The sequence below is a fragment of the Gorilla gorilla genome, chromosome 10 (assembly GCF_029281585.2).
Source record: "Gorilla gorilla gorilla isolate KB3781 chromosome 10, NHGRI_mGorGor1-v2.1_pri, whole genome shotgun sequence".
Lineage (NCBI taxonomy): Eukaryota > Metazoa > Chordata > Mammalia > Primates > Hominidae > Gorilla > Gorilla gorilla.
In genome coordinates, this window is record NC_073234.2 from 66,424,540 (window position 1) to 66,496,628 (window position 72,089).

The window sequence follows — 72,089 nt, forward strand, 5'->3', positions numbered from 1 at the left end:
CGTGTCTGTACAACTCACAGAGTTGAACCTTCCTATAGACAGAGCAGATTTGAAACCCTCTTTTTGTGGAATTTGCAAGTGGAGATTTCACCCGATTTGGGGCCCATGGTACAAAAGGAAATATCGTCGTATAAAAACTACAGAGAATCATTCTCAGAAACCACTTTGTGATGTGTGCGTTCCACTCACAGAGTTTAACCTTTCTTTTCATAGAGCTGTTTGGAAACACTCTTTTTGTAAAGTCTGCAAGTGGATATTTGGACCTCTTTGAGGATTTCGTTGGAAACGGGATTTCTTCATCTAATGCTATACAGAAGAATTCTCAGTAACTTCTTTGTTTTGCGTGTGTACAACTCACAGAGTTGAACCTTCCTTTAGACAGAGCAGATTTGAAACCCTCTTTTTGTGGAATTTGCAAATGGACATTTCAAGCACTTTGCGGCCAATGGTAGAAAAGAAATATCTTCGTATAAAAACTAGAGAGAATCATTTTCAGAAACCACTTTGTGATTTGTGCGTTCCACTCACAGAGTTTAACCTGTCTTTTCATAGAGCAGTTTGGAAACACTCTGTTTGTAATGTCTGCAAGTGGATATTTGGACCTCGTTGAGGATTTTGTTGGAAACGGGATTTCTTCATCTAATGATAGACAGAAGAATTCTCAGTAACTTCTTTGGTTTGTGTGTGTTCAACTCACAGAGTTGAACCTTTCTTTAGGAAGAGCAGATTTGAAACCCTCTTTTGTGGAATTTGCAAGTGGACATTTCAAGCGCTTTGGGGCCAATGGTAGAAAAGGAAATATCTTCATGTAAAAAATATAGAGAATCATTTTCAAAAACCACTTTGTGATGTGTGCGTTTCGCTCACAGAGTTTAACCTTTCTTTTCATAGAGCAGTTTGGAAACACTCTGTTTGTAAAGTCTGCAAGTGGATAATTGGACTTCTTTGAGGATTTCGTTGGAAACGGGATTTCTTCATCTAATACTGGACAGAATTCTCAGTAACTTCTTTGTTTTGCATGTGATCAACTCACAGTGTTGAACCTTCCTTTAGACAGAGCAAATTTGAAACCCTCTTTTTGTGGAATTTGCAAGTGGAGATTTCACCCGATTTGGGGCCAACGGTAGAAAAGGAAATATCTTCTTATAAAAACTACAGAGAATCATTCTCAGAAACCACTTTGTGATGTGTGTGTTCCACTCACAGAGTTTAACCTTTCTTTTCATACAGCAATTTGGAAACACTCTGTTTGTAAAGTCTGCAAGTGGATATTTGGACCTGATTGGGGATTTCGTTGGAAACGGGAATTCTTCATCTAATGCTAGACAGAAGAATTCTCAGTAACTTCTTTGTTTTGCCTGTGTACAACTCGCAGAGTTGAACCTTCCTTTAGACAGAGCAGATTTGAAGCCCTCTTTTTGTGGAATTTGCAAGTGGAGATTTCAAGCGCTTTGGGGCCAACGGTAGAAAAGGAAATATCTTCGTATAAAAACTACAGAGAATCATTCTCAGAAACCACTTTGTGATGTCTGCGTTCCACTCACAGAGTTTAACCTTTCTTTTCATAGAGCAGTTTGGAAACACTCTGTTTGTAAAGTCTGCAAGTGGATATTTGGACCTCCTTGAGGATTTCGTTGGAAACGGGATTTCTTCATCTAATACTAGACAGAATTCTCAGTAACTTCTTTGTTTTGCATGTGATCAACTCACAGAGTTGAACCTTCCTTTAGACAGAGTAGATTTGGAACCCTCTTTTTGTGGAATTTGCAAGTGGTGATTTAACCCGATTTGGGGCCAACGGTAGAAAAGGAAATATCTTCGTGTAAAAACTACAGAGAATCAATCTCAGAAACCACTTAGTGATGTGTGCGTTCCAATCACAGAGTCTAACCGTTCTTCTCATAGAGCACTTTGGAAACACTCTGTTTGTAAAGTCTGCAGGTGGTTATTTGGACCTCTTTGAGGATTTCGTTGGAAACGGGATTTCTTCATCTAATGCTAGACAGAAGAATTCTCAGTAACTTCTTTGTTTCGTGTCTGTACAACTCACAGAGTTGAACCTTCCTTTAGACAGAGCAGATTTGAAACCCTCTTTTTGTGGAATTTGCAAGTGGAGATTTCACCCGATTTGGGGCCAACGGTACAAAAGGAAATATCTTCGTATAAAAACTACAGAGAATCATTCTCAGAAACCACTTTGTGATGTGTACGTTCGACTCACAGAGTTTAACCTTTCTTTTCATAGAGCAGTTGGGAAACACTCTGTTTGTAAAGTCTACAAGGGGACATTTGGACCTCTTTGAGGATTTCGTTGGAAACGAGATTTCTTCATCCAATGCTAGACAGAAGAATTCTCAGTAACTTCTTTGTTTTACGTGTGTACAACTCACAGAGTTGAACCTTCCTTTAGACAGAGCATATTTGAAACCCTCTTTTTGTGGAATTTGCAAGTGGAGATTTCACCCGATTTGGGGCCAACGGTAGAAAAGGAAATATCTTCGTATATAAACTACAGAGAATCATTCTCAGAAACCACTTGGTGGTGTGTGCGTTCCACACACAGAGTTTAACCTTTCTTTTCATAGAGCAGTTTGGAAACACTCTGTTTGTAAAGTCTGCAAGTGAATATTTGGTCCTCTTTGAGGATTTCGTTGGAAACAGGATTTCTTCATCTAATGATAGACAGAAGAATTCTCAGTAACTTCTTTGGGTTGTGTGCGTTCAACTCACAGAGTTGAACCTTTCTTTAGGTAGAGCATATTTGAAACCCTCTTTTTGTGGAATTTGCAAGTGGACATTTCAAGTTCTTTGGGGCCAACGGTAGAAAAGGAAATATCTTCATATAAAACCTAGAGAGAATCATTTTCAGAAACCACTTTGTGATGTGTGCGTTCCACTCACAGAGTTTAACCTTTCTTTTCATAGAGCAGTTTGGCAACAACCTGTTTGTAAAGTTTGCAAGTGGATATTTGGGCCTCTTTGAGGATTTCGTTGGAAACGGGATTTCTTCATCTAATGCTAGACAGAAGAATTCTCAGTAACTTCTTTGTTTTGCATGTGTTCAACTCACAGAGTTGAACCTTGCTTTAGACAGAGCAGATTTGCAACCTTATTTTTGTGGAATTTGCAAGTGGAGATTTCAAGCGCTTTGGGGCCAATGGTAGAAAAGGAAATATCTTCGTATAAAAAGTACAGAGAATCATTCTCAGAAACCACTTTGTGCTGTGTGCGTTCCACTCGCAGAGTTTAACCTTTCTTTTCATACAGCAGTTTGGAAACACTCTTTTTGTAAAGTCTGCAAGTGGATATTTGGACCTCATTGGGGAGTTCGTTGGAAACGGGATTGTTTCATCTAATGCTAGACAGAAGAATTCTCAGTAACTTCTTTGTTTTGCCTGTGTACAAGTCACAGAGTTGAACCTTCCTTTAGACAGAGCAGATTTGAAACCCTCTTTTTGTGGAATTTGCAAGTGGAGATTTCAAGCGCTTTGGGGCCAATGGTAGAAAAGGAAATATCTTCGTAGAAAAACTACAGAGAATCATTTTCAGAAACCACTTTGTGATGTGTGCGTTCCACTCACAGCGTATAACCTTTCTTTTCATAGAGCAGTTTGGAAACACTCTGTTTGTAAAGTCTGCAAGTGGATATTTGGACCTCTTTGAGGATTTCGTTGGAAACGGGATTTCTTCCTATAATGCTAGACAGAAGAATTCTCAGTAACTTCTTTGGGTTGCGTGTGTTCAACACACAGAGTTGATCCTTTCTTTAGGAAGAGCAGATTTGCAACCCTCTTTTTGCGGAATTTGCAAGTGGAGATATCACCCGATTTGGTGCCAACGGTAGAAAAGGAAATATCTTCGTATAAAAACTAGAGAGAATCATTTTCAGAAACCACTTTGTGATGTGTGTGTTCCACTCACAGAGTTTAACCTTTCTTTTCATAGAGCAGTTTGGAAACACTCTGTTTGTAAAGTCTGCAAGTGGATATTTGGACCTCTTTGATGATTTCGTTGGAAACGGGATTTCTTCATCTAATGCTAGACAGAAGAATTCTCAGTAACTTCTTTGTTTTGCATGTGTACAACTCACAGAGTTGTTCCTTCCTTTAGACAGAGCAGATTTGAAACCCTCTTTTTGTGGAATTTGCAAGTGGACATTTCAAGTGCTTTGGGGCCAATGGTAGAAAAGGAAATATCTTCGTATAAAAACTAGAGAGAATCATTTTCAGAAACCACTTTGTGATGTGTGCGTTCCACTCACAGAGTTTAACATGTCTTTTCATAGAGCAGTTTGGAAACACTCTGTTTGTAATGTCTGCAAGTGGATATTTGGACCTCTTTGAGGATTTCATTGGAAACGGGATTTCTTCCTCTAATGCTAGACAGAAGAATTCTCAGTAACTTCTTTGGGTTGCGTGTGTTCAACTCACAGAGTTGAACCTTTCTTTAGGAAGAGCAGATTTGAAACCCTCTTTTTGTGGAATTTGCAAGTGGACATTTCAAGTTCTTTGGGGCCAACAGTAGAAAAGGAAATATCTTCGTATAAAAACTAGAGAGAATCATTTTCAGAAACCACTTTGTGATGTGTGCGTTCCACTCACAGAGTTTAACCTTTCTTTTCATAGAGCAGTTTGGAAACAGTCTCTTTGTAAATCATGCAAGTGGGTATTTGGACCTCTTTGAGGATTTCTTTGGAAACGGGATTTCTTCATCTAATGATAGACAGAAGAATTCTCAGTAACTTCTTTGGTTTGTGTGTGTTCAACTCACAGAGTTGAACCTTTCTTTAGGAAGAGCAGATTTGAAACCCTCTTTTGTGGAATTTGCAAGTGGACATTTCAAGCGCTTTGGGGCCAATGGTAGAAAAGGAAATATCTTCATGTAAAAAATATAGAGAATCATTTTCAAAAACCACTTTGTGATGTGTGCGTTTCGCTCACAGAGTTTAACCTTTCTTTTCATAGAGCAGTTTGGAAACACTCTGTTTGTAAAGTCTGCAAGTGGATAATTGGACCTCTTTGAGGATTTCGTTGGAAACGGGATTTCTTCATCTAATACTGGACAGAATTCTCAGTAACTTCTTTGTTTTGCATGTGATCAACTCACAGTGTTGAACCTTCCTTTAGACAGAGCAAATTTGAAACCCTCTTTTTGTGGAATTTGCAAGTGGAGATTTCACCCGATTTGGGGCCAACGGTAGAAAAGGAAATATCTTCTTATAAAAACTACAGAGAATCATTCTCAGAAACCACTTTGTGATGTGTGTGTTCCACTCACAGAGTTTAACCTTTCTTTTCATACAGCAATTTGGAAACACTCTGTTTGTAAAGTCTGCAAGTGGATATTTGGACCTGATTGGGGATTTCGTTGGAAACGGGATTTCTTCATCTAATGCTAGACAGAAGAATTCTCAGTAACTTCTTTGTTTTGCCTGTGTACAACTCGCAGAGTTGAACCTTCCTTTAGACAGAGCAGATTTGAAGCCCTCTTTTTGTGGAATTTGCAAGTGGAGATTTCAAGCGCTTTGGGGCCAACGGTAGAAAAGGAAATATCTTCGTATAAAAACTACAGAGAATCATTCTCAGAAACCACTTTGTGATGTGTGCGTTCCACTCACAGAGTTTAACCTTTCTTTTCATAGAGCAGTTTGGAAACACTCTGTTTGTAAAGTCTGCAAGTGGATATTTGGACCTCCTTGAGGATTTCGTTGGAAACGGGATTTCTTCATCTAATACTAGACAGAATTCTCAGTAACTTCTTTGTTTTGCATGTGATCAACTCACAGAGTTGAACCTTCCTTTAGACAGAGTAGATTTGGAACCCTCTTTTTGTGGAATTTGCAAGTGGTGATTTAACCCGATTTGGGGCCAACGGTAGAAAAGGAAATATCTTCGTGTAAAAACTACAGAGAATCAATCTCAGAAACCACTTAGTGATGTGTGCGTTCCAATCACAGAGTCTAACCGTTCTTTTCATAGAGCACTTTGGAAACACTCTGTTTGTAAAGTCTGCAGGTGGTTATTTGGACCTCTTTGAGGATTTCGTTGGAAACGGGATTTCTTCATCTAATGCTAGACAGAAGAATTCTCAGTAACTTCTTTGTTTCGTGTCTGTACAACTCACAGAGTTGAACCTTCCTTTAGACAGAGCAGATTTGAAACCCTCTTTTTGTGGAATTTGCAAGTGGAGATTTCACCCGATTTGGGGCCAACGGTACAAAAGGAAATATCTTCGTATAAAAACTACAGAGAATCATTCTCAGAAACCACTTTGTGATGTGTACGTTCGACTCACAGAGTTTAACCTTTCTTTTCATAGAGCAGTTGGGAAACGCTCTGTTTGTAAAGTCTACAAGGGGACATTTGGACCTCTTTGAGGATTTCGTTGGAAACGAGATTTCTTCATCCAATGCTAGACAGAAGAATTCTCAGTAACTTCTTTGTTTTACGTGTGTACAACTCACAGAGTTGAACCTTCCTTTAGACAGAGCATATTTGAAACCCTCTTTTTGTGGAATTTGCAAGTGGAGATTTCACCCGATTTGGGGCCAACGGTAGAAAAGGAAATATCTTCGTATATAAACTACAGAGAATCATTCTCAGAAACCACTTGGTGGTGTGTGCGTTCCACTCACAGAGTTTAACCTTTCTTTTCATAGAGCAGTTTGGAAACACTCTGTTTGTAAAGTCTGCAAGTGAATATTTGGTCCTCTTTGAGGATTTCGTTGGAAACAGGATTTCTTCATCTAATGATAGACAGAAGAATTCTCAGTAACTTCTTTGGGTTGTGTGCGTTCAACTCACAGAGTTGAACCTTTCTTTAGGTAGAGCATATTTGAAACCCTCTTTTTGTGGAATTTGCAAGTGGACATTTCAAGTTCTTTGGGGCCAACGGTAGAAAAGGAAATATCTTCATATAAAACCTAGAGAGAATCATTTTCAGAAACCACTTTGTGATGTGTGCGTTCCACTCACAGAGTTTAACCTTTCTTTTCATAGAGCAGTTTGGCAACAACCTGTTTGTAAAGTTTGCAAGTGGATATTTGGGCCTCTTTGAGGATTTCGTTGGAAACGGGATTTCTTCATCTAATGCTAGACAGAAGAATTCTCAGTAACTTCTTTGTTTTGCGTGTGTTCAACTCACAGAGTTGAACCTTGCTTTAGACAGAGCAGATTTGCAACCTTATTTTTGTGGAATTTGCAAGTGGAGATTTCAAGCGCTTTGGGGCCAATGGTAGAAAAGGAAATATCTTCGTATAAAAAGTACAGAGAATCATTCTCAGAAACCACTTTGTGATGTGTGCGTTCCACTCGCAGAGTTTAACCTTTCTTTTCATACAGCAGTTTGGAAACACTCTTTTTGTAAAGTCTGCAAGTGGATATTTGGACCTCATTGGGGAGTTCGTTGGAAACGGGATTGTTTCATCTAATGCTAGACAGAAGAATTCTCAGTAACTTCTTTGTTTTGCCTGTGTACAAGTCACAGAGTTGAACCTTCCTTTAGACAGAGCAGATTTGAAACCCTCTTTTTGTGGAATTTGCAAGTGGAGATTTCAAGCGCTTTGGGGCCAATGGTAGAAAAGGAAATATCTTCGTATAAAAACTACAGAGAATCATTTTCAGAAACCACTTTGTGATGTGTGCGTTCCACTCACAGCGTATAACCTTTCTTTTCATAGAGCAGTTTGGAAACACTCTGTTTGTAAAGTCTGCAAGTGGATATTTGGACCTCTTTGAGGATTTCGTTGGAAACGGGATTTCTTCCTATAATGCTAGACAGAAGAATTCTCAGTAACTTCTTTGGGTTGCGTGTGTTCAACACACAGAGTTGATCCTTTCTTTAGGAAGAGCAGATTTGCAACCCTCTTTTTGCGGAATTTGCAAGTGGAGATATCACCCGATTTGGTGCCAACGGTAGAAAAGGAAATATCTTCGTATAAAGACTACAGAGAATCATTCTCAGAAACCACTTTGTGATGTGTGCATTCCACTCACAGAGTTTAACCTTTCTTTTCATAGAGCAGTTTGGAGACACTCTGCTTGTAAGTCTGCAAGTGGATAATTGGACCTCTTTGAGGATTTCGTTGGAAACGGGATTTCTTCATCTAATACTGGACAGAATTCTCAGTAACTTCTTTGTTTTGCATGTGATCAACTCACAGAGTTGAACCTTCCTTTAGACAGAGCAAATTTGAAACCCTCTTTTTGTGGAATTTGCAAGTGGAGATTTCACCCGATTTGGGGCCAACGGTAGAAAAGGAAATATCTTCTTATAAAAACTACAGAGAATCATTCTCAGAAACCACTTTGTGATGTGTGTGTTCCACTCAGAGAGTTTAACCTTTCTTTTCATACAGCAATTTGGAAACACTCTGTTTGTAAAGTCTGCAAGTGGATATTTGGACCTGATTGGGGATTTTGTTGGAAACGGGATTTCTTCATCTAATGCTAGACAGAAGAATTCTCAGTAACTTCTTTGTTTTGCGTGTGTACAACTCACAGAGTTGAACCTTCCTTTAGACAGAGGAGATTTGAAGCCCTCTTTTTGTGGAATTTGCAAGTGGAGATTTCAAGCGCTTTGGGGCCAACGGTAGAAAAGGAAATATCTTCGTATAAAAACTACAGAGAATCATTCTCAGAAACCACTTTGTGATGTGCGCATTCCACTCACAGAGTTTAACCTTTCTTTTCATAGAGCAGTTTGGAAACACTCTGTTTGTAAATTCTGCAAGTGGATATTTGGACCTCCTTGAGGATTTCGTTGGAAACGGGATTTCTTCATCTAATACTAGACAGAATTCTCAGTAACTTCTTTGTTTTGCATGTGATCAACTCACAGAGTTGAACCTTCCTTTAGACAGAGTAGATATGGAACCCTCTTTTTGTGGAATTTGCAAGTGGTGATTTAACCCGATTTGGGGCCAACGGTAGAAAAGGAAATATCTTCGTGTAAAAACTACAGAGAATCAATCTCAGAAACCACTTTGTGATGTGAGCGTTCAACTCACAGAGTTTAACCTTTCTTTTCATAGAGCAGTTGGGAAACACTCTGTTTGTAAAGTCTACAAGGGGACATTTGGACCTCTTTGAGGATTTCGTTGGAAACGAGATTTCTTCATCCAATGCTAGACAGAAGAATTCTCAGTAACTTCTTTGTTTTACGTGTGTACAACTCACAGAGTTGAACCTTCCTTTAGACAGAGCATACTTGAAACCCTCTTTTTGTGGAATTTGCAAGTGGAGATTTCAAGTTCTTTGGGGCCAACGGTAGAAAAGGAAATATCTTCATATAAAACCTAGAGAGAATCATTTTCAGAAACCACTTTGTGATGTGTGCGTTCCACTCACAGAGTTTAACCTTTCTTTTCATAGAGCAGTTTGGCAACAACCTGTTTGTAAAGTTTGCAAGTGGATATTTGGGCCTCTTTGAGGATTTCGTTGGAAACGGGATTTCTTCATCTAATGCTAGACAGAAGAATTCTCAGTAACTTCTTTGTTTTGCGTGTGTTCAACTCACAGAGTTGAACCTTGCCTTAGACAGAGCAGATTTGCAACCTTATTTTTGTGGAATTTGCAAGTGGAGATTTCAAGCGCTTTGGGGCCAACGGTAGAAAAGGAAATATCTTCGTATAAAAAGTACAGAGAATCATTCTCAGAAACTACTTTTTGATGTGTGCGTTCCACTCGCAGAGTTTAACCTTTCTTTTCATACAGCAGTTTGGAAACACTCTGTAAAGTCTGCAAGTGGATATTTGGACCTCTTTGAGGATTTCGTTGGAAACGGGATTTCTTCATCTAATGCTAGACAGAAGAATTCTCAGTAACTTCTTTGGGTTGCGTGTGTTGAACTCACAGAGTTGAACCTTTCTTTAGGAAGAGCAGATTTGAAACCCTCTTTTTGTGGAATTTGCAAGTGGAGATTTCACCCGGTTTGGGCCAATGGTAGAAAAGGAAATATCTTCGTATAAAAATTAGAGAGAATCATTTTCAGAAACCACCTTGTGATGTGTGCATTCCACTCACAGAGTTTAACCTTTCTTTTTATAGAGCAGTTTGGAAACACTCTGTTTGTAAAGTCTGCAACTGGATATTTGGACCTCTTTGAGGATTTCGTTGGAATCGGGATTCCTTCATGTAATGCTAGACAGAAGAATTCTCAGTAACTTCTTTGTTTTGCATGTGTACAACTCACAGAGATATTCCTTCCTTTAGACAGAGCAGATTTGATACCCTCTTTTTGTGGAATTTGCAAGTGGACATTTCAAGCGCTTTGGGGCCAAATGTAGAAAAGAAAATATCTTCTTATAAAAACTAGAGAGAATCATTTTCAGAAATCACTTTGTGATGTGTGCGTTTCATTCGCCGAGTTTAACCTTTCTTCTCATAGAGCAGTTTGGAAACATTCTCTTTGTAAAGTCTGCAAGCGGATATTTGGACCTCTTTGAGTATTTCGTTGGAAACGGGATTTCTTCATCTAATGCTAGACAGAAGAATTCTCATTAAATTTTTGGGTTGTGTGTGTTCAACTCACAGAGTTGAACCTTTCTTTAGGAAGAGCATATTGAAACCCTCTTTTTGTGGAATTTGCAAGTGGACATTTGATGTTCTTTGGGGCCAACGGTAGAAAAGAAAATATCTTCGTATAAAAAGTACAGAGAATCATTCTTAGAAACCACTTTGTGGTGTTTGCGTTCCACTCGCAGAGTTTAACCTTTCTTTTCATAGAGCAGTTTGGAAACACTCTGTAAAGTCTGCAAGTGGATATTTGGACCTCTTTGAGGATTTCGTTGGAAACGGGATTTCTTCATCTAATGCTAGACAGAAGAATTCTCAGTAACTTCTTTGGGTTGCGTGTGTTGAACTCACAGAGTTGAACCTTTCTTTGGGAAGAGCAGATTTGAAAAACTCTTTTTGTGGAATTTGCAAATGGAGATTTCACACGATTTTGGGCCAACGGTAGAAAAGGAAAAATCTTCATATAAAAACTACAGAGAATCATTTTCTGAAACCACTTTGTGATGTGTGCGTTCCACTCACCGAGTTTAACCTTTCTTTTCATAGAGCAGTTTGGAAACACTCTGTTTGTAAAGTCTGTAAGTGTATATTTGGACCTCTTTGAGGATTTCCTTCAAAACGGGATTTCTTCATCTAATACTAGGCAGAATTCTCAGAAACTTCGTTTTGCAAGAGATCAACTCACAGAGTTGAACATTCCTTTAGACAGAGAAGATTTGGAACCCTCTTTTTGTGGAATTTGCAAGTGGTGATTTCACCCGATTTGGGGCCGACGGTAGAAAAGGAAATATCTTCGTGTAAAAACTACAGAGAATCAATCTCAGAAACCACTTTGTGATGTGTGCATTCCAATAACAGAGTTTAACCTTTCTTTTCATAGAGCTGTTTGGAAACACTCTGTTTGTAAAGTCTGCAAGTGGATATTTGGACCTCTTTGAAGATTTCGTTGGAAACGGGATTTCTTCATCTAATGCTAGACAGAAGAATTCTCAGTAACTTCTTTGTTTTGCGTGTGTACAACTCACAGAGTTGAACCTTCCTTTAGACAGAGCAGATTTGAAACCCTCTTTTTGTGGAATTTGCAAGTGGACATTTCAAGCACTTTGCGGCCAATGGTAGAAAAGGAAATATCTTCGTATAAAAACTAGAGAGAATCATTTTCAGAAACCACTTTGTGATGTGTGCGTTCCACTCACAGAGTTTAACCTGTCTTTTCATAGAGCAGTTTGGAAACACTCTGTTTGTAATGTCTGCAAGTGGATATTTGGACTTCGTTGAGGATTTTGTTGGAAACGGGATTTCTTCTTCTAATGCTAGACAGAAGAATTCTCAGTAACTTCTTTGGGTTGCGTGTGTTCAACTCACAGAGTTGAACCTTTCTTTAGACAGAGCAGATTTGAAACCCTCTTTTTGTGGAACTTGCAAGTGGACATTTCAAGTTCTTTGGGGCCAACGGTAGAAAAGGAAATATCTTCGTATAAAAACTAGAGAGAATCATTTTCAGAAACCACTTTGTGATGTGTGCGTTCCACTCACAGAGTTTAACCTTTCTATTCATAGAGCAGTTTGGAAACACTCTGTTTGTAAAGTCTGCAAGTGGATATTCGGACCCCTTTGACAGTTCCATTTGAAACGGGATTTCTTCATATAATGCTAGACAGAAGAATTCTCAGTAAATTCTTTGGGTTGTGTGTGTTCAACTCACAGAGTTGAACCTTTGTTTAGGAAGAGCAGATTTGAAACCCTGTTTTTGTTGGATTTGCAAGCGGACATTTCAAGCGCTTTGGGGCCCACGGTAGAAAAGGAAATATCTTCATATAAAAACTAGAGAGAATCATTTTCAGAAACCACTTTGTTATGTGTGCGTTCCACTCACAGAGTTTAACCTTTCTTTTCATAGAGCAGTTTGGAAACACTCTGTTTGTAAAGTCTGCAAGTGGATATTTGGACCTCATTGAGGATTTCGTTGGAAACGGGATTTCTTCATCTAATGCTAGACAGAAGAATTCTCAGTAACTTCTTTGGGTTGTGTGTGTTCAACTCACAGAATTGAACCTTTCTTTAGGAAGAGCAGATTTGAAACCCTCTTTTTGTGGAATTTGCAAGTGGAGATTTCACCCGGTTTGGGCCAACGGTAGAAAAGGAAATATCTTCGTATAAAAATTAGAGAGAATCATTTTCAGAAACCACTTTGTGATGTGTGCATTCCACTCACAGAGTTTAACCTTTCTTTTTATAGAGCAGTTTGGAAACACTGTGTTTGTAAGTCTGCAACTGGATATTTGGACCTCTTTGAGGATTTCGTTGGAAATGGGATTTCTTCATCTAATGCTAGAGAGAAGAATTCTCAGTAACTTCTTTGTTTTGCATGTGTACAACTCACAGAGTTGTTCCTTCCTTTAGACAGAGCAGATTTGAAACCCTCTTTTTGTGGAATTTGCAAGTGGACATTTCAAGCGCTTTGGGGCCAACGGTAAAAAAGGAAATATCTTCGTATAAAAACTAGAGAGAATCATTTTCAGAAACCACTTTGTGATGTGTGCGTTCCACTCACAGAGTTTAACCTTTCTTTTCATAGAGCAGTTTGGAAACACTCTGTTTGTAACGTCTGCAAGTGGATATTTGGACCTCTTTGAGGATTTCATTGGAAACGGGATTTCTTCCTCTAATGCTAGACAGAAGAATTCTCAGTAACTTCTTTGGGTTGCGTGTGTTCAACTCACAGAGTTGAACCTTTCTTTAGGAAGAGCAGATTTGAAACCCTCTTTTTGTGGAATTTGCAAGTGGACACTTCAAGTTCTTTGGGGCCAACAGTAGAAAAGGAAATATCTTCGTATAAAAACTAGAGAGAATCATTTTCAGAAACCACTTTGTGATGTGTGCGTTCCACTCACAGAGTTTAACCTTTCTTTTCATAGAGCAGTTTGGAAACAGTCTCTTTGTAAATCATGCAAGTGGATATTTGGACCTCTTTGAGGATTTCGTTGGAAACGGGATTTCTTCATCTAATGATAGACAGAAGAATTCTCAGTAACTTCTTTGGTTTGTGTGTGTTCAACTCACAGAGTTGAACCTTTCTTTAGGAAGAGCAGATTTGAAACCCTCTTTTGTGGAATTTGCAAGTGGACATTTCAAGCGCTTTGGGGCCAATGGTAGAAAAGGAAATATCTTCATGTAAAAAATACAGAGAATCATTTTCAAAAACCACTTTGTGATGTGTGCGTTAAGCTCACAGAGTTTAACCTTTCTTTTCATAGAGCAGTTTGGAAACACTCTGTTTGTAAAGTCTGCAAGTGGATATTTGGACCTCTTTGAGGATTTCGTAGGAAACGGGATTTCTTCATCTAATGCTAGACAGAAGAATTCTCAGTAACTTCTTTGGTTTGTGTGTGTTCAACTCACAGAGTTGAACCTTCCTTTAGACAGAGCAAATTTGAAACCCTCTTTTTGTGGAAATTGCAAGTGGAGATTTCACCCGATTTGGGGCCAACGGTAGAAAAGGAAATATCTTCGTATAAAAACTACAGAGAATCATTATCAGAAACCACTTTGTGATGTGTGCGTTCCACTCACAGAGTTTAACCTTTCTTTTCATAGAGCAGTTTGGAAACACTCTGTTTGTAAAGTCTGCAAGTGGATATTTGGACCTCTTTGAGGATTTCATTGGAAACGGGATTTCTTCATCTAATGCTAGACAGAAGAATTCTCAGTAACTTCCTTGGGTTGCATGTGTTCAACTCACAGAGTTGAACCTTTGTTTAGGAAGAGCAGATTTGAAACCCTCTTTTTGTGGAATTTGCAAGAGGAGATTTCACACAATTTGGGGCCAATGGTAGAAAAGGAAATATCTTCGTATAAAAACTAGAGAGAATCATTTTCAGAAACCACTTTGTGAAGTGTGCGTTCCACTCACAGAGTTTAACCTTTGTATTCATAGAGCAGTTTGGAAACACTCTGTTTGTAAAGGCTGCAAGTGGATATTTGGACCCCTTTGAGGATTTCGTTTGAAACGGGATTTCTTCATCTAATGCTAGACAGAAGAATTCACAGCAAATTCTTAGGGTTGTGTGTGTTCAACTCACAGAGTTGAACCTTTGTTTAGGAAGAGCAGATTTGAAACCCTCTTTTTGTGGAATTTGCAAGTGGACCTTTCAAGCGCTTTGGGGCCCACGATAGAAAAGGAAATAACTTCATATAAAAACTAGAGAGAATCATTTTCAGAAACCTCTTTCTTATGTGTGCGTTCCACTCACAGAGTTTAACCTTTCTTTTCATAGATCAGTTTGGAAACACTCTGTTTGTAAAGTCTGCATGTGGATATTTGGACCTCTTTGAGGATTTCGTTGGAAATGGGATTTCTTCATCTATTGCTAGACAGAAGAATTCTCAGTAACTTCTTTGGGTTGCGTGTGTTCAACTCACAGAATTGAACCTTTCTTTAGGAAGAGCAGATTTGAAATCCTCTTTTTGTGGAATTTGCAAGTGGAGATTTCACCCGGTTTGGGCCAACGGTAGAAAAGGAAATATCTTCGTATTAAAACTAGAGAGAATCATTTTCAGAAACCACTTTGTGATGTGTGCGTTCCACTCACAGAGTTTAACCTGTCTTTTCATAGAGCAGTTTGGAAACACTCTGTTTGTAATGTCTGCAAGTGGATATTTGGACCTCTTTGAGGATTTCATTGGAAACGGGATTTCTTCCTCTAATGCTAGACAGAAGAATTCTCAGTAACTTATTTGGGTTGCGTGTGTTCAACTCACAGAGTTGAACCTTTCTTTAGGAAGAGCAGATTTGAAACCCTCTTTTTGTGGAATTTGCAAGTGGACATTTCAAGTTCTTTGGGGCCAACAGTAGAAAAGGAAATATCTTCGTATAAAAACAAGAGAGAATGATTTTCAGAAACCACTTTGTGATGTGTGCGTTCCACTCACAGAGTTTAACCTTTATTTTCATAGAGCAGTTTGGAAACACTCTGTTTGTAAATCATGCAGGTGGATATTTGGACCTCTTTGAGGATTTCTTTGGAAACGGGATTTCTTCATCTAATGCTAGACAGAAGAATTCTCAGTAACTTCTTTGTTTTGCGTGTGTACAACTCACAGAGTTGAACCTTCCCTTAGACAGAGCAGATTTGCAACCATATTTTTGTGGAATTTGCAAGTGGAGATTTCAAGCGCTTTGGGGCCAACGGTAGAAAAGAAAATATCTTCGTATAAAAACTACAGAGAACCATTCTCAGAAACCACTTTGTGATGTGTGCGTTCCACTCACACAGTTTAACCTTTCTTTTCATAGAGCAGTTTGGAAACACTCTGTTTGTAAAGTCTGCAAGTGGATATTTGGACCTCTTTGAGGATTTCCTTGGAAACGGGATTTCTTCATCTAATGCTAGACAGAAGAATTCTCAGTAACTTCTTTGTTTTGCGTGTGTACAACTCACAGAGTGGAACCTTCCTTTATACAGAGCAGATTTGAAACCCTCTTTTTGTGGAATTTGCAAGGGGAGATTTCAAGCGCTTTGGGGCCTACGGTAGAAAAGGAAATATCTTTGTATAAAAACTACAGAGAATCAATCTCAGAAAGCACGTTGTGATGCGTGCGTTCCGCTCACCGAATTTAACCTTTCTTTTCATAGAGCAGTTAAGAAACATTCTGTTTGAAAAGTCTGCAAGTGGATAATTGGAGCTCTTTGACGATTTCGTTGTAAACGGGATTTCTTCATCTAATGCTCGACAGAAGAATTCTCAGTAACTTCTTTCAGTTGCGTGTGTTCAACTCACAGTGTTGAACCTTTCTTTAGGAAGAGCAGATTTGAAACCCTGTTTTGTTGGATTTGCAAGTGGACAATTCAAGCGCTTTGGGTCCAACGGTAGAAAACGAAATATCTTCGTATAAAAACTAGAGAGAATCATTTTGAGAAACCACTTTTTGATGTGTGCGTTCCACTCACAGAGTTTAACCTTTCTTTTCATAGAGCTGTTTGGAAACACTCTGTTTGTAAAGTCTGCAAGTGGATAAATGGACCTCTTTGAGGATTTCGTTGTAAACGGATTTCTTCATCCAATGCTCGACAGAAGAATTCTCAGTAACTTCTTTGTTTTACGTGTGTACAACTCACAGAGTTGAACCTTCCTTTAGATAGGGCAGACTTGAATAACTCTTTTTGTGGAATTTGCAAGTGGACATTTCAAGCGCTTTTGGGCCAACGGTAGAAAAGGAAATATCTTCGTATAAAAACTACAGAGAATCATTCTCAAAAACCACTTTGTGATGTGTGCATTCCACTCACAGAGTTTAACCTTTCTTTTCATAGAGCAGTTTGGAAACATTCTGTTTGAAAAGTCTGCAAGGGGATATTTGGACCTCTTTGGGGATTTCGCTGGAAACGGGGTTTCTTCATCTAATGCTAGACAGAAAAATTCTCGGTAACTTCTTTGTTTTGCATGTGTACAACTAACGGAGTTGAACCTTCTTTTAGACAGAGCAGATTTGAAACCCTCATTTTGTGGAATTTGCAAGTGGAGATTTCACCCGATTTAGGGCCAACGGTAGAAAAGGAAATATCTTCGTATAAAAACTACAGAGAATCATTCTCTGAAACCACTTTGTGAAGTGTGCATTCCACTCACAGAGTTTAACCTTTCTTTTCATAGAGCAGTTTGGAAACACTCTGTTTGTAAAGTCTGCAAGTGGATATTTGGACCTCTTTGAGGATTTCATTGGAATCGGGATTTCTTCATCTAATGCTAGACAGAAGAATTCTCTGTAGCTTCTTTGGGTTGCGTGTGTTCAACTCACAGAGTTGAACCTTTGTTTAGACAGAGCAGACTTGAATATCTCTTTTTTGTGGAATTTGCAAGTGGAGATTTCAAGCGCTTTGAGGCCAACGGTAGAAAAGCAAATATCTTCGTATAAAAACCAGAGAGAATCATTTCCAGAAACCGCTTTGTGATGTGTGCGTTCCACTCACAGAGTTATCCTTTCTTTTCATGGAGCACTTTAGAAACACTCTGTTTGTAAAGTCTTCAAGTGGATATTTGGACCTGTTTGAGGATTTAGTTGTAAACGGATTTCTTCATCCAATGCTCAACAGAAGAATTCTCAGTAACGTCTTTGTTTTCCGTGTGTACAACTCACAGAGTTGAACCTTCTTTTAGACAGAGCAGACTTGAATAACTCTGTTTGTGGAATTTGCAAGTGGAGATTTAAAGCGCTTTGGGGCCAACGGAAGAAAAGGAAATATGTTCGTATAAAAACTACCGAGAATCATTCTCAGAAACCACTATGGGATGTGTGTGTTCCACTCCAGAGTTTAACCTTTCTTTTCATAGAGCAGTTTGGAAACACTCTGTTTGTAAAGTCTGCAAGTGGATATTTGGACCTCTTTGAGGATTTCGTTGGAAACGGGATTTCTTCATCTAATGCTAGACAGAAGAATTCTCAGTAACTTCTTTGGGTTGCGTGTGTTGAACTCACAGAGTTGAACCTTTCTTTAGGAAGAGCAGATTTGAAACCCTCTTTTTGTGGAAGTTGCAAGTGGACATTTCAAGCGCTTTGAGGCCAACGGTAGAAAAGGAAATATCTTCATATAAAAACTAGAGAGAATCATTTTCAGAAACCACTTTGTTATCTGTGCGTTCCACTCACAGAGTTTAACTTTTCGTTTCATAGAGCAGTTTGGAAACACTCTGTTTTTAAAGTCTGCAAGTGGATATTTGGACCTCTTTGAGGATTTCGTTGTAAACGGATTTCTTCATCTAATGCTAGACTGAAGAATTCTCAGTAACTTCTTTGTTTTGCGTGTGTACAACTCACAGAGTTGAACCTTCCTTTAGATAGAGCAGATTTGAATAACTCTTTTTGTGGAATTTGCAAGTGGAGATTTAAATCGCTTTGGGGCCTACGGTAGAAAAGGAAATATCTTCGTATAAAAACTACAGAGAATCATTTTCAGAAACCACTTTGTGATGTGTGCATTCCACTCACAGAGTTTAACCTTTCTTTTCATAGAGCAGTTTGGGAACACTCTGTTTGTAAAGTCTGCAAGTGGATATTTGGACCTCTTTGAGGATTTCGTTGGAAACGGGATTTCTTCATCTAATGCTAGACAGAAGAATTCTCAGTAACTTCTTTGTTTTGCGTGTGTATAACTCACAGAGTTGAAGCTTCATTTAGACAGAGCAGATTTGAAACCCTCTTTTTGTGGAATTTGCAAGTGGAGATTTCACCCGATTTGGGGCCAAAGGTAGAAAAGGAAATATCTTCATATAAAAAGTACAGAGAATCATTCTGAGAAATCACGTTGTGATGCGTGCGTTCCGCTTACCGAGTTTAACCTTTCTTTTCATAGAGCAGTTTGGAAACACTCTGTTTGTAAAGTCTGCAAGTGGATATTTGGACCTCTTTGAGGATTTCATTGGAATCGGGATTTCTTCATCTAATGCTAGACAGAAGAATTCTCAGTAACTTCTTTGGGTTGCGTGTGTTCAACTCACAGTGTTGAACCTTTCTTTAGGAAGAGCAGATTTGAAACCCTGTTATGTTGTATTTGCAAGTGGACATTTGAAGCGCTTTGGGGCCAATGGTTGAAAAGGAAATATCTTCGTATAAAAACTACAGAGAATCATTCTCAGAAACCACTTTGTGATGTGTGCATTCCACTCACAGAGTTTAACCTTCCTTTTCATAGAGCAGTTTGGGAACACTCTGCTTGTAATGTCTGTAAGTGGATATTTGGACCTCTTTGAAGATTTCGCTGGGAACGGGATTTCTTCATCTAATGCTAGACAGAAGAATTCTCAGTAACTTCTTTGTTTTGCGTGTGTACAACTCACAGAGTTGAACCTTCTTTTAGACAGAGCAGATTTGAAACCCTCTTTTTGTGGAATTTGCAAGTGGAGATTTCACCCGGTTTAGGGCCAACGGTAGAAAAGGAAATATCTTCGTATAAAAACTAGAGAGAATCATTCTCAGAAACCACTTTGTGATGTGTGCATTACACTCACAGAGTTTAACCTTTGTTTTCATAGAGCACTTTGGAAACACTCTGTTTGTAAAGTCTGCAAGTGCATATTTTGACCTCTTTGAGGATTTCGTTGGAAACGGGGTTTCTTCATCTAATGCTAGACAGAAGAATTCTCAGTAAATTCTTTGGGTTGCGTGTGTTCAACTCACAGAGTTGAACCTTTCTTTAGGAAGAGCAGATTTGAAACCCTCTTTTTGTGGAATTTGCAAGTGGAGAATTCACCCGATTTGGGGCCAACGGTAGAAAAGGAAATATCTTCGTATGAAAAGTAGAGAGAATCATTTTCAGAAACCACTTTGTGATGTGTGCGTTCCACTCACAGAGTTTAACCTTTCTTTTCATAGAGCAGTTTGGGAACACTCTGTTTGTAAAGTCTGCAAGTGGATATTTGGACCTCTTTGAGGATTTTCTTGAAAACGGGATTTCTTCATCTACTGCTAGACAGAAGAATTCCCAGTAACTTCTTTCGGTTGCATGTGTTCAACTCACAGTGTTGAACCTTTCTTTAGGAAGAGCAGATTTGAAACCCTGTTTTGTTGGATTTGCAAGTGGACATTTCAAGCGCTTTGGGTCCAACGGTAGAAAACGAAATATCTTCGTATAAAAACTAGAGAGAATCATTTTCAGAAACCAATTTGTGATGTGTGCATTCCACTCACAGAGTTTAACCTTTCTTTTCATAGAGCTGTTTGGAAACACTCTGTTTGTAAAGTCTGCAAGTGGATAATTGGACCTCTTTGAGGATTTCGTTGTAAACGGATTTCTTCATCCAACGCTCGACAGAAGAATTCTCAGTAACTTCTTTGTTTTGCGTGTGTACAACTCACAGAGTTGAACCTTCCTTTAGATAGAGCAGACTTGAATAACTCTTTTTGTGGAATTTTCAAGTGGAGATTTAAATCGCTTTGGGGCCAACGGTAGAAAAGGAAATATCTTCGTATAAAATCTACAGAGAATCATTCTCAGAAACCACTTTGTGATGTGTGCATTCCACTCACAGAGTTTAACCTTTCTTTTCATAGAGCAGTTTGGAAACACTCTGTTTGAAAAATCTGCAAGGGGATATTTGGACCTCTTTGAGGATTTCGCTGGAAACGGGATTTCTTCATCTAATGCTAGACAGAAGAATTCTCAGTAACTTCTTTGTTTTGCGTGTGTACAACTCACGGAGTTGAACCTTCTTTTAGGCAGAGCAGATTTGAAACCCTCATTTTGTGGAATTTGCAAGTGGAGATTTCACCGGATTTAGGGCGAACGGTAGAAAAGGAAATATCTTCGTATAAAAACTAGAGAGAATCATTTTCAGAAACCACTTTGTGATGTGTGCATTCCACTCACAGAGTTTAACCTTTCTTTTCATAGAGCAGTTTGGAAACACTCTGTTTGTAAAGTCTGCAAGTGGATATTTGGACCTCTTTGAGGATTTCATTGGAATCGGGATTTCTTCATCTAATGCTAGACAGAAGAATTCTCTGTAGCTTCTTTGGGTTGCGTGTGTTCAACTCGCAGAGCTGAACCTTTCTTTAGACAGAGCAGACTTGAATATCTCTTTTTTGTGGAATTTGCAAGTGGAGATTTCAAGCGCTTTGGGGCCAACGGTAGAAAAGCAAATATCTTCGTATAAAAACTAGAGAGAATCATTTTCAGAAACCACTTTGTGATGTGTGCGTTCCACTCACAGAGTTATCCTTTCTTTTCATAGAGCACTTTAGAAACACTCTGTTTGTAAAGTCCTCAAGTGGATATTTGGACCTGTTTGAGGATTTAGTTGTAAACGGATTTCTTCATCCTATGCTCAACAGAAGAATTCTCAGTAACTTCTTTGTTTTCCATGTGTACAACTCACAGAGTTGAACCTTCTTTTAGACAGAGCACACTTGAATAACTCTGTTTGTGGAATTTGCAAGTGGAGATTTAAAGCGCTTTGGGGCCAACGGTAGAAAAGGAAATATCTTCGTATAAAAACTACAGAGAATCATTCTCAGAAACCACTATGGGATGTGTGCGTTCCACTCCAGAGTTTAAACTTTCGTTTCATAGAGCAGTTTGGAAACACTCTGTTTGTAAAGTCTGCAAGTGGATATTTGGACCTCTTTGAGGATTTCGTTGGAAACGGGATTTCTTCATCTAATGCTAGACAGAAGAATTCTCAGTAACTTCTTTGTTTTGCATGTGTACAACTCACAGAGTTGAAGCTTCATTTAGACAGAGCAGATTTGAAACCCTCTTTTTGTGGAATTTGCAAGTGGAGATTTCAAGCGCTCTGGGGCCAACGGTAGAAAAGGAAATATCTTCGTATACAAACTACAGAGAATCATTCTCAGAAACCACTTTGTGATGTGTGCGTTCCACTCACAGAGTTTAACCTTTCTTTTCATAGAGCAGTTTGGAAACACTCTGTTTGTAAAGTCTGCAAGTGGATATTTGGAACTCTTTGAGGATTTCTTTTTAAACGGGATTTCTTCATCTAATGCTAGACAGAAGAATTCTCAGTAACTTCTTTGTGTTGCATGTGTTCAACTCACAGAATTGAACCTTTCTTTAGGAAGAGCAGATTTGAAACCCACTTTTTGTGGAATTTGCAAGTGGACATTTCAAGCACTTTGGGGCCAACGGTAGAAAAGGAAATATCTTCATATAAAAACTAGAGAGAATCATTTTCAGAAACCACTTTGTGATGTGTGCGTTCCACTCACGGAGTTTAACCTTTCTTTTCATAGAGCAGTTTGGAAACACCCTGTTTGTAAAGTTTGCAAGTGGATATTTGAACCTCTTTGAGGATTTCATTGGAAACGGGATTTCTTCATCTAATGCTAGACAGAAGAATTCTCAGTAACTTCTTTGTTTTGCGTGTGTACAACTCACAGAGTTGAACCTTCCTTTAGACAGAGCAGATTTGAAACCCTCTTTTTGTGGAATTTGCAAGTGGAGATTTCAAACGCTTTGGGGCCAACGGTAGAAAAGAAAATATCTTCGTATAAAAAGTACAGAGAATAATTCTCAGAAACCACTTTGTGATGTGTGTGTTCCACTCACAGAGTTTAACCTTTCTTTTCATAGAGCAGTTTGTAAACACTCTGTTTGTAAGGTGTGCAAGTGGATATTTGGACCTCTTTGAGGATTTCGTTGGAAACGGGATTTCTTCATCTAATGCTAGACAGAAGAATTCTCAGTAACTTCTTTGTTTTGCGTGTGTTGAACTCACAGAGTTGAACCTTTCTTTAGGAAGAGCAGATTTGAAACCCTCTTTTTGTGGAATTTGCAAGTGGAGATTTCACCCGATTTTGGGCCAACGGTAGAAAAGGAAATATCTTCGTATAAAGACTACAGAGAATCATTCTCAGAAACCACTTTGTGATGTGTGCATTCCACTCACAGAGTTTAACCTTTCTTTTCATAGAGCAGTTTGGAAACACTCTGTTTGTAAAGTCTGCAAGTGGATATTTTGACCTCTTTGAGGATTTCGTTGGAAACGGGATTTATTCATCTAATGCTAGACAGAAGAATTCTCAGTAACTTCTTTGTTTTGCGTGTGTACAACTCACAGAGTTGAACCTTCCTTTAGACAGAGCAGATTTGAAACCCTCTTTTTGTGGAATTTGCAAGTGGAGATTTCAAGCGCTTTGGGGCCAACGGTAGAAAAGGAAATATCTTCGTATAAAAACTAGAGAGAATCATTCTCAGGAACCAATCTGTGATGTATGCGTTCCACTCAGAGAGTTTAACCTTTCTTTTCATAGAGCAGCTTGGAAACACTCTGTAATGTCTGCAAGTGGATATTTGGACCTCTTTGAGGATTTCGTTGGAAACGGGATTTCTTCATCTAATGCAAGACAGAAGAATTCTCAGTAACTTCTTTGTGTTGCATGGGTCCATCACACATAGTTGAATCTTCCTTAAGACAGAGGAGGTTTGAAAACCTCTTTTTGTGGAATTTGCAGGTGGAGAATTCAAGCGGGTTGAGGCGAACAGTAGGAAACGAAATATCTTCGCAAAAACTAGAGAGAATCATTCTCAGAAACCAATTTCTGATGAGTGCGTTCCAATCACAGAGTTTAACCTTTCTTTTCATAGAGCACTTTGGAAACACTCTGTTTGTAAAGTCTGCAAGTGGATATTTGGACCTCTTTGAGGATATCGTTGGAAACGGGATTTCTTCATCTAATGCTAGACAGAAGAATTCTCAGTAACTTCTTTGGGTTGCGTGTATTCAACTCACAGAGTTGAACCTTCCTTTAGACAGAGGAGATTTGAAACCTTCTTTTTGTGGAATTTGCAAGTGGAGATTTCAAGCGCTTTGGGGCCAACAGTAGAAAAGGAAATATCTTCGTATAAAAACTACAGAGAATCATTCTCTGAAACCAATTTGTGATGTGTGCGTTCCACTCACAGAGTTTAAACTTTCTTTTCATAGAGCAGTTTGGAAACACACTGTTTGTAAAGTCTGCAAGTGGATATTTGGACCTCTTTGAGGATTTCGTTTGAAACGGGATTTCTTCATCTAACGCTAGACAGAAGAATTCTCTGTAACTTCTTTGGGTTGTGTGTGTTCAACTCACAGAGTTGAACCTTCCTTTAGACAGAGCAGATTTGAAAACGTCTTTTTGTGGAATTTTCAAGTGAAGATTTCAAGCGCTTTCGGGCTAACGGTTGAAAAGTAAATATCTTCGTATAAAAACTAGAGAGAATCATTCTCAGGAACCAGTTTGTAATGTGTGCATTCCACTTACAGAGTTTAACCTTTCATTTCATAGTACAGCTGGAAAACACTCTGTTTGAAAAGTCTGCAAGTGGATATTTGGACCTCTTTGTGGATTGCTTTGGAAACGGGATTTCTTCATCTAATGCTAGACAGAAGAATTCCCAGTAACATCTCTGGGTTGTGTGTGTTCAACTCACAGAGTTGAACCTACCTTTTGGAAGAGCAGATATGAAATCCTCTTTTTCTGGAATTTGAAAGTGGAGATTTCAAGCGCTTTGGGGCCAATGGTAGAAAAGGAAATATCTTCGTATAAAAACTACTGAGAATCATTCTCAGAAACCACTTTCTGATGTGTGCGTTCCCCTCAAAGAGTTTAAGCTGTCTTTCCATAGAGCAGTTTGGTAACACTCTGTTTGTAAAATCTGCAGTGGATATTTAGACCACTTGGAGGATTTCGTTGGAAATGGGATTTCTTCATCTAATGGTAGACAGAAGAATTCTCAGTAACTTGTTAGGGTTGCGTGTGTTCAACTCACAGAATTGAAACATCCTTTAGACAGAGCAGATTTGAAACCATCTATTTGTGGAATTTGCAAGTGGAGATTTCAAGCACTTTGGGGCCAACGGTAGAAAAGGAAATATCTTCGTATAAAAACAACAGAGAATCATTCTCAGAAACCACTTTGTGATGTGTGCGTTCCGCTCACAGAGTTTAACCTTTCTTTTCGTAGAGCACTTTGGAAACACTCTGTTTCTAAAGTCTGCAAGTGGATATTTGGACATCTTGGAGGATTTCGTTGGAAACGGGATTTCTTCATCTAATGCTAGACAGAAGAATTCTCAGTAACTTCTTTGTTTTGCGTGTGTACAACTCACAGAGCTGAACCTTCCTTTAGAGAGAGCAGATTTGAAACCCTCTTTTTGAGAAATTTGCTAGTGGAGATTTCACCCGATTTGGCGCCAACGGTAGAAAAGAAAATAACTTCATATAAAAACTACAGAGAATCATTCTCAGAAACTAGTTTGTGATTTGTGCATTCCACTCACAGAGTTTAACCTTTCTTTTCATAGAGCAGTTTGGAAACACTCTGTTTGTAAAGTCTGCAAGTGGATATTTGTACCTCTTAGAGGATTTCTTTGGAAATGGGATTTCTTCATGTAATGCTAGACAGAAGAATTCTCAGTAACTTCTTTGTTTCAGGTCTGTACAACTCACAGAGTTGAACCTTCCTTTAGACAGTGCAAATTTGAAACCCTCTTTTTGTGGAATTTGCAAGTGGAGATTTCACCCGATTTGGCTCCAACGGTAGAAAAGGAAATATCTTCGTATAAAAACTACAGAGAATCATTTTCAGAAACCACTTTGTGATGTGTGTGTTCCACTCACAGAGTTTAACCTTTCTTTTCATAGAGCAGTTTGGAAACACTCTGTTTGTAAAGTCTGCAAGTGGATATTTGGACCTCTTTGAGGATTTCGTTGGAAACGGGATTTCATCATCTAATGCTAGAGAGAAGAATTCTCAGTAACTTCTTTGGGTTGCGTGTGTTGAACTCACAGAGTTGAACCTTTCTTAAGGAAGAGCAGATTTGAAACCCTCTTTTTGTGGAATTTGCAAGTGGAGATTTCACCCGATTTTGGGCCAACGGTAGAAAAGGAAATATCTTTGCATAAACACTACAGGGAATCATTCTCAGAAACGACTTTGTGATGTGTGCATTCCACTCACAGAGTTTAACCTTTCTTTTCATAGAGCAGTTTGGAAACACTCTGTTTGTAATGTCTGCAAGTGGATATTTCGACCTCTTTGAGGATTTCGTTGGAAACGGGATTTCTTCATCTAACGCTAGACAGAAGAATTCTCAGTAACTTCTTTGTTTTGCGTGTGCACAACTCACAGAGTTGAACCTTCCTTTAGACAGAGCAGATTTGAAACCCTCTTTTTGTGGAATTTGCAAGTGGAGATTTCAAACGCTTTGGGGCCAACGGTAGAAAAGGAAATATCTTCGTATAAAAACTACAGAGAATCAATCTCAGAAACCACTTAGTGATGTGTACGTTCCACACAGAGTTTTACCTTTCTTCTCATAGAGCTGTTTGGAAACACTCTGTTTGTAAAGTCTGCAAGTGGATATTTGGACCTCTTTGAGGATTTCGTTGGAAACGGGATTTATTCATCTAATGCTAGACAGAAGAATTCTCAGTAACTTCTTTGTTTTGCGTGTGTACAACTCACACAGCTGAACCTTCCTTTAGAGAGAGCAGATTTGAAACCCTCTTTTTGAGAAATCTGCTAGTGGAGATTTCACCCGATTTGGGGCCAACGGTAGAAAAGAAAATATCTTCATATAAAAACTACAGAGAATCATTCTCAGAAACCAGTTTGTGATGTGTGCATTCCACTCACAGAGTTTAACCTTTCTTTTCATAGAGCACTTTGGAAACACTTTGTTTGTAAAGTCTGCAAGTGGATATTTTTACCTCTTAGAGGATTTCTTTGGAAAAGGGATTTCTTCATGTAATGCTAGACAGAAGAATTCTCAGTAACTTCTTTGTTTCACGTCTGTACAACTCACAGAGTTGAACCTTCCTTTAGACAGAGCAGATTTGAAACCCTCTTTTTGTGGAATTTGCAATTGGAGATTTCACACAATTTGGGGCCAACAGCAGAAAAGGAAATATCTTCGTATAAAAACTACAGAGAATCATTCTCAGAAACCACTTTGTGATGTGTGCGTTCCACTCACAGAGTTTAAACTTTCTTTTCATAGAGCAGTTTCGAAACACTCTGTTTGTAAATTCTGCAAGTGGATATTTGGACCTCTTTGAGGATTTCGTTGGAAACGGGATTTCTTTCTATAATGCTAGACAGAAGAATTCTCAGTAACTTCTTTGGATTGCGTGTGTTCAACACACAGAGTTGATCCTTTCTTTAGGAAGAGCAGATTTGCAACCCTCTTTTTGTGGAATTTCCAATTGGAGATTTCACCCGATTTGGGGCCAACGGTAGAAAAGGAAATATCTTCGTATAAAAACTACAGAGAATGATTCTCAGAAACCACTTTGTGATGTGTGCGTTCCACTCACAGAGTTTAACCTTTCTTTTCATAGAGCACTTTGGAAACACTCTGTTTGTAAAGTCTGCAAGTGGATATTTGGGCCTCTTTGAGGATTTCGTTGGAAACGGGATTTCTTCATCCAATGTTAGACAGAAGAATTCTCAGTAACTTGTTTGTTTTGCGTGTGTACAACTCACAGAGTTGAACCTTCCTTTAGACAGAGCAGATTTGAAACCCTCTTTTTGTGGAATTTGCAAGTGGAGATTTCATACGCTTTGGGGCCAACGATAGAAAAGGAAATATCTTCGTATAAAAACTAGAGAGAATCATTCTCAGGAACCAATCTGTGATGTATGCGTTCCACTCACAGAGTTTAACCTTTCTTTTCATAGAGCAGCTTGGAAACACTCTGTAATGTCTGCAAGTGGATATTTGGACCTCTTTGAGGATTTCGTTGGAAACGGGATTTCTTCATCTAATGCAAGACAGAAGAGTTCTCAGTAACTTCTTTGTGTTGCATGGGTCCATCACACATAGTTGAATCTTCCTTAAGACAGAGGAGGTTTGAAAACCTCTTTTTGTGGAATTTGCAGGTGGAGAATTCAAGCGGGTTGAGGCGAACAGTAGGAAACGAAATATCTTCGCAAAAACTAGAGAGAATCATTCTCAGAAACCAATTTCTGATGAGTGCGTTCCAATCACAGAGTTTAACCTTTCTTTTCATAGAGCACTTTGGAAACACTCTGTTTGTAAAGTCTGCAAGTGGATATTTGGACCTCTTTGAGGATATCGTTGGAAACGGGATTTCTTCATCTAATGCTAGACAGAAGAATTCTCAGTAACTTCTTTGGGTTGCGTGTATTCAACTCACAGAGTTGAACCTTCCTTTAGACAGAGGAGATTTGAAACCTTCTTTTTGTGGAATTTGCAAGTGGAGATTTCAAGCGCTTTGGGGCCAACAGTAGAAAAGGAAATATCTTCGTATAAAAACTACAGAGAATCATTCTCTGAAACCAATTTGTAATGTGTGCGTTCCACTCACAGAGTTTAACCTTTCTTTTCATAGAGCAGTTTGGAAACACTCTGTTTGTAAAGTCTGCAAGTGGATATTTGGACCTCTTTGAGGATTTCATTGGAATCGGGATTTCTTCATCTAATGCTAGACAGAAGAATTCTCTGTAGCTTCTTTGGGTTGCGTGTGTTCAACTCACAGAGTTGAACCTTTGTTTAGACAGAGCAGACTTGAATATCTCTTTTTTGTGGAATTTGCAAGTGGAGATTTCAAGCGCTTTGAGGCCAACGGTAGAAAAGCAAATATCTTCGTATAAAAACCAGAGAGAATCATTTCCAGAAACCGCTTTGTGATGTGTGCGTTCCACTCACAGAGTTATCCTTTCTTTTCATGGAGCACTTTAGAAACACTCTGTTTGTAAAGTCTTCAAGTGGATATTTGGACCTGTTTGAGGATTTAGTTGTAAACGGATTTCTTCATCCAATGCTCAACAGAAGAATTCTCAGTAACGTCTTTGTTTTCCGTGTGTACAACTCACAGAGTTGAACCTTCTTTTAGACAGAGCAGACTTGAATAACTCTGTTTGTGGAATTTGCAAGTGGAGATTTAAAGCGCTTTGGGGCCAACGGAAGAAAAGGAAATATGTTCGTATAAAAACTACCGAGAATCATTCTCAGAAACCACTATGGGATGTGTGTGTTCCACTCCAGAGTTTAACCTTTCTTTTCATAGAGCAGTTTGGAAACACTCTGTTTGTAAAGTCTGCAAGTGGATATTTGGACCTCTTTGAGGATTTCGTTGGAAACGGGATTTCTTCATCTAATGCTAGACAGAAGAATTCTCAGTAACTTCTTTGGGTTGCGTGTGTTGAACTCACAGAGTTGAACCTTTCTTTAGGAAGAGCAGATTTGAAACCCTCTTTTTGTGGAAGTTGCAAGTGGACATTTCAAGCGCTTTGAGGCCAACGGTAGAAAAGGAAATATCTTCATATAAAAACTAGAGAGAATCATTTTCAGAAACCACTTTGTTATCTGTGCGTTCCACTCACAGAGTTTAACTTTTCGTTTCATAGAGCAGTTTGGAAACACTCTGTTTTTAAAGTCTGCAAGTGGATATTTGGACCTCTTTGAGGATTTCGTTGTAAACGGATTTCTTCATCTAATGCTAGACTGAAGAATTCTCAGTAACTTCTTTGTTTTGCGTGTGTACAACTCACAGAGTTGAACCTTCCTTTAGATAGAGCAGATTTGAATAACTCTTTTTGTGGAATTTGCAAGTGGAGATTTAAATCGCTTTGGGGCCTACGGTAGAAAAGGAAATATCTTCGTATAAAAACTACAGAGAATCATTTTCAGAAACCACTTTGTGATGTGTGCATTCCACTCACAGAGTTTAACCTTTCTTTTCATAGAGCAGTTTGGGAACACTCTGTTTGTAAAGTCTGCAAGTGGATATTTGGACCTCTTTGAGGATTTCGTTGGAAACGGGATTTCTTCATCTAATGCTAGACAGAAGAATTCTCAGTAACTTCTTTGTTTTGCGTGTGTACAACTCACAGAGTTGAAGCTTCATTTAGACAGAGCAGATTTGAAACCCTCTTTTTGTGGAATTTGCAAGTGGAGATTTCACCCGATTTGGGGCCAATGGTAGAAAAGGAAATATCTTCATATAAAAAGTACAGAGAATCATTCTGAGAAATCACGTTGTGATGCGTGCGTTCCGCTTACCGAGTTTAACCTTTCTTTTCATAGAGCAGTTTGGAAACACTCTGTTTGTAAAGTCTGCAAGTGGATATTTGGACCTCTTTGAGGATTTCATTGGAATCGGGATTTCTTCATCTAATGCTAGACAGAAGAATTCTCAGTAACTTCTTTGGGTTGCGTGTGTTCAACTCACAGTGTTGAACCTTTCTTTAGGAAGAGCAGATTTGAAACCCTGTTATGTTGTATTTGCAAGTGGACATTTGAAGCGCTTTGGGGCCAATGGTTGAAAAGGAAATATCTTCGTATAAAAACTACAGAGAATCATTCTCAGAAACCACTTTGTGATGTGTGCATTCCACTCACAGAGTTTAACCTTCCTTTTCATAGAGCAGTTTGGGAACACTCTGCTTGTAATGTCTGTAAGTGGATATTTGGACCTCTTTGAAGATTTCGCTGGGAACGGGATTTCTTCATCTAATGCTAGACAGAAGAATTCTCAGTAACTTCTTTGTTTTGCGTGTGTACAACTCACAGAGTTGAACCTTCTTTTAGACAGAGCAGATTTGATACCCTCTTTTTGTGGAATTTGCAAGTGGAGATTTCACCCGGTTTAGGGCCAACGGTAGAAAAGGAAATATCTTCGTATAAAAACTACAGAGAATCATTCTCAGAAACCACTTTGTGATGTGTGCATTACACTCACAGAGTTTAACCTTTGTTTTCATAGAGCACTTTGGAAACACTCTGTTTGTAAAGTCTGCAAGTGCATATTTTGACCTCTTTGAGGATTTCGTTGGAAACGGGGTTTCTTCATCTAATGCTAGACAGAAGAATTCTCAGTAAATTCTTTGGGTTGCGTGTGTTCAACTCACAGAGTTGAACCTTTCTTTAGGAAGAGCAGATTTGAAACCCTCTTTTTGTGGAATTTGCAAGTGGAGAATTCACCCGATTTGGGGCCAACGGTAGAAAAGGAAATATCTTCGTATGAAAAGTAGAGAGAATCATTTTCAGAAACCACTTTGTGATGTGTGCGTTCCACTCACAGAGTTTAACCTTTCTTTTCATAGAGCAGTTTGGGAACACTCTGTTTGTAAAGTCTGCAAGTGGATATTTGGACCTCTTTGAGGATATCGTTGGAAACGGGATTTCTTCATCTAATGCTAGACAGAAGAATTCTCAGTAACTTCTTTGGGTTGCGTGTATTCAACTCACAGAGTTGAACCTTCCTTTAGACAGAGGAGATTTGAAACCTTCTTTTTGTGGAATTTGCAAGTGGAGATTTAAAGCGCTTTGGGGCCAACAGTAGAAAAGGAAATATCTTCGTATAAAAACTACAGAGAATCATTCTCTGAAACCAATTTGTAATGTGTGCGTTCCACTCACAGAGTTTAACCTTTCTTTTCATAGAGCAGTTTGGAAACACTCTGTTTGTAAAGTCTGCAAGTGGATATTTGGACCTCTTTGAGGATTTCATTGGAATCGGGATTTCTTCATCTAATGCTAGACAGAAGAATTCTCTGTAGCTTCTTTGGGTTGCGTGTGTTCAACTCACAGAGTTGAACCTTTGTTTAGACAGAGCAGACTTGAATATCTCTTTTTTGTGGAATTTGCAAGTGGAGATTTCAAGCGCTTTGAGGCCAACGGTAGAAAAGCAAATATCTTCGTGTAAAAACCAGAGAGAATCATTTCCAGAAACCGCTTTGTGATGTGTGCGTTCCACTCACAGAGTTATCCTTTCTTTTCATGGAGCACTTTAGAAACACTCTGTTTGTAAAGTCTTCAAGTGGATATTTGGACCTGTTTGAGGATTTAGTTGTAAACGGATTTCTTCATCCAATGCTCAACAGAAGAATTCTCAGTAACGTCTTTGTTTTCCGTGTGTACAACTCACAGAGTTGAACCTTCTTTTAGACAGAGCAGACTTGAATAACTCTGTTTGTGGAATTTGCAAGTGGAGATTTAAAGCGCTTTGGGGCCAACGGAAGAAAAGGAAATATGTTCGTATAAAAACTACCGAGAATCATTCTCAGAAACCACTATGGGATGTGTGTGTTCCACTCCAGAGTTTAACCTTTCTTTTCATAGAGCAGTTTGGAAACACTCTGTTTGTAAAGTCTGCAAGTGGATATTTGGACCTCTTTGAGGATTTCGTTGGAAACGGGATTTCTTCATCTAATGCTAGACAGAAGAATTCTCAGTAACTTCTTTGGGTTGCGTGTGTTGAACTCACAGAGTTGAACCTTTCTTTAGGAAGAGCAGATTTGAAACCCTCTTTTTGTGGAAGTTGCAAGTGGACATTTCAAGCGCTTTGAGGCCAACGGTAGAAAAGGAAATATCTTCATATAAAAACTAGAGAGAATCATTTTCAGAAACCACTTTGTTATCTGTGCGTTCCACTCACAGAGTTTAACTTTTCGTTTCATAGAGCAGTTTGGAAACACTCTGTTTTTAAAGTCTGCAAGTGGATATTTGGACCTCTTTGAGGATTTCGTTGTAAACGGATTTCTTCATCTAATGCTAGACTGAAGAATTCTCAGTAACTTCTTTGTTTTGCGTGTGTACAACTCACAGAGTTGAACCTTCCTTTAGATAGAGCAGATTTGAATAACTCTTTTTGTGGAATTTGCAAGTGGAGATTTAAATCGCTTTGGGGCCTACGGTAGAAAAGGAAATATCTTCGTATAAAAACTACAGAGAATCATTTTCAGAAACCACTTTGTGATGTGTGCATTCCACTCACAGAGTTTAACCTTTCTTTTCATAGAGCAGTTTGGGAACACTCTGTTTGTAAAGTCTGCAAGTGGATATTTGGACCTCTTTGAGGATTTCGTTGGAAACGGGATTTCTTCATCTAATGCTAGACAGAAGAATTCTCAGTAACTTCTTTGTTTTGCGTGTGTACAACTCACAGAGTTGAAGCTTCATTTAGACAGAGCAGATTTGAAACCCTCTTTTTGTGGAATTTGCAAGTGGAGATTTCACCCGATTTGGGGCCAATGGTAGAAAAGGAAATATCTTCATATAAAAAGTACAGAGAATCATTCTGAGAAATCACGTTGTGATGCGTGCGTTCCGCTTACCGAGTTTAACCTTTCTTTTCATAGAGCAGTTTGGAAACACTCTGTTTGTAAAGTCTGCAAGTGGATATTTGGACCTCTTTGAGGATTTCATTGGAATCGGGATTTCTTCATCTAATGCTAGACAGAAGAATTCTCAGTAACTTCTTTGGGTTGCGTGTGTTCAACTCACAGTGTTGAACCTTTCTTTAGGAAGAGCAGATATGAAACCCTGTTATGTTGTATTTGCAAGTGGACATTTGAAGCGCTTTGGGGCCAATGGTTGAAAAGGAAATATCTTCGTATAAAAACTACAGAGAATCATTCTCAGAAACCACTTTGTGATGTGTGCATTCCACTCACAGAGTTTAACCTTCCTTTTCATAGAGCAGTTTGGGAACACTCTGCTTGTAATGTCTGTAAGTGGATATTTGGACCTCTTTGAAGATTTCGCTGGGAACGGGATTTCTTCATCTAATGCTAGACAGAAGAATTCTCAGTAACTTCTTTGTTTTGCGTGTGTACAACTCACAGAGTTGAACCTTCTTTTAGACAGAGCAGATTTGAAACCCTCTTTTTGTGGAATTTGCAAGTGGAGATTTCACCCGGTTTAGGGCCAACGGTAGAAAAGGAAATATCTTCGTATAAAAACTACAGAGAATCATTCTCAGAAACCACTTTGTGATGTGTGCATTACACTCACAGAGTTTAACCTTTGTTTTCATAGAGCACTTTGGAAACACTCTGTTTGTAAAGTCTGCAAGTGCATATTTTGACCTCTTTGAGGATTTCGTTGGAAACGGGGTTTCTTCATCTAATGCTAGACAGAAGAATTCTCAGTAAATTCTTTGGGTTGCGTGTGTTCAACTCACAGAGTTGAACCTTTCTTTAGGAAGAGCAGATTTGAAACCCTCTTTTTGTGGAATTTGCAAGTGGAGAATTCACCCGATTTGGGGCCAACGGTAGAAAAGGAAATATCTTCGTATGAAAAGTAGAGAGAATCATTTTCAGAAACCACTTTGTGATGTGTGCGTTCCACTCACAGAGTTTAACCTTTCTTTTCATAGAGCAGTTTGGGAACACTCTGTTTGTAAAGTCTGCAAGTGGATATTTGGACCTCTTTGAGGATTTTCTTGAAAACGGGATTTCTTCATCTACTGCTAGACAGAAGAATTCTCAGTAACTTCTTTCGGTTGCATGTGTTCAACTCACAGTGTTGAACCTTTCTTTAGGAAGAGCAGATTTGAAACCCTGTTTTGTTGGATTTGCAAGTGGACATTTCAAGCGCTTTGGGTCCAACGGTAGAAAACGAAATATCTTCGTATAAAAACTAGAGAGAATCATTTTCAGAAACCAATTTGTGATGTGTGCATTCCACTCACAGAGTTTAACCTTTCTTTTCATAGAGCTGTTTGGAAACACTCTGTTTGTAAAGTCTGCAAGTGGATAATTGGACCTCTTTGAGGATTTCGTTGTAAACGGATTTCTTCATCCAACGCTCGACAGAAGAATTCTCAGTAACTTCTTTGTTTTGCGTGTGTACAACTCACAGAGTTGAACCTTCCTTTAGATAGAGCAGACTTGAATAACTCTTTTTGTGGAATTTTCAAGTGGAGATTTAAATCGCTTTGGGGCCAAAGGTAGAAAAGGAAATATCTTCGTATAAAAACTACAGAGAATCATTCTCAGAAACCACTTTGTGATGTGTGCATTCCACTCACAGAGTTTAACCTTTCTTTTCATAGAGCAGTTTGGAAACACTCTGTTTGAAAAGTCTGCAAGGGGATATTTGGACCTCTTTGAGGATTTCGCTGGAAACGGGATTTCTTCATCTAATGCTAGACAGAAGAATTCTCAGTAACTTCTTTGTTTTGCGTGTGTACAACTCACGGAGTTGAACCTTCTTTTAGGCGGAGCAGATTTGAAACCCTCATTTTGTGGAATTTGCAAGTGGAGATTTCACCCGATTTAGGGCGAACGGTAGAAAAGGAAATATCTTCGTATAAAAACTAGAGAGAATCATTTTCAGAAACCACTTTGTGATGTGTGCATTCCACTCACAGAGTTTAACCTTTCTTTTCATAGAGCAGTTTGGAAACACTCTGTTTGTAAAGTCTGCAAGTGGATATTTGGACCTCTTTGAGGATTTCATTGGAATCGGGATTTCTTCATCTAATGCTAGACAGAAGAATTCTCTGTAGCTTCTTTGGGTTGCGTGTGTTCAACTCGCAGAGTTGAACCTTTCTTTAGACAGAGCAGACTTGAATATCTCTTTTTTGTGGAATTTGCAAGTGGAGATTTCAATCGCTTTGGGGCCAACGGTAGAAAAGCAAATATCTTCGTATAAAAACTAGAGAGAATCATTTTCAGAAACCACTTTGTGATGTGTGCGTTCCACTCACAGAGTTATCCTTTCTTTTCATAGAGCACTTTAGAAACACTCTGTTTGTAAAGTCTTCAAGTGGATATTTGGACCTGTTTGAGGATTTAGTTGTAAACGGATTTCTTCATCCTATGCTCAACAGAAGAATTCTCAGTAACTTCTTTGTTTTCCGTGTGTACAACTCACAGAGTTGAACCTTCTTTTAGACAGAGCACACTTGAATAACTCTGTTTGTGGAATTTGCAAGTGGAGATTTAAAGCGCTTTGGGGCCAACGGTAGAAAAGGAAATATCTTCGTATAAAAACTACAGAGAATCATTCTCAGAAACCACTATGGGATGTGTGCGTTCCACTCCAGAGTTTAAACTTTCTTTTCATAGAGCAGTTTGGAAACACTCTGTTTGTAAAGTCTGCAAGTGGATATTTGGACCTCTTTGAGGATTTCCTTGGAAACGGGATTTCTTCATCTAATGCTAGACAGAAGAATTCTCAGTAACTTCTTTGTTTTGCGTTTGTACAACTCACAGAGTTGAAGCTTCATTTAGACAGAGCAGATTTGAAACCCTCTTTTTGTGGAATTTGCAAGTGGAGATTTCAAGCGCTCTGGGGCCAACGGTAGAAAAGGAAATATCTTCGTATACAAACTACAGAGAATCATTCTCAGAAACCACTTTGTGATGTGTGCGTTCCACTCACAGAGTTTAACCTTTCTTTTCATAGAGCAGTTTGGAAACACTCTGTTTGTAAAGTCTGCAAGTGGATATTTGGAACTCTTTGAGGATTTCTTTTTAAACGGGATTTCTTCATCTAATGCTAGACAGAAGAATTCTCAGTAACTTCTTTGTGTTGCATGTGTTCAACTCACAGAATTGAACCTTTCTTTAGGAAGAGCAGATTTGAAACCCACTTTTTGTGGAATTTGCAAGTGGACATTTCAAGCACTTTGGGGCCAACGGTAGAAAAGGAAATATCTTCATATAAAAACTAGAGAGAATCATTTTCAGAAACCACTTTGTGATGTGTGCGTTCCACTCACGGAGTTTAACCTTTCTTTTCATAGAGCAGTTTGGAAACACCCTGTTTGTAAAGTTTGCAAGTGGATATTTGAACCTCTTTGAGGATTTCATTGGAAACGGGATTTCTTCATCTAATGCTAGACAGAAGAATTCTCAGTAACGTCTTTGTTTTGCGTGTGTACAACTCACAGAGTTGAACCTTCCTTTAGACAGAGCAGATTTGAAACCCTCTTTTTGTGGAATTTGCAAGTGGAGATTTCAAACGCTTTGGGGCCAACGGTAGAAAAGAAAATATCTTCGTATAAAAAGTACAGAGAATAATTCTCAGAAACCACTTTGTGATGTGTGTGTTCCACTCACAGAGTTTAACCTTTCTTTTCATAGAGCAGTTTGTAAACACTCTGTTTGTAAGGTGTGCAAGTGGATATTTGGACCTCTTTGAGGATTTCGTTGGAAACGGGATTTCTTCATCTAATGCTAGACAGAAGAATTCTCAGTAACTTCTTTGTTTTGCGTGTGTTGAACTCACAGAGTTGAACCTTTCTTTAGGAAGAGCAGATTTGAAACCCTCTTTTTGTGGAATTTGCAAGTGGAGATTTCACCCGATTTTGGGCCAACGGTAGAAAAGGAAATATCTTCGTATAAAGACTACAGAGAATCATTCTCAGAAACCACTTTGTGATGTGTGCATTCCACTCACAGAGTTTAACCTTTCTTTTCATAGAGCAGTTTGGAAACACTCTGTTTGTAAAGTCTGCAAGTGGATATTTTGACCTCTTTGAGGATTTCGTTGGAAACGGGATTTATTCATCTAATGCTAGAGAGAAGAATTCTCAGTAACTTCTTTGGGTTGCGTGTATTCAACTCACAGAGTTGAACCTTCCTTTAGACAGAGCAGATTTGAAACCCTCTTTTTGTGGAATTTGCAAGTGGAGATTTCATACGCTTTGGGGCCAACGGTAGAAAAGGAAATATCTTCGTATAAAAACTAGAGAGAATCATTCTCAGGAACCAATCTGTGATGTATGCGTTCCACTCACAGAGTTTAACCTTGCTTTTCATAGAGCAGCTTGGAAACACTCTGTAATGTCTGCAAGTGGATATTTGGACCTCTTTGAGGATTTCGTTGGAAACGGGATTTCTTCATCTAATGCAAGACAGAAGAATTCTCAGTAACTTCTTTGTGTTGCATGGGTCCATCACACATAGTTGAATCTTCCTTAAGACAGAGGAGGTTTGAAAACCTCTTTTTGTGGAATTTGCAGGTGGAGAATTCAAGCGGGTTGAGGCGAACAGTAGGAAACGAAATATCTTCGCAAAAACTAGAGAGAATCATTCTCAGAAACCAATTTCTGATGAGTGCGTTCCAATCACAGAGTTTAACCTTTCTTTTCATAGAGCACTTTGGAAACACTCTGTTTGTAAAGTCTGCAAGTGGATATTTGGACCTCTTTGAGGATATCGTTGGAAACGGGATTTCTTCATCTAATGCTAGACAGAAGAATTCTCAGTAACTTCTTTGGGTTGCGTGTATTCAACTCACAGAGTTGAACCTTCCTTTAGACAGAGGAGATTTGAAACCTTCTTTTTGTGGAATTTGCAAGTGGAGATTTCAAGCGCTTTGGGGCCAACAGTAGAAAAGGAAATATCTTCGTATAAAAACTACAGAGAATCATTCTCTGAAACCAATTTGTGATGTGTGCGTTCCACTCACAGAGTTTAAACTTTCTTTTCATAGAGCAGTTTGGAAACACACTGTTTGTAAAGTCTGCAAGTGGATATTTGGACCTCTTTGAGGATTTCGTTTGAAACGGGATTTCTTCATCTAACGCTAGACAGAAGAATTCTCTGTAACTTCTTTGGGTTGTGTGTGTTCAACTCACAGAGTTGAACCTTCCTTTAGACAGAGCAGATTTGAAAACGTCTTTTTGTGGAATTTTCAAGTGAAGATTTCAAGCGCTTTGGGGCTAACGGTTGAAAAGTAAATATCTTCGTATAAAAACTAGAGAGAATCATTCTCAGGAACCAGTTTGTAATGTGTGCATTCCACTTACAGAGTTTAACCTTTCATTTCATAGTACAGCTGGAAAACACTCTGTTTGAAAAGTCTGCAAGTGGATATTTGGACCTCTTTGTGGATTGCTTTGGAAACGGGATTTCTTCATCTAATGCTAGACAGAAGAATTCCCAGTAACATCTCTGGGTTGTGTGTGTTCAACTCACAGAGTTGAACCTACCTTTTGGAAGAGCAGATATGAAATCCTCTTTTTCTGGAATTTGAAAGTGGAGATTTCAAGCGCTTTGGGGCCAATGGTAGAAAAGGAAATATCTTCGTATAAAAACTACTGAGAATCATTCTCAGAAACCACTTTCTGATGTGTGCGTTCCCCTCAAAGAGTTTAAGCTGTCTTTCCATAGAGCAGTTTGGTAACACTCTGTTTGTAAAATCTGCAGTGGATATTTAGACCACTTGGAGGATTTCGTTGGAAATGGGATTTCTTCATCTAATGGTAGACAGAAGAATTCTCAGTAACTTGTTAGGTTTGCGTGTGTTCAACTCACAGAATTGAAACATCCTTTAGACAGAGCAGATTTGAAACCATCTATTTGTGGAATTTGCAAGTGGAGATTTCAAGCACTTTGGGGCCAACGGTAGAAAAGGAAATATCTTCGTATAAAAACAACAGAGAATCATTCTCAGAAACCACTTTGTGATGTGTGCGTTCCGCTCACAGAGTTTAACCTTTCTTTTCATAGAGCACTTTGGAAACACTCTGTTTCTAAAGTCTGCAAGTGGATATTTGGACATCTTGGAGGATTTCGTTGGAAACGGGATTTCTTCATCTAATGCTAGACAGAAGAATTCTCAGTAACTTCTTTGTTTTGCGTGTGTACAACTCACAGAGCTGAACCTTCCTTTAGAGAGAGCAGATTTGAAACCCTCTTTTTGAGAAATTTGCTAGTGGAGATTTCACCCGATTTGGCGCCAACGGTAGAAAAGAAAATAACTTCATATAAAAACTACAGAGAATCATTCTCAGAAACTAGTTTGTGATTTGTGCATTCCACTCACAGAGTTTAACCTTTCTTTTCATAGAGCACTTTGGAAACACTTTGTTTGTAAAGTCTGCAAGTGGATATTTGTACCTCTTAGAGGATTTCTTTGGAAATGGGATTTCTTCATGTAATGCTAAACAGAAGAATTCTCAGTAACTTCTTTGTTTCAGGTCTGTACAACTCACAGAGTTGAACCTTCCTTTAGACAGTGCAAATTTGAAACCCTCTTTTTGTGGAATTTGCAAGTGGAGATTTCACCCGATTTGGCTCCAACGGTAGAAAAGGAAATATCTTCGTATAAAAACTACAGAGAATCATTTTCAGAAACCACTTTGTGATGTGTGTGTTCCACTCACAGAGTTTAACCTTTCTTTTCATAGAGCAGTTTGGAAACACTCTGTTTGTAAAGTCTGCAAGTGGATATTTGGACCACTTTGAGGATTTCGTTGGAAACGGGATTTCATCATCTAATGCTAGAGAGAAGAATTCTCAGTAACTTCTTTGGGTTGCGTGTGTTGAACTCACAGAGTTGAACCTTTCTTAAGGAAGAGCAGATTTGAAACCCTCTTTTTGTGGAATTTGCAAGTGGAGATTTCACCCGATTTTGGGCCAACGGTAGAAAAGGAAATATCTTTGCATAAACACTACAGAGAATCATTCTCAGAAACGACTTTGTGATGTGTGCATTCCACTCACAGAGTTTAACCTTTCTTTTCATAGAGCAGTTTGGAAACACTCTGTTTGTAATGTCTGCAAGTGGATATTTCGACCTCTTTGAGGATTTCGTTGGAAACGGGATTTCTTCATCTAACGCTAGACAGAAGAATTCTCAGTAACTTCTTTGTTTTGCGTGTGCACAACTCACAGAGTTGAACCTTCCTTTAGACAGAGCAGATTTGAAACCCTCTTTTTGTGGAATTTGCAAGTGGAGATTTCAAACGCTTTGGGGCCAACGGTAGAAAAGGAAATATCTTCGTATAAAAACTACAGAGAATCAATCTCAGAAACCACTTAGTGATGTGTACGTTCCACACAGAGTTTTACCTTTCTTCTCATAGAGCTGTTTGGAAACACTCTGTTTGTAAAGTCTGCAAGTGGATATTTGGACCTCTTTGAGGATTTCGTTGGAAACGGGATTTATTCATCTAATGCTAGACAGAAGAATTCTCAGTAACTTCTTTGTTTTGCGTGTGTACAACTCACACAGCTGAACCTTCCTTTAGAGAGAGCAGATTTGAAACCCTCTTTTTGAGAAATCTGCTAGTGGAGATTTCACCCGATTTGGGGCCAACGGTAGAAAAGAAAATATCTTCATATAAAAACTACAGAGAATCATTCTCAGAAACCAGTTTGTGATGTGTGCATTCCACTCACAGAGTTTAACCTTTCTTTTCATAGAGCACTTTGGAAACACTTTGTTTGTAAAGTCTGCAAGTGGATATTTTTACCTCTTAGAGGATTTCTTTGGAAAAGGGATTTCTTCATGTAATGCTAGACAGAAGAATTCTCAGTAACTTCTTTGTTTCACGTCTGTACAACTCACAGAGTTGAACCTTCCTTTAGACAGAGCAGATTTGAAACCCTCTTTTTGTGGAATTTGCAATTGGAGATTTCACACAATTTGGGGCCAACAGTAGAAAAGGAAATATCTTCGTATAAAAACTACAGAGAATCATTCTCAGAAACCACTTTGTGATGTGTGCGTTCCACTCACAGAGTTTAAACTTTCTTTTCATAGAGCAGTTTCGAAACACTCTGTTTGTAAATTCTGCAAGTGGATATTTGGACCTCTTTGAGGATTTCGTTGGAAACGGGATTTCTTTCTATAATGCTAGACAGAAGAATTCTCAGTAACTTCTTTGGATTGCGTGTGTTCAACACACAGAGTTGATCCTTTCTTTAGGAAGAGCAGATTTGCAACCCTCTTTTTGTGGAATTTCCAATTGGAGATTTCACCCGATTTGGGGCCAACGGTAGAAAAGGAAATATCTTCGTATAAAAACTACAGAGAATGATTCTCAGAAACCACTTTGTGATGTGTGCGTTCCACTCACAGAGTTTAACCTTTCTTTTCATAGAGCACTTTGGAAACACTCTGTTTGTAAAGTCTGCAAGTGGATATTTGGGCCTCTTTGAGGATTTCGTTGGAAACGGGATTTCTTCATCCAATGTTAGACAGAAGAATTCTCAGTAACTTGTTTGTTTTGCGTGTGTACAACTCACAGAGTTGAACCTTCCTTTAGACAGAGCAGATTTGAAACCCTCTTTTTGTGGAATTTGCAAGTGGAGATTTCATACGCTTTGGGGCCAACGGTAGAAAAGGAAATATCTTCGTATAAAAACTAGAGAGAATCATTCTCAGGAACCAATCTGTGATGTATGCGTTCCACTCACAGAGTTTAACCTTTCTTTTCATAGAGCAGCTTGGAAACACTCTGTAATGTCTGCAAGTGGATATTTGGACCTCTTTGAGGATTTCGTTGGAAACGGGATTTCTTCATCTAATGCAAGACAGAATTCTCAGTAACTTCTTTGTGTTGCATGGGTCCATCACACATAGTTGAATCTTCCTTAAGACAGAGGAGGTTTGAAAACCTCTTTTTGTGGAATTTGCAGGTGGAGAATTCAAGCGGGTTGAGGCGAACAGTAGGAAACGAAATATCTTCGCAAAAACTAGAGAGAATCATTCTCAGAAACCAATTTCTGATGAGTGCGTTCCAATCACAGAGTTTAACCTTTCTTTTCATAGAGCACTTTGGAAACACTCTGTTTGTAAAGTCTGCAAGTGGATATTTGGACCTCTTTGAGGATATCGTTGGAAACGGGATTTCTTCATCTAATGCTAGACAGAAGAATTCTCAGTAACTTCTTTGGGTTGCGTGTATTCAACTCACAGAGTTGAACTTTCCTTTAGACAGAGGAGATTTGAAACCTTCTTTTTGTGGAATTTGCAAGTGGAGATTTCAAGCGCTTTGGGGCCAAAAGTAGAAAAGGAAATATCTTCGTATAAAAACTACAGAGAATCATTCTCTGAAACCAATTTGTAATGTGTGCGTTCCACTCACAGAGTTTAAACTTTCTTTTCATAGAGCAGTTTGGAAACACACTGTTTGTAAAGTCTGCAAGTGGATATTTGGACCTCTTTGAGGATTTCGTTTGAAACGGGATTTCTTCATCTAACGCTAGACAGAAGAATTCTCTGTAACTTCTTTGGGTTGTGTGTGTTCAACTCACAGAGTTGAACCTTCCTTTAGACAGAGCAGATTTGAAAACGTCTTTTTGTGGAATTTTCAAGTGAAGATTTCAAGCGCTTTGGGGCCAACGGTTGAAAAGTTAATATCTTCGTATAAAAACTAGAGAGAATCATTCTCAGGAACCAGTTTGTAATGTGTGCATTCCACTTACAGAGTTTAACCTTTCATTTCATAGTACAGCTGGAAAACACTCTGTTTGAAAAGTCTGCAAGTGGATATTTGGACCTCTTTGTGGATTGCTTTGGAAACGGGATTTCTTCATCTAATGCTAGACAGAAGAATTCCCAGTAACATCTCTGGGTTGTGTGTGTTCAACTCACAGAGTTGAACCTACCTTTTGGAAGAGCAGATATGAAATCCTCTTTTTCTGGAATTTGAAAGTGGAGATTTCAAGCGCTTTGGGGCCAATGGTAGAAAAGGAAATATCTTCGTATAAAAACTACTGAGAATCATTCTCAGAAACCACTTTCTGATGTGTGCGTTCCCCTCAAAGAGTTTAAGCTGTCTTTCCATAGAGCAGTTTGGTAACACTCTGTTTGTAAAATCTGCAGTGGATATTTAGACCACTTGGAGGATTTCGTTGGAAATGGGATTTCTTCATCTAATGGTAGACAGAAGAATTCTCAGTAACTTGTTAGGGTTGCGTGTGTTCAACTCACAGAATTGAAACATCCTTTAGACAGAGCAGATTTGAAACCATCTATTTGTGGAATTTGCAAGTGGAGATTTCAAGCACTTTGGGGCCAACGGTAGAAAAGGAAATATCTTCGTATAAAAACAACAGAGAATCATTCTCAGAAACCACTTTGTGATGTGTGCGTTCCGCTCACAGAGTTTAACCTTTCTTTTCGTAGAGCACTTTGGAAACACTCTGTTTCTAAAGTCTGCAAGTGGATATTTGGACATCTTGGAGGATTTCGTTGGAAACGGGATTTCTTCATCTAATGCTAGACAGAAGAATTCTCAGTAACTTCTTTGTTTTGCGTGTGTACAACTCACAGAGCTGAACCTTCCTTTAGAGAGAGCAGATTTGAAACCCTCTTTTTGAGAAATTTGCTAGTGGAGATTTCACCCGATTTGGCGCCAACGGTAGAAAAGAAAATAACTTCATATAAAAACTACAGAGAATCATTCTCAGAAACTAGTTTGTGATTTGTGCATTCCACTCACAGAGTTTAACCTTTCTTTTCATAGAGCACTTTGGAAACACTTTGTTTGTAAAGTCTGCAAGTGGATATTTGTACCTCTTAGAGGATTTCTTTGGAAATGGGATTTCTTCATGTAATGCTAGACAGAAGAATTCTCAGTAACTTCTTTGTTTCAGGTCTGTACAACTCACAGAGTTGAACCTTCCTTTAGACAGTGCAAATTTGAAACCCTCTTTTTGTGGAATTTGCAAGTGGAGATTTCACCCGATTTGGCTCCAACGGTAGAAAAGGAAATATCTTCGTATAAAAACTACAGAGAATCATTTTCAGAAACCACTTTGTGATGTGTGTGTTCCACTCACAGAGTTTAACCTTTCTTTTCATAGAGCAGTTTGGAAACACTCTGTTTGTAAAGTCTGCAAGTGGATATTTGGACCTCTTTGAGGATTTCGTTGGAAACGGGATTTCATCATCTAATGCTAGAGAGAAGAATTCTCAGTAACTTCTTTGGGTTGCGTGTGTTGAACTCACAGAGTTGAACCTTTCTTAAGGAAGAGCAGATTTGAAACCCTCTTTTTGTGGAATTTGCAAGTGGAGATTTCACCCGATTTTGGGCCAACGGTAGAAAAGGAAATATCTTTGCATAAACACTACAGAGAATCATTCTCAGAAACGACTTTGTGATGTGTGCATTCCACTCACAGAGTTTAACCTTTCTTTTCATAGAGCAGTTTGGAAACACTCTGTTTGTAATGTCTGCAAGTGGATATTTCGACCTCTTTGAGGATTTCGTTGGAAACGGGATTTCTTCATCTAACGCTAGACAGAAGAATTCTCAGTAACTTCTTTGTTTTGCGTGTGCACAACTCACAGAGTTGAACCTTCCTTTAGACAGAGCAGATTTGAAACCCTCTTTTTGTGGAATTTGCAAGTGGAGATTTCAAACGCTTTGGGGCCAACGGTAGAAAAGGAAATATCTTCGTATAAAAACTACAGAGAATCAATCTCAGAAACCACTTAGTGATGTGTACGTTCCACACAGAGTTTTACCTTTCTTCTCATAGAGCTGTTTGGAAACACTCTGTTTGTAAAGTCTGCAAGTGGATATTTGGACCTCTTTGAGGATTTCGTTGGAAACGGGATTTATTCATCTAATGCTAGACAGAAGAATTCTCAGTAACTTCTTTGTTTTGCGTGTGTGCAACTCACACAGCTGAACCTTCCTTTAGAGAGAGCAGATTTGAAACCCTCTTTTTGAGAAATCTGCTAGTGGAGATTTCACCCGATTTGGGGCCAACGGTAGAAAAGAAAATATCTTCATATAAAAACTACAGAGAATCATTCTCAGAAACCAGTTTGTGATGTGTGCATTCCACTCACAGAGTTTAACCTTTCTTTTCATAGAGCACTTTGGAAACACTTTGTTTGTAAAGTCTGCAAGTGGATATTTTTACCTCTTAGAGGATTTCTTTGGAAAAGGGATTTCTTCATGTAATGCTAGACAGAAGAATTCTCAGTAACTTCTTTGTTTCACGTCTGTACAACTCACAGAGTTGAACCTTCCTTTAGACAGAGCAGATTTGAAACCCTCTTTTTGTGGAATTTGCAATTGGAGATTTCACACAATTTGGGGCCAACAGCAGAAAAGGAAATATCTTCGTATAAAAACTACAGAGAATCATTCTCAGAAACCACTTTGTGATGTGTGCGTTACACTCACAGAGTTTAAACTTTCTTTTCGTAGAGCAGTTTCGAAACACTCTGTTTGTAAATTCTGCAAGTGGATATTTGGGCCTCTTTGAGGATTTCGTTGGAAACGGGATTTCTTCATCCAATGTTAGACAGAAGAATTCTCAGTAACTTGTTTGTTTTGCGTGTGTACAACTCACAGAGTTGAACCTTCCTTTAGACAGAGCAGATTAGAAACCCTCTTTTTGTGGAATTTGCAAGTGGAGATTTCATAAGCTTTGGGGCCAACGGTAGAAAAGGAAATATCTTCGTATAAAAACTAGAGAGAATCATTCTCAGGAACCAATCTGTGATGTATGCGTTCCACTCACAGAGTTTAACCTTTCTTTTCATAGAGCAGCTTGGAAACACTCTGTAATGTCTGCAAGTGGATATTTGGACCTCTTTGAGGATTTCGTTGGAAACGGGATTTCTTCATCTAATGCTAGACAGAAAAATTCTCAGTTACTTCTTTGGTTTGTGTGTGTCCAACTCAGAGAGTTGAACCTTTCTTTAGGAAGAGCATATATGAAACCCTCTTTTTGTGGAATTTGCAAATGGACATTTCAAGTTCTTTGGGGCCAACGGTGGAAAAGGAAATATCTTCATATAAAAACTAGACAGAATCATTTTCAGAAACCACTTTGTGATGTGTGCGTTCCACTCACAGTGTTTAACCTTTCTTTTCATAGAGCTGTTTGGAAACACTCTGTTTGTAAAGTCTGCAGGTGGATATTTGTACCTCTTTGAGGATATCGTTGCAAACGGGATTTCTTCATCTAATGCTAGACAGAAGAATTCTCAGTAACTTCTTTGTTTCACATCTGTACAACTCACAGAGTTGAACCTTCCTTTGGAGAGAGCAAATTTGAAACACTCTTTTTGTGGGATTTGCAAGTGGAGATTTCACCCGATTTGGGGCCAACGGTAGAAAAGGAAATATCTTCGTATAAAAAGTACAGAGAATCATTCTCAGAAACCACTTTGTTATGTGTGTGTTCCACTCACAGAGTTTAACCTTTCTTTTCATAGAGCAGTTTGGAAACACTCTGTTTGTAAAGTCTGCAAGTGGATATTTGGACCTCTTAGAGGATTTCGTTGGAAACGGGATTTCTTCATCTAATGATAGACAGAAGAATTCTCAGTAACTTCTTTGGGTTGCATGTGTTCAACTCAGAGAGTTGAACCTTTCTTTACACAGAGCAGATTTGAAACCCTCTTTTTGTGGAATTTGCAAGTGGAGATTTCACACAATTTGTGGCCAATGGTACAAAAGGAAATATCTTCGTATAAAAACTAGAGAGAATCATTTTCAGAAACCACTTTGTGATGTGTTTGTTCCACTCACAGAGTTTTACCTTTCTTTTCATAGAGTAGTTTGGAAACACTCTGTTTGTAAAGTCTGCAAGTGGATATTTGGACCTCTTTGGGGACTTCGTTGGAAACGGGATTTCTTCATCTAATGCTAGACTGAAGAATTCTCAGTAACTTCTTTGTTTTGCGTGTGTACAACTCACAGAGTTGAACCTTCCTTTAGACAGAGCAGATTTGAAACCCTCCTTTTGTGGAATTTGCAAGTGGAGATTTCACCCGATTTGGGGCCAACGGTAGAAAAGGAAATATCTTCGTATAAAAAGTTCAGGGAATCATTCTCAGAAACCACTTTGTGATGTGTGCATTCCACTCGCAGTGTTTAACCTTTCTTTTCATAGAGCAGTTTGTAAACACTCTGTTTGTAAAGTCTGCAAGTGGATATTTGGACCTCTTTGAGGATTTCGTTGGAAACGGGATTTCTTCATCTAATGCTAGACAGAAGAATTCTCAGTTCCTTCTTTGGGTTGTGTGTGTCCAACTCACAGAGTTGAACCTTTCTTTAGGAAGAGCATAGTGGAAACCCTCTTTTTGTGGAATTTGCAAGTGGACATTTCAAGTTCTTTGGGGCCAACGGTGGAAAAGGAAATATCTTCATATAAAAACTAGAGAGAATCATTTCCAGAAACCACTTTGTGATGTGTGCGTTCCACTCACAGAGTTTAACCTTTCTTTTCATAGAGCTGTTTGGAAACACTCTGTTTGTAAAGTCTGCAGGTGGATATTTGGACCTCTTTGAGGATTTCGTTGGAAACGGGATTTCTTCATCTAATGCTAGACAGAAGTATTCTCAGTAACTTCTTTGTTTTGTGTGTGTATAACTCACAGAGCTGAACCTTCCTTTAGAGAGAGCAGATTTGAAACCCTCTTTTTGAGAAATTTGCTAGTGGAGATTTCACCTGATTTGGGCCAACGGTAGAAAAGAAAACATCTTCATATAAAAACTACAGAGAATCATTCTCAGAAACCAGTTTGTGATGTGTGCGTTCCACTCACAGAGTTTAACCTTTCTTTTCATAGAGCACTTTGGAAACACTTTGTTTGTAAAGTCTGCCGGTGGATATTTGTACCTCTTAGACGATTTCGTTGGAAATGGGATTTCGTCATCTAATGATAGACAGAAGAATTCTCAGTAACTTCTTTGTTTCACGTCTGTACAACTCACAGAGTTGAACCTTCCTTTAGACAGAGCAGATTTGAAACCCTCTTTTTGTGGAATTTGCAAGTGGAGATTTCACACGATTTGGCGCCAACGGTAGAAACGGAAATATCTTCGAATAAAAACTACAGAGAATCATTCTCAGAAACCACTTTGTGATGTGTGCATTCCACTCACAGAGTTTGACCTTTCTTTTCATAGAGCAGTTTGGAAACACTCTGTTTCTAAAGTCTGCAAGTGGATATTTGGACCTCTTTGAAGATTTCGTTGGAAACGTGATTTCTTCATCTAATGCTAGACAGAAGAATTCTCAGTAACTTCTTTGGGTTGCGTGTGTTCAACTCACAGAGTTGAACCTTTATTAGACAGAGCAGATTAGAAACCCTCTTTTTGTGGAATTTGCAAGTGGAGATTTCACACAATTTGGGGCCAACGGTAGAAAAGGAAATATCTTCGTCTAAAAACTAGAGAGAATCATTTTCAGAAACCCTTTGTGATATGTGTGTTCCACTCACCGAGTTTAACCTTTCTTTTCATAGAGCAGTTTGGAAACACTCTGTTTGTAAAGTCTGCAAGTGGATATTTGGACCTCTTCGGGGATTTCGTTGGAAACGGGATTTCTTCATCTAATGCTAGACAGAAGAATTCTCAGTAACTTCTTTCTTTTGACTGTGTACAACTCACGGAGTTGAACCTTCCTTTAGACAGAGCAGATTTGAAACCCTCTTTTTGTGGAATTTGCAAGTGGAGATTTAAAGCGCTTTGGAGCCAACGGTAGAAAAGGAAATATCTTCGTATAAAAACTACAGAGAATCATTCTCAGAAACCACTTTGTGATGTGTGCGTTCCACTCACCAAGTTTAACCTTTCTTTTCATAGAGCAGTTTGGAAACACTCTGTTTGTAAAGTCTGCAAGTGGATATTTTGACCTCTTTGAGGATTTCTTTGGAAACGGGATTTGTTCAACTAATGCTAGACAGAAGAATTCTCAGTAACTTCTTTGTTTTGCGTGTGTACAACAGACAGAGTTGAACCTTCCTTTAGACAGAGCAGATTTGAAACCCTCTGTTTGTGGAATTTGCAAGTGGAGATTTCAAACGCTTTGGGGCCAACGGTAGAAAAGGAAATATCTTCATATAAAAAGTACAGAGAATCATTCTCAGAAACCACTTTGTGATGTGTGCGTTCCACTCGCAGTGTTTAACCTTTCTTTTCATAGATCAGTTTGTAAACACTCTGTTTGTAAAGTCTGCAATTTGATGTTTGGACCTCTTTGAGGATTTCGTTGGAAACGGGATTTCTTCATCTAATGCTAGACAGAAGAATTCTCAGTAACTTCTTTGGGTTGTGTGTGTTCAACTCACAGAATTGAACCTTTCTTTAGGAAGAGCAGATATGAAACCCTCTTTGTGGAATTTGCAAGTGGAGATTTCACCCGATTTTGGGCCAACGGTAGAAAAGGAAATATCTTCGTATAAACACTACAGAGAATCATTCTCAGAAAACACTTTGGATGTGTGCATTCCACTCACAGAGTTTAACCTTTCGTTTCATAGAGCAGTTTGGAAACACTCTGTTTGTAAAGTCTGCAAGTGGATATTTGGACCTCTTTGAGGATTTCGTTGGAAACGGGATTTATTCATCTAATGCTAGACAGAAGAATTCTCAGAAACTTCTTTGGGTTGCGTGTGTACAACTCACAGAGTTGAACCTTCCTTTAGACAGAGCAGATTTGAAACCCTATTTTTTTGGAATTTGCAAGTGGACATTTCAAGTTCTTTGGGGCCAACGGTAGAAAAGGAAATATCTTCATATAAAAACTACAGAGAATCATTTTCAAAAACCACTTTGTGATGTGTGCCTTCCACTCACAGAGTTTAACCTTTCGTTTCATAGAGCAGTTTGGAAACACTCTGTTTGTAAAGTCTGCAAGTGGATATTTGGACCTCTTTGAGGATTTCGTTGGAAATGGGATTTCTTCCTCTAATACTAGACAGAATTCTCAATAACTTCTTTGTTGTGCATGTGATCAACTCACAGAGTCGAACCTTCCTTTAGACAGAGCTGATTTGTAACCCACTTTTTGTGGAATTTGCAAGTGGTGATTTAACCCGATTTGGGGCCAACGGTAGTAAAGGACATATCTTCGTGTAAAAACTACAGAGAATCAATCTCAGAAACCACTTTGTGATGTGTGCGTTGCACACACAGAGTTTAACCTTTCTTTTCATAGAGCTGTTTGGAAACACTCTGTTTGTAAAGTCTGCAGGTGGATATTTGTACCTCTTTGAGGATTTCGTTGGAAACGGGATTTCTTCATCTAATGCTTGACAGAAGAATTCTCAGTAACTTCTTTGTTTTGCGTGTGTGCAACTCACAGAGCTGAACCTTCCTTTAGAGAGAGCAGATTTGAAACCCTCTTTTTGAGAAATTTGCTAGTGGAGATTTCACCCGATTAGGGGCCAACGGTAGAAAAGAAAATATCTTCATATAAAAACTACAGAGAATCATTCTTAGAAACCAGTTTGTGATGTGTGTGTTCCACTCACAGAGTTTAACCTTTCTTTTCATAGAGCACTTTGGAAACACTTTGTTTGTAAAGTCTGCAAGTGGATATTTGTACCTCTTAGAGGATTTCGTTGGAAATAGGATTTCTTCATCTAATGCTAGACAGCAGAATTCTCAGTAACTTTTTGTTTCGCGTCTGTACAACTCACAGAGTTGAACCTTCCTTCTTTTAGACAGAGCAAATTTGAAACCCTCTTTTTGTGGAATTTGCAAGTGGAGATTTCACCCGATTTGGGGCCAACGGTAGAAAAGGAAATATCTTCGTATAAAAATTACAGAGAATCATTCTCAGAAACCACTTTGTGATGTGTGCGTTCCACTCACAGAGTTTAACCTTTCTTTTCATAGAGCACTTTGGAAACACTCTGTTTGTAAAGTCTGCAAGTGGATATTTTGACCTCTTTGAGGATTTCGTTGGAAACGGGATTTCTTCATCCAATGTTAGACAGAAGAATTCTCAGTAACTTCTTTGTTTTGCGTGTGTACAACTCACAGAGTTGAACCTTCCTTTAGACAGAGCAGATTTGAAACCTTCTTTTTGTGGAATTTGCAAGTGGAGATTTCACCAGATTTAGGGCCAACAGTAGAAAAGGAAATATCTTCGTATAAAAATTACAGAGAATCATTCTCAGAAACCGCTTTGTGGTGTGTGCGTTCCACTCACAGAGTTTAACCGTTCTTTTCATAGAGCAGTTTGGAAACACTCTGTTTGTAAAGTCTGCAAGTGGATATTTGGACCTCTTTGAGGATTTCGTTGGAGACGGCATTTCTTCATCTAATGCTAGACAGAAGAATTCTCAGTTACTTCTTTGGGTTGTGTGTGTCCAACTCACAGAGATGAACCTTTCTTTAGGAAGAGCATATTTGAAACCCTCTTTTTGTGGAATTTGCAAGTGGACATTTCAAGTTCTTTGGGGCCAACGGCGGAAAAGGAAATATCTTCATATAAAACCTAGAGAGAATCATTTTCAGAAACCACTTTGTGATGTGTGCGTTCCACTCACAGAGTTTAACCTTTCTTTTCATAGAGCTCTTTGGAAACACTCTGTTTGTAAAGTCTGCAGGTGGATATTTGGACCTCTTTGAGGATTTCGTTGGAAACGGGATTTCTTCATCTAATACTGGACAGAATTCTCAGTAACTTCTTTGTTTCGCATCTGTTCAACTCACAGAGTTGAACCTTCCTTTAGACAGAGCAAATTTGAAACCCTCTTTTTGTGGAATTTGCAAGTGGAGATTTCACCCGATTTGGGACCAATGGGAGAAACGGAAATATCTTCTTATAAAAACTACAGAGAATCATTCTCAGAAACCACTTTGTGATGTGTGCGTTCCACTCACAGAGTTTAACCTTTCTTTTCATAGAGCAGTTTGGAAACACTCTCTTTGTAAAGTGTGCAAGTGGATATTTGGACCTCTTTGAGGATTTCGTTGGAAACGGGAATTATTCATCTAATGCTAGACAGAAGAATTCTCAGTAACTTCTTTGTTTTGAGTGTGTATAACTCACAGAGTTGAACCTTCCTTTAGACAGAGCAGATTTGAAACCCTCTTTTTGTGGAATTTGCAAGTGGAGATTTCAAATGCTTTGAGGCCAACGGTAGAAAAGGAAAAATCTTCATATAAAAACTAGAGAGAATCATTTTCAGAAACCACTTTGTGATGTGTGCCTTCCACTCACAGAGTTTAACCTTTCGTTTCATAGAGCAGTTTGGAAACACTCTGTTTGTAAAGTCTGCAAGTGGATATTTGGACCTCTTTGAGGATTTCGTTGGAAACGGGATTTCTTCATCTAATACTGGACAGAATTCTCAGTAACTTCTTTGTTTTGCATGTGATCAACTCACAGAGTTGAACCTTCCTTTACACAGAGCAGATTTGGAACCCTCTTTTTGTGGAATTTGCAAGTGGTGATTTAACCCGATTTGGAGCCAACGGTAGAAAAGGAAATATCTTCGTGTAAAAACTACAGAGAATCAATCTCAGAAACCACTTTGTGATGTGTGCGTTCCACACACAGAGTTTAACCTTTCTTTTCATAGAGTTGTTTTGAAACACTCTGTTTGTAAAGTCTGCAGGTGGATATTTGGACCTCTTTGAGGATTTCGTTGGAAACGGGATTTCATCTAATGCTAGACAGAAGAATTCTCAGTAACTTCTTTGTTTTGCGTGTGTACAACTCACAGAGCTAAACCTTCCTTTAGAGAGAGCAGTTTTCAAACCCTCTTTTTGAGAATTTTGCTAGTGGAGATTTCACCTGATTTGGGGCCAACGGTAGAAAAGAAAATATCTTCATATAAAAACTACAGAGAATCATTCTCAGAAACCAGTTTGTGATGTGTGCATTCCACTCACAGAGTTTAACCTTTCTTTTCATAGAGCACTTTGGAAACACTTTGTTTGTAAAGTCTGCAAGTGGATATTTGTACCTCTTAGAGGATTTCGTTGGAAATGGGATTTCTTCATCTAATGCTAGACAGAAGAATTCTCAGTAACTTCTTTGTTTCGCGTCTGTACAACTCACAGAGTTGAACCTTCCTTTAGATGGAGCAAATATGAAACCCTCTTTTTGTGGAATTTGCAAGTGGAGATTTCACCCGATTTGGGTCCAACGGTAGAAAAGGAAATATCTTCTTATAAAAACCACAGAGAATCATTCTCAGAAACCACTTTGTGATGTGTGCGTTCCACTCACAGAATTTAACCTTTCTTTTCATAGAGCACTTTGGAAACACTCTGTTTGTAAAGTCTGCAAGTGGATATTTTGACCTCTTTGAGGATTTCGTTGGAAACGGGATTTCTTCATCCAATGTTAGACAGAAGAATTCTCAGTAACTTCTTTGTTTTGCGTGTGTACAACTCACAGAGTTGAACCTTCCTTTAGACAGAGCAGATTTGAAACCCTCTTTTTGTGGAATTTGCAAGTGGAGATTTCACCAGATTTAGGGCCAATGGTAGAAAAGGAAATATCTTCGTATAAAAATTACAGAGAATCATTCTCAGAAACCGCTTTGTGGTGTGTGCGTTCCACTCACAGAGTTTAACCGTTCTTTTCATAGAGCAGTTTGGAAACACTCTGTTTGTAAAGTCTGCAAGTGGATATTTGGACCTCTTTGAGGATTTCGTTGGAGACGGGATTTCTTCATCTAATGCTAGACAGAAGAATTCTCAGTTACTTCTTTGGGTTGTGTGTGTCCAACTCACAGAGATGAACCTTTCTTTAGGAAGAGCATATTTGAAACCCTCTTTTTGTGGAATTTGCAAGTGGACATTTCAAGTTCTTTGGGGCCAACGGCGGAAAAGGAAATATCTTCATATAAAAACTAGAGAGAATCATTTTCAGAAACCACTTTGTGATGTGTGCGTTCCACTCACAGAGTTTAACCTTTCTTTTCATAGAGCTGTTTGGAAACACTCTGTTTGTAAAGTCTGCAGGTGGATATTTGGACCTCTTTGAGGATTTCGTTGGAAACGGGATTTCTTCATCTAATACTGGACAGAATTCTCAGTAACTTCTTTGTTTCGCATCTGTTCAACTCACAGGGTTGAACCTTCCTTTAGACAGAGCAAATTTGAAACCCTCTTTTTGTGGAATTTGCAAGTGGAGATTTCACCCGATTTGGGACCAATGGTAGAAACGGAAATATCTTCTTATAAAAACTACAGAGAATCATTCTCAGAAACCACTTTGTGATGTGTGCGTTCCACTCACAGAGTTTAACCTTTCTTTTCATAGAGCAGTTTGGAAACACTCTCTTTGTAAAGTGTGCAAGTGGATATTTGGACCTCTTTGAGGATTTCGTTGGAGACGGGATTTCTTCATCTAATGCTAGACAGAAGAATTCTCAGTAACTTCTTTGTTTTGAGTGTGTACAACTCACAGAGTTGAACCTTCCTTTAGACAGAGCAGATTTGAAACCCTCTTTTTGTGGAATTTGCAAGTGGAGATTTCAAACGCTTTGGGGCCAACGGTAGAAAAGGAAAAATCTTCATATAAAAACTACAGAGAATCATTTTCAGAAACCACTTTTTGATGTGTGCCTTCCACTCACAGAGTTTAACCTTTCGTTTCATAGAGCAGTTTGGAAACACTCTGTTTGTAAAGTCTGCAAGTGGATATTTGGACCTCTTTGAGGATTTCGTTGGAAACGGGATTTCTTCATCTAATACTGGACAGAATTCTCAGTAACTTCTTTGTTTTGAATGTGATCAACTCACAGAGTTGAACCTTCCTTTAGACAGAGCAGATTTGGAACCCTCTTTTTGTGGAATTTGCAAGTGGTGATTTAACCCGATTTGGAGCCAACGGTAGAAAAGGAAATATCTTCGTGTAAAAACTACAGAGAATCAATCTCAGAAACCACTTTGTGATGTGTGCGTTCCACACACAGAGTTTAACCTTTCTTTTCATAGAGTTGTTTCGAAACACTCTGTTTGTAAAGTCTGCAGGTGGATATTTGGACCTCTTTGAGGATTTCGTTGGAAACGGGATTTCATCTAATGCTAGACAGAAGAATTCTCAGTAACTTCTTTGTTTTGCATGTGTACAACTCACAGAGCTAAACCTTCCTTTAGAGAGAGCAGTTTTCAAACCCTCTTTTTGAGAATTTTGCTAGTGGAGATTTCACCCGATTTGGGGCCAACGGTAGAAAAGAAAATATCTTCATATAAAAACTACAGAGAATCATTCTCAGAAACCAGTTTGTGATGTGTGCATTCCACTCACAGAGTTTAACCTTTCTTTTCATAGAGCACTTTGGAAACACTTTGTTTGTAAAGTCTGCAAGTGGATATTTTTACCTCTTAGAGGATTTCTTTGGAAATGGGATTTCTTCATGTAATGCTAGACAGAAGAATTCTCAGTAACTTCTTTGTTTCACGTCTGTACAACTCACAGAGTTGAACCTTCCTTTAGACAGAGCAGATTTGAAACCCTCTTTTTGTGGAATTTGCAAGTGGAGATTTCAAACGCTTTGGGGCCAATGGTAGAAAGGGAAATATCTTCGTATAAAAAGTACAGAGAATCATTCTCAGAAACCACTTTGTGATGTGTGCGTTGCACTCGCAGAGTTTAACCTTTCTTTTCATAGAGCAGTTTGTAAACACTCTGTTTGTAAAGTCTGCAAGTGGATATTTGGACCTCTTTGAGGATTTCGTTGGAAACGGGATTTCTTCATCTAATGCTAGACAGAAGAATTCCCAGTAACTTATTAGGGTTGCGTGTGTTCAACTCACAGAGTTGAACCTTTCTTTAGGAAGAGCAGATTTGAAACCCTCTTTTTGTGGAATTTGCAATTGGAGATTTCACCCGATTTTGGGCCAACGGTAGAAAAGGAAATATCTTCGTATAAAGACTACAGAGAATCATTCTCAGAAACCACTTTGTGATGTGTGCATTCCACTCACAGAGTTTAACCTTTCTTTTCATAGAGCAGTTTGGAGACACTCTGCTTGTAAGTCTACAAGTGGATATTTGGACCTCTTTGAGGATTTCGTTGGAAACGGGATTTCTTCATCTAATGCTAGACAGAAGAATTCTCAGTAACTTCTTTGTGTTGCGTGTGTACAACTCACAGAGTTGAAACTTTCTTTAGGAACAGCAGATTTGAAACCCTCTTTTTGTGGGATTTGCAAGTGGAGGTTTCGAAAGCTTTGGGGCCAACGGTAGAAAAGGAAAAATCTTCGTATAAAAACTACAGAGAATTATTTTCATAAACCACTTTGTGATGTGTGCCTTCCACTCACAGAGTTTAACCTTTCTTTTCATAGAGCAGTTTGGAAACACTCTGTTTGTAAAGTCTGCAAGTGGATAATTGGACCTCTTTGAGGATTTCGTTGGAAACGGGATTTCTTCATCTAATACTGGACAGAATTCTCAGTAACTTCTTTGTTTTGCATGTGATCAACTCACAGAGTTGAACCTTCCTTTAGACAGAGCATATTTGAAACCCTCTTTTTGTGGAATTTGCAATTGGAGATTTCACCCGATTTGGGGCCAACGGTAGAAAAGGAAATATCTTCTTATAAAAACTAAAGAGAATCATTCTCAGAAACCACTTTGTGATGTGTGTGTTCCACTCACAGAGTTTAACCTTTCTTTTCATACAGCAATTTGGAAACACTCTGTTTGTAAAGTCTGCAAGTGGATATTTGGAACTGATTGGGGATTTTGTTGGAAACGGGATTTCTTCATCTAATGCTAGACAGAAGAATTCTCAGTAACTTCTTTGTTTTGCCTGTGTACAACTCACAGAGATGAACCTTCCTTTAGACAGAGCAGATTTGAAGCCCTCTTTTTGTGGAATTTGCAAGTGGAGATTTCAAGCGCTTTGGGGCCAACGGTAGAAAAGGAAATATCTTCGTATAAAAACTACAGAGAATCATTCTCAGAAACCACTTTGTGATGTGTGCATTCCACTCACAGAGTTTAACCTTTCTTTTCATAGAGCAGTTTGGAAACACTCTGTTTGTAAACTCTGCAAGTGGATATTTGGACCTCCTTGAGGATTTCGTTGGAAACGGGATTTCTTCATCTAATACTAGACAGAATTCTCAGTAACTTCTTTGTTTTGCATGTGATCAACTCACAGAGTTGAACCTTCCTTTAGACAGAGTAGATTTGGAAGCCTCTTTTTGTGGAATTTGCAAGTGGTGATTTAACCCGATTTGGGGCCAACGGTAGAGAAGGAAATATCTTCGTGTAAAAACTACAGAGAATCAATCTCAGAAACCACTTTGTGATGTGAGCGTTCCACTCACAGAGTCTAACCATTCTTTTCATAGAGCTGTTTGGAAACACTCTGTTTGTAAAGTCTGCAGGTGGTTATTTGGACCTCTTTGAGGATTTCGTTGGAAACGGGATTTCTTCATCTAATGCTAGACAGAAGAATTCTCAGTAACTTCTTTGTTTTGTGTGTGTACAACTCACAGAGCTGAACCTTCCTTTAGAGAGAGCAGATTTCAAACCATCTTTTTGTGTAATTTGCTAGTGGAGATTTCACCCGATTTGGCGCCAAGTGTAGAAAAGAAAATATCTTCATATAAAAACTACAGAGAATCATTCTCAGAAACCACTTTGTGATGTGTGTGTTCCACTCACAGAGTTTAACCTTTCTTTTCATAGAGCACTTTGGAAACACTTTGTTTGTAAAGTCTGCAAGTGGATATTTCTACCTCTTAGAGGATTTCGTTGGAAATGGGATTTCTTCATCTAATGCTAGAGAGAAGAATTCTCAGTAACTTCTTTGTTTCGTGTCTGTACAACTCACAGAGTTGAACTTTCCTTTAGACAGAGCAGATTTGAAACCCTCTTTTTGTGGAATTTGCAAGTGGAGATTTCACCCGATTTGGGGCCAACGGTAGAAAAGGAAATATCTTCGTATAAAAACTACAGAGAATCATTCTCAGAAACCACTTTTTGATGTGTGCGTTCGACTCACAGAGTTTAACCTTTCTTTTCATAGAGCAGTTGGGAAACACTCTGTTTGTAAAGTCTACAAGGGGACATTTGGACCTCTTTGAGGATTTCGTTGGAAACGAGATTTCTTCATCCAATGCTAGACAGAAGAATTCTCAGTAACTTCTTTGTTTTACCTGTGTACAACTCACAGAGTTGAACCTTCCTTTTGACAGAGCATATTTGAAACCCTCTTTTTGTGGAATTTGCAAGTGGAGATTTCACCCGATTTGGGGCCAACGGTAGAAAAGGAAATATCTTCGTATATAAACTACAGAGAATCATTCTCAGAAACCACTTGGTGGTGTGTGCGTTCCACTCACAGAGTTTAACCTTTCTTTTCATAGAGCAGTTTGGAAACACTCTGTTTGTAAAGTCTGCAAGTGAATATTTGGTCCTCTTTGAGGATTTCGTTGGAAACGGGATTTCTTCATCTAATGCTAGACAGAAGAATTCTCAGTAACTTCTTTGGGTTGTGTGTGTTCAACTCACAGAGTTGAACCTTTCTTTAGGTAGAGCATATTTGAAACCCTCTTTTTGTGGAATTTGCAAGTGGACATTTCAAGTTCTTTGGGGCCAACGGTAGAAAAGGAAATATCTTCATTTAAAACCTAGAGAGAATCATTTTCAGAAACCACTTTGTTATGTGTGCGTTCTACTCACAGAGTTTAACCTATCTTTTCATAGAGCAGTTTGGCAACAACCTGTTTGTAAAATTTGCAAGTGGATATTTGGACCTCTTTGAGGATTTCGTTGGAAACGGGATTTCTTCATCTAATGCTAGACAGAAGAATTCTCAGTAACTTCTTTGTTTTGCGTGTGTTCAACTCACAGAGTTGAACCTTGCTTTAGACAGAGCAGATTTGCAACCTTATTTTTGTGGAATTTGCAAGTGGAGATTTCAAGCGCTTTGGGGCCAACGGTAGAAAAGGAAATATCTTCGTATAAAAAGTACAGAGAATCATTCTCAGAAACCACTTTGTGATGTGTGTGTTCCACTCGCAGAGTTTAACCTTTCTTTTCATAGAGCAGTTTGGAAACACTCTGTAAAGTCTGCAAGTGGATATTTGGACCTCTTTGAGGATTTCGTTGGAAACGGGATTTCTTCATCTAATGCTAGACAGAAGAATTGTCAGTAACTTCTTTGGGTTGCGTGTGTTGAACTCACAGAGTTGAACCTTTCTTTAGGAAGAGCAGATTTGAAACCCTCTTTTTGTGGAATTTGCAAGTGGAGATTTCACCCGGTTTGGGCCAATGGTAGAAAAGGAAATGTCTTCGTATAAAAATTAGAGAGAATCATTTTCAGAAACCACCTTGTGATGTGTGCATTCCACTCACAGAGTTTAACCTTTCTTTTTATAGAGCAGTTTGGAAACACTCTGTTTGTAAAGTCTGCAACTGGATATTTGGACCTCTTTGAGGATTTCGTTGGAATCGGGATTCCTTCATGTAATGCTAGACAGAAGAATTCTCAGTAACTTCTTTGTTTTGCATGTGTACAACTCACAGAGATATTCCTTCCTTTAGACACAGCAGATTTGAAACCCTCTTTTTGTGGAATTTGCAAGTGGACATTTCAAGCGCTTTGGGGCCAAATGTAGAAAAGAAAATATCTTCTTATAAAAACTAGAGAGAATCATTTTCAGAAATCACTTTGTGATGTGTGCGTTTCACTCGCCGAGTTTAACCTTTCTTCTCATAGAGCAGTTTGGAAACATTCTCTTTGTAAAGTCTGCAAGCGGATATTTGGACCTCTTTGAGGATTTCGTTGGAAACGAGATTTCTTCATCTAATGCTAGACAGAAGAATTCTCAGTAACTTTTTGGGTTGTGTGTGTTCAACTCACAGAGTTGAACCTTTCTTTAGGAAGAGCATATTGAAACCCTCTTTTTGTGGAATTTGCAAGTGGACATTTGATGTTCTTTGGGGACAACGGTAGAAAAGGAAATATCTTCATATAAAACCTAGAGAGAATCATTTTCAGAAACCACTTTGTGATGGGTGCGTTCCACTCACAGAGTTTAACCTTTCTTTTCATAGAGGAGTTTGGAAACACCCTGTTTGTAAAGTTTGCTAGTGGATATTTGGACCTCTTTGAGGATTTCATTGGAAACGGGATTTCTTCATCTAATGCTAGACAGAAGAATTCTCAGTAACTTCTTTGTTTTGCCTGCGTATAACTCACAGAGTTGAACCTTCCTTTAGACAGAGCAGATTTGCAACCTTATTTTTGTGGAATTTGCAAGTGGAGATTTCAAGCGCTTTGGGGCCAACGGTAGAAAAGAAAATATCTTCGTATAAAAACTACAGAGAATCATTCTCAGAAACTGGTTTGTGGTGTTTGCGTTCCACTCGCAGAGTTTAACCTTTCTTTTCATAGAGCAGTTTGGAAACACTCTGTAAAGTCTGCAAGTGGATATTTGGACCTCTTTGAGGATTTCGTTGGAAACGGGATTTCTTCATCTAATGCTAGACAGAAGAATTCCCAGCAACTTCTTTGGGTTGCGTGTGTTGAACTCACAGAGTTGAACCTTTCTTTAGGAAGAGCAGATTTGAAAAACTCTTTTTGTGGAATTTGCAAGTGGAGATTTCACACGATTTTGGGCCAACGGTAGAAAAGGAAAAATCTTCATATAAAAACTACAGAGAATCATTTTCAGAAACCACTTTGTGATGTGTGCATTCCACTCACCGAGTTTAACCTTTCTTTTCATAGAGCAGTTTGGAAACACTCTGTTTGTAAAGTCTGTAAGTGGATATTTGGACCTCTTTGAGGATTTCCTTGGAAACGGGATTTCTTCATCTAATACTAGGCAGAATTCTCAGAAACTTCGTTTTGCAAGTGATCAACTCACAGAGTTGAACATTCCTTTAGATAGAGCAGATTTGGATCCCTCTTTTTGTGGAATTTGCAAGTGGTGATTTCACCCGATTTGGGGCCGACGGTAGAAAAGGAAATATCTTCATGTAAAAACTACAGAGAATCATTCTCAGAATCCACTTTGTGATGTGTGCATTCCAATCACAGAGTTTAACCTTTCTTTTCATAGAGCTGTTTGGAAACACTCTGTTTGTAAAGTCTGCAAGTGGATATTTGGACCTCTTTGAGGATTTCGTTGGAAACGGGATTTCTTCATCTAATGCTAGACAGAAGAATTCTCAGTAACTTCTTTGTTTTGCGTGTGTACAACTCACAGAGTTGAACCTTCCTTTAGACAGAGCAGATTTGAAACCCTCTTTTTGTGGAATTTGCAAGTGGACATTTCAAGCACTTTGCGGCCAATGGCAGAAAAGGAAATATCTTCGTATAAAAACTAGAGAGAATCATTTTCAGAAACCACTTTGTGATGTGTGCGTTCCACTCACAGAGTTTAACCTTTCTTTTCATAGAGCAGTTTGGAAACAGTCTCTTTGTAAATCATGCAAGTGGATATTTGGACCTCTTTGAGTATTTCGTTGGAAACGGGATTTCTTCATCTAATGATAGACAGAAGAATTCTCAGTAACTTCTTTGGTTTGTGTGTGTTCAACTCACAGAGTTGAACCTTTCTTTAGGAAGAGCAGATTTGAAACCCTCTTTTGTGGAATTTGCATGTGGACATTTCAAGCGCTTTGGGGCCAATGGTAGAAAAGGAAATATCTTCATGTAAAAAATACAGAGAATCATTTTCAAAAACCACTTTGTGATGTGTGCGTTTCGCTCACAGAGTTTAACCTTTCTTTTCATAGAGCAGTTTGGAAACCCTCTGTTTGTAAAGTCTGCAAGTGGATATTTGGACTTCCTTGAGGATTTCGTTGGAAACGGGATTTCTTCATCTACTACTAGACAGAATTCTCAGTAACTTCTTCGTTTTGCATGTGTAAAACTCAAAGAGTTGTTCCTTCCTTTATACAGAGCAAATTTGAAACCCTCTTTTTGTAGAATTTGCAAGTGGACATTTCACGCGATTTGGGGCCAACGGCAGAAAAGGAAATATCTTCGTATAAAACCTAGAGAGAATCATTTTCAGAAACCTCTTTGTGATGTGAGCGTTCCACTCACAGAGTTTAACCTTTCTTTTCATAGAGCAGTTTGGAAACACACTGTTTGTAAAGTCTGCACGTGGATATTTGGACCTCTTTGAGGATTTCGTTGGAAATGGGATTTCTTCATCTAATGGTAGACAGAAGAATTCTCAGTAACTTCTTTGGGTTGCATGTGTTCAACTCACAGAATTGAACCTTTCTTTAGGAAGAGCAGATTTGAAACCCTCTTTTTGTGGAATTTGCAAGTGGAGATTTCACCCGGTTTGGGTCAACGGTAGAAAAGGGTATATCTTCGTATAAAAATTAGAGAGAATCATTTTCAGAAACCACTTTGTGATGTGTTCGTTCCACTCACAGTGTTTAACCTTTCTTTTCATAGAGCAGTTTGGAAACACTCTGTTTGTAAAGTCTGCAAGTGGATATTTGGACCTCTTTGAGGATTTCGTTGGAAACGGGATTTCTTCATCTAATGCTAGACAGAAGAATTATCAGTAACTTCTTTGTTTTGCATGTGTACAACTCACAGAGTTGTTCCTTCCTACAGACAGAGCTGATTTGAAACCCTCTTTTTGTGGAATTTGCAAGCGGACATTTCAAGCGCTTTGGGGCCAACGGTAGAAATGGAAATATCTTCGTATAAAAAGTAGAGAGAATCATTTTCAGAAACCACTTTGTGATGTGTGCGTTCCACTCACAGAGGTTAACCTGTCTTTTCATAGAGCAGTTTGGAAACACTCTGTTTGAAACGTCTGCAAGTGGATATTTGGACCTCTTTGAGGATTTCGTTGGAAACGGGATTTCTTCCTCTAATGCTAGACAGAAGAATTCTCAGTAACTTCTTTGGGTTGCGTGTGTTCAACTCACAGAGTTGAACCTTTCTTTAGGAAGAGCAGATTTGAAACCCTCTTTTTGTGGAATTTGCAAGTGGACATTTCAAGTTCTTTGGGGCCAACGGTAGAAAAGGAAATATCTTCGTATAAAAACTAGAGAGAATCATTTTCAGAAACCACTTTGTGAGGTGTGCTTTCCACTCACCGAGTTTAACCTTTCTATTCATAGAGCAGTTTGGAAACACTCTGTTTGTAAAGTCTGCAAGTGGATATTTGGACCTCTTTGAGGATTTCGTTGGAAAAGGGATTTCTTCATCTAATGCTAGACAGAAGAATTCTCAGTAACTTCTTTGTTTTGCATGTGTAAAACTCGAAGAGTTGTTCCTTCCTTTAGACAGAGCAAATTTGAAACCCTCTTTTTGTAGAATTTGCAAGTGGACATTTCAAGCGCTCTGGGGCCAATGGTAGAAAAGGAAATATCTTCGTATAAAAACTAGAGAGAATCATTCTCAGAAACCACTTTGTGATGTGGGCGTTCCACTCACAGAGTTTAAGCTTTCTTTTCATAGAACAGTTTGGGAACACTCTGTTTGTAAAGTCTGCAAGTTGATGTTTGCACCTCTTAGAGGATTTCGTTGGAAACGGGATTTCCTCATCTAATGCTAGACAGAAGAATTCTCAGTAACTTCTTTGGGTTTGGTGTGTTCAACTCACAGAGATGAACCTTCCTTTAGACAGAGCAGATTTGAAACCCTCTTTTTATGGAATTTGCAAGTGGAGATTTGAAGCGCTTTGGGGCCAACGGTAGAAAAGGAAATATCTTCGTATAAAAACTACAGAGAATCATTCTCAGAAACCACTTTGTGATGTGTGCGTTCCACTCACAGAGTTTAACCTTTCTTTTCATAGAGCAGTTTGGAAACACTCTGTTTGTAATGTCTGCAAGTGGATATTTGGACCTCTTTGAGGATTTCTTTGGAGACGGGATTTCTTCATCTAATGCTAGACAGAAGATTTCTCAGTAACTTCTTTGCTTTGCGTGTGTACATCTCACAGAGTTGAACCTTCCTTTTGACAGAACAGGTTTGAATCCCTCTTTTTGTGGAATTTGCAAGTGGAGATTTCACACGATATTGGGCCAACGGTAGAAATGGAAATATCTTCGTATAAAAACTAGAGAGAATCATTTTCAGAAACCACGTTGTGATGTGTGCATTCCACTCACAGAGTTTAATCTTTCTTTTTCATAGAGCAGTTTGGAAACACTCTGTTTGTAAAGTCTGCAATTGGATATTTGGACCTCTTTGAGGATTTCTTTGGAAACGGGATTTCTTCGTCTAATGCTAGACAGAAGAATTCTCAGTAACTTCTTTGGGTTGCATGTGTTCAACTCACAGAGTTGAACTTTTCTTTAGGAAGAGCAGATATGAAACCCTCTTTTTGTGGAATTTGCAAGTGGACGTTTCAAACACATTGGGGCCAACGGTAAAAAGAAAATATCTTCATATAAAAACTAGAGACAAACGTTTTCAGAAACCTCTTATTGATACGTGCGGTCCACTCACAGAGTTTAACCTTTATTTCATAGAGCAGTTTGGAAACACTCTGTAAAGTCTGAATGCGGGAATTTGGACCTCTTGGAGGATTTCAATGGGAAAGTGATTTCTTCATCTAATGCTAGACAGAAGAATTCTCAGTAACTTCTTCAGGTTGCGTGTGTTCAACTCACAGAGTTGAACCTTCCTTTGGACAGAGCAGAATTGAAAGCCTCTTTTTGTGGAATTTGCAAGTGGCGATTTCAAGCGCTTTAGGGCCAAATGGAGAAATGGAAATATCTTCCTATAAAAACTAGAGAGAATCATTCTCAGAAGCCACTTTGTGATGTGTGCGTTGCACTCACACAGTTTAACCTTTCTTTTCTTAGAGCAGCTTGGAAACACTCTGTTTGTAAAGTCTGCAAGTGGATATTTGGACCTCTTTGAGGATTTCATTGGAAATGGGATTTCTTCATCAAATGCTAGACAGAAGCATTCTCAGTAACTTCTTTGGGTTGTATGTGTTCAACTCACAGAGTTGAACCTTCCTTTAGACAGAGCAGATTTGAAACCCTCTTTTTGTGGAATTTGCAAGTGGCGATTTCAAGCGCTTTGGGGCCAAAAGTAGAAATGGAAATATCTTCCTATAAAAACTAGAGAGAATCATTCTCAGAAACCACTTTGTCATGTGTGCGTTCCACTCACACAGTTTAACCTTTCTTTTCTTAGAGAAGCTTGGAAACACTCTGTTTGTAAAGTATGCAAGTGGATATTTGGACCTCTTTGAGGATTTCATTGGAAACGGGATTTCTTCATCTAATGCTAGACAGAAGAATTCTCAGTAACTTCTTTGGGTTGCCTGTGTTCAACTCACAGAGTTGAACCTTCCTTTAGACAGAGGAGATTTGAAACCCTCTTTTTGTGGAAATTGCAAGTGGAGATTTGAAGCGATTTGTGGCCAACAGTAGAGAAGGAAATATCTTCGTATAAAAACTAGACAGAGTCATACTCAGAAACCACTTTGTGATGTGTGCGTTCCACTCACAGAGTTTAACCTTTCTTTTCATAGAGCAGCATGGAAACACTCTGTTTGTAAAGTCTGCAGGTGGATATTTGGACCTCTTGGAGGATTTCACTGTAAACTGGATTTCTTCATCTAATGCTAGACAGAAGAATTCTCAGTAACTTCTTGGGGTTGCGTGTGTTTAACTCACAGATTTGAAACTTTCTTTTGGAAGGGCAGGTTTGAAATCCACTTTTTGTGGAATTTGCAAGTGGAGATTTCAAGAGCCTTGGGGCCAACGGTATAAAGGCAAATATCTTCGTATAAAAACTAGAGAGAATCATTCTCAGAAACCACTTTGTGGTGTGTGCGTTCCACCCACAGAGTTTAACCTTTCTTTTCATAGAGCAGTTTGGAAACACTCTGTAAAGTCTGCAAGTGGATATTTGGACATCTTCGAGGATTTCGTTGGAAACGGGATTTCTTCATCTAATGCTAGACAGAAGAATTCTCAGTAACTTCTTTGGGTTGCGTGTGTTCAACTCACAGGGGTGAACCTTCCTTTACACAGAGCAGATTTGAAACCCTCTTTTTGTGGAATTTGCAAGTGGAGATTTCAAGCGCTTTGGGGCCAACGGTAGAAATCGAAATATCTTCGTATAAAAACTAGAGTCATTCTCAGAAACCACTTTGTGATGTGTGCGTTCCACTCACAGAGTTTAACCTTTCTTTTCATAGAGCAGTTTGGAAACAATGTGTTTGTAAAGTCTGCAAGTGTTTACTTGGACCTCTTTGAGGATTTCATTTGAAACGGGATATACTCATCTAACGCTAGACAGAATAATTCTCAGTAAATACTTTTGGTTGCGTGTGTTCAACTCACAGAGTTGAACCTTCCTTTAGACAGAGCAGATTTGAAACCCTCTTTTTGTGGAATTTGCAAGCGGAGATTTCTAGTGCTTTGGGGCCAACAGTAGAAAAGAAAATATCTTCGTATAAAAACTAGAGAGAATCATTGTCAAAAACCACTTTGGGATGTGTCCGTTCCACCCACAGAGTTTAACCTTTCTTTTCATAGAGCACTTTGTAAACACTCTGTTTGTAAAGTCCGCAAGTGGATATTTGGACATCTTTGTGGATTTCGTTGGAAACGGGGTTTCCTCATGTAACGCTAGACAGAATAATTCTCAGTAACTTCTTTGGGTTGCGTGTGTTCAACTCACAGAGTTGAACCTTCCTTTAGACAGAGTAGATTTGAAACCCTCTTTTTGTGGAATTTGCAGGTGTAGATTTCAAGAGCTTTGAGGCCAACGCTAGGAAAGGAAATATCTTCGTATAAAAACTAAAGGAAATACCATCGTATAAAAACCAGAGAGAATCATTCTCAGACACCACATTGTGATGTGGCCGTTCCACTCAGCGAGTTTAAGCTTTCTTTTCATAGAGCAGTTTGGGAACACTCTGTTTGTAAAGTCTGCAAGTGGATGTTTGCACCTCTTTGAGGATTTCGTTGGAAACGGGATTTCTTCATCTAATGCTAGACAGAAGAATTTATAGTAACTTCTTTGGGTTCGATGTGTTCAACTCACGGAGTTGAACCTTTCTTTAGGAAGAGCAGGTTTGAAATCCACTTTTTCTGGAATTTGCAAGAGAAAATTTCAAGCGCTTTGTGGCCAACAGATGAAAAGGAAATATCTTCGTATAAAAACTACAGAGAATCATTCTCACAAACCACTTTGTGATGTGTGTGTTCCACTCACAGAGTTTAACCTTTCTTTTCATAGAGCAGTTTGGAAACACTCTGTTTGTAAAGTCTGCAAGTGGATATTTTGACCTATTGGAGGATTTCGTTGGAAACGGGATTGCTTCATCTAATGCTAGACAGAAGAATTCTCAGTAACTTCTTTGCGTTGCGTGTGTACAACTCACAGAGTTGAACCTTCCTTTAGACAGAGCATATTTGAAACCCTCTTTTTGTGGAATTTGCAAGTGGACTTTTCAAGCGCTTTGGGGCCAACGGTAAAAAAGGAAACATCTTCGTATAAAAACTAGAGAGAATCATTTTCAGAAACCACTTTGTGACGTGTGCATTCCACTCACAGAGTTTAACCTTGCTTTTCATAGAGCAGTTTGGAAACACCCTGTTTGTAAAGTCTGCAAGTGGATATTTGGACCTCTTTGATTATTTCGTTGGAAACGGGATTTTTTCATCTAATGCTAGATGGAAGAATTGTCAGCAACTTCTTTGGGTTGCGTGGGTTCATCTCACAGACTTGAACCTTCCTTTAGACAAAACAGATTTGAAACCCTCTTTTTGTGGAATTTGCAGGTGGAGATTTCAAGCGGTTTGAGGCCGATGGCAGAAAAGGAAATATCTTCTTATAAAACCTAGAGAGAATCATTCTCAGAAACCACTTTGTGATGTGTGCATTGCACTCACAGTGTTTAACCTTTCTTTTCATAGAGCAGGTTGGAAACACTCTGTTTGTAAAGTCTGCAAGTGGATACTTGAACCTCTTTCAGGATTTCGTTGTAAACGGGATTTCTTCATCTAATGCTAGACAGAAGAATTCTCAGTAAATTCTTTGTTTTGTGGGTGTTCATCTCACAGAGGTGAACCTTCCTTTAGAGAGAGCAGGTTTGAAACCCTCTTTTTGTGGAATTTGCAAGTGAAGATTTCAAGCGCTTTGCGGCCAACGGTAGAAAAGGATATATCTTCATATAAAAACTAGAGAGAATCATTCTCTCAAACCACTTGTGATGTGTGGTTTCCACCCACAGAACTTAAGCTTCCTTTTCATAGAGCAGTTTGGAAACACTCTGTTTGTAATGTCTGCAAGTGGATATTTGGACCTCTTTGAGGATTTCGTTGGAAACGGGATTTCTTCATCTAATGCTAGACAGAAGAATTCTCAGTAACTTCTTTGGGTTGCGTGTGTTCAACTCACAGAGTTGAATCTTTCTTTAGGAAGAACAGATTTGAAACCCTCTTTTTGTGGAATTTGCAAGTGGACATTTGAAGCGCTTTGGGGCCAACGGTAGAAAAGGAAACATCTTCGTATAAAAACTAGAGAGAATCATTTTCAGAAACCACTATGTGACGTGTGCGTTCCACTCACAGAGTTTAACCTTTCTTTTCATAGAGCACTTTGTAAACACTCTGTTTGTAAAGTCCGCAAGTGGATATTTGGACATCTTTGTGGATTTCTTTGGAAACGGGGTTTCCTCATGTAACGCTAGACAGAATAATTCTCAGTAACTTCTTTGGGTTGCGTGTGTTCAACTCACAGAGTTGAACCTTCCTTTAGACAGAGTTGATTTGAAACCCTCTTTTTGTGGAATTTGCAGGTGTAGATTTCAAGAGCTTTGAGGCCAACGCTAGGAAAGGAAATATCTTCGTATAAAAACTAAAGGAAATACCATCGTATAAAAACCAGAGAGAATCATTCTCAGACACCACATTGTGATGTGGCCGTTCCACTCAGCGAGTTTAAGCTTTCTTTTCATAGAGCAGTTTGGGAACACTCTGTTTGTAAAGTCTGCAAGTGGATGTTTGCACCTCTTTGAGGATTTCGTTGGAAACGGGATTTCTTCATCTAATGCTAGACAGAAGAATTTATAGTAACTTCTTTGGGTTCGATGTGTTCAACTCACGGAGTTGAACCTTTCTTTAGGAAGAGCAGGTTTGAAATCCACTTTTTCTGGAATTTGCAAGAGAAAATTTCAAGCGCTTTGTGGCCAACAGATGAAAAGGAAATATCTTCGTATAAAAACTACAGAGAATCATTCTCACAAACCCCTTTGTGATGTGTGTGTTCCACACACGGAGTTTAACCTTTCTTTTCATAGAGCAGTTTGGAAACACTCTGTTTGTAAAGTCTGCAAGTGGATATTTTGACCTATTGGAGGATTTCGTTGGAAACGGGATTCCTTCATCTAATGCTAGACAGAAGAATTCTCAGTAACTTCTTTGCGTTGCGTGTGTACAACTCACAGAGTTGAACCTTCCTTTAGACAGAGCATATTTGAAACCCTCTTTTTGTGGAATTTGCAAGTGGACTTTTCAAGCGCTTTGGGGCCAACGGTAAAAAAGGAAACATCTTCGTATAAAAACTAGAGAGAATCATTTTCAGAAACCACTTTGTGACGTGTGCATTCCACTCACAGAGTTTAACCTTGCTTTTCATAGAGCAGTTTGGAAACACACTGTTTGTAAAGTCTGCAAGTGGATATTTGGACCTCTTTGATTATTTCGTTGGAAACGGGATTTTTTCATCTAATGCTAGATGGAAGAATTGTCAGCAACTTCTTTGGGTTGCGTGGGTTCATCTCACAGACTTGAACCTTCCTTTAGACAAAACAGATTTGAAACCCTCTTTTTGTGGAATTTGCAGGTGGAGATTTCAAGCGGTTTGAGGCCAATGGCAGAAAAGGAAATATCTTCTTATAAAACCTAGAGAGAATCATTCTCAGAAACCACTTTGTGATGTGTGCATTGCACTCACAGAGTTTAACCTTTCTTTTCATAGAGCAGGTTGGAAACACTCTGTTTGTAAAGTCTGCAAGTGGATACTTGAACCTCTTTCAGGATTTCGTTGTAAACGGGATTTCTTCATCTAATGCTAGACAGAAGAATTCTCAGTAAATTCTCTGTTTTGTGGGTGTTCATCTCACAGACGTGAACCTTCCTTTAGACAGAGCAGATTTGAAACCCTCTTTTTGTGGAATTTGCAAGTGAAGATTTCAAGCGCTTTGCGGCCAACGGTAGAAAAGGATATATCTTCATATAAAAACTAGAGAGAATCATTCTCTCAAACCACTTGTGATGTGTGGTTTCCACCCACAGAACTTAAGCTTCCTTTTCATAGAGCAGTTTGGAAACACTCTGTTTGTAATGTCTGCAAGTGGATATTTGGACCTCTTTGAGGATTTCGTTGGAAACGGGATTTCTTCATCTAATGCTAGACAGAAGAATTCTCAGTAACTTCTTTGGGTTGCGTGTGTTCAACTCACAGAGTTGAATCTTTCTTTAGGAAGAACAGATTTGAAACCCTCTTTTTGTGGAATTTGCAAGTGGACATTTGAAGCGCTTTGGGGCCAACGGTAGAAAAGGAAACATCTTCGTATAAAAACTAGAGAGAATCATTTTCAGAAACCACTATGTGACGTGTGCGTTCCACTCACAGAGTTTAACCTTTCTTTTCATAGAGCACTTTGGAAACGCTCTGTTTGTAAAGTCTGCAAGTGGATATTTGGACCTCTTTGAGGATTTCGTTGGAAACGGGATTTCTTCATCTAATGCTAGACAGAAAAATTCTCAGTAACTTCTTTGCTTTGCGTGTGTACAACTCACAGAGTTGAACTTTCCTTTAGACAGAGCAGATTGGAAACCCTCTTTTTGTGGAATTTGCAAGTGGAGATTTCACTCGATTTGGGGCCAAAGGTAGAAATGGAAGTATCTTTGTATAAAAACTACAGAGAATCATTCTCAGAAACCACTTTGTGACGCGTGCGTTCCACTCGCAGAGTTTAACCTTTCTTTTCATAGAGCAGTTTGGAAACACTCTGTTTGTAAAGTCTGCAAGTGGATATTTGGACCTCTTTTAGTATTTCATTTTAAACGGCATCTCTTCATCTAATGCTAGACAGAAGAATTCTCAGTAACTTCTTAGGGTTGCGTGTGTTCAACTCACAGAGGTGAACCTTCCTTTACACAGAGCAGATTTGAAACCCTCTTTTTGTGGAATTTGCAACTGGAGATTTCAAGCGCTTTGGGTCCAACGGTAGAAAACGAAATATCTTCGTATAAAAACTAGAATCAGTCTCAGAAACCACACTGTGATGTGTGCATTCCACTCACAGAGTTTAACCTTTCTTTTCATAGAGCAGTTTGGAAACAATGTGTTTGTAAAGTCTGCAAGTGTTTAGTTGGACCTCCTTGAGGATTTCGTTTGAAACGGCATATACTCATCTAACGCTAGACAGAATAATTCTCAGTAAATACTTTGGGTTGCCTGTGTTCAACTCACAGAGTTGAACCTTCCTTTAGACAGAGCAGATTTGAAACCCTCTTTTTGTGGAATTTGCAAGCGGAGATTTCTAGTGCTTTGGGGCCAACAGTAGAAAAGAAAATATCTTCGTATAAAAACTAGAGAGAATCATTGTCAAAAACCACTTTGGGATGTGTCCGTTCCACCCACAGAGTTTAACCTTTCTTTTCATAGAGTACTTTGGAAACACTCTGTTTGTATAGTCTGCAAGTGGATATTTGGACCTCTTTGAGGATTTCGTTGGAAACGGGGTTTCCTCATGTAACGATAGACAGAAGAATTCCAGTAACTTCTTTGGGTTGCGTGTGTTGAACTCACAGAGTTGAACCTTCCTTTAGACAGAGTAGATTTGAATCCCTCTTTTTGTGGAATTTGCAGGTGTAGATTTCAAGAGCTTTGAAGCCAACGGTAGGAAAGGAAATATCTTCGTATAAA